The sequence below is a fragment of the Rhipicephalus microplus genome, chromosome 4, assembly GCF_043290135.1.
Source record: "Rhipicephalus microplus isolate Deutch F79 chromosome 4, USDA_Rmic, whole genome shotgun sequence".
NCBI lineage: Eukaryota > Metazoa > Arthropoda > Arachnida > Ixodida > Ixodidae > Rhipicephalus > Rhipicephalus microplus.
Window position 1 is genome coordinate 96483878 of NC_134703.1, and position 72089 is coordinate 96555966.

Sequence of the window (72089 nt, forward strand, 5' to 3'; positions counted from 1 at the left end):
TCACGAGATATGTCGTAGCAAGTTCATTCTGTATTGAACTTTACTACGTACAGCCCACGTGATTAGACGCGGGTGCAGCGGCTAATAGTGTTCAGTCAGGGAGGCGTAAACACTTGGCCATGGTCATCGGCAGGATTTTCTTGGGGGGGGGGGAGACCATTGTCACTTCGCGGCTTAGGGAGAGGGAGAGCACTGTTGTAGCTTGGGTTAGGGCAAGTGCTGCTATGGCTGAAGGGGGCATGTTCCCCTTTTGCACACCCCTGCTGAGGCACATGCGCTCGGCTTCTTTTTATCTATCAATGGCACTGCAAACTACCTCTATTTGTATTACGCACATATGCAGCAGAAAGTACGTTATACATGCAGAGTTGGTCAACGTGTGTCGGCTGCATACGGGTAAAATGCTAAAAATAAATGGAGAAATAGTATACTATTCCAATCGGCAAGGTGTTGCTGCTAGAGCGTGAATTTAATGAAGCTTTGAAACCTTAAGTGAAAGGAACGTTGGTCATTACAGGGTGTTTGAACAACAATTCCCATGAACTGCCATGAGCCGCGACTGTACTACGAGCGCAATACGAGAGCCGCACGTAACGCGGGTGTCGCGCGGCCACTTTTGATTGCTATCCAGCAAGATTCAGTTGAATGCTATAAAGCGATAGCTGGCTTCCTCACACAGCTTACGAATGAGTACAACGCGAAAAAAAATTCTATTGCTAACTGGCTCGATCACGTAACATATTTTCATATATGTAAATGGTAAAAACAGCGCAAAAGAAGACAAGCCTAATGTATGACGGGCTATAAATATATATCTCACTGGTTCAAAAAGCTCGCGCTTTTTGTTATACATATAAGAAGGTATACATATAATTAAGGCTCCTAGACGTGACTGGAGGCACCAACTTTTGCTTGTACCTCCAAAACAAAAACTAAAAAGAAAGCAAGGAAATAAATAACGCAACTTTAGTACTCTGAAGCGCAAGCGCTGCTTCTACGCGGGTAGTGAGTGGTTTTCCCGCCGGCCATTTGAATCCAAGATGGCGCACTTTGGCGCAACTCTCCTACCTGAAAGTCGCATATACAGGAACTCTACCGTTGGTAGCTTCCCGTCTGTTCCCTTCCTCTAATGCATGGAGTTGTGTGCGCAGTGCTCGAGCGGTTACTAGGTTTTTTTGTTTTTTTAGAAGATTAGGAAGTATGTTAGGTTGTCTACAAATTCGAATATCCCAAACTTCACAACTCGGCTAGCATTGCCGCAATATATAGCTTCGCTGAAAATTTGAACTACTCATTGTCGTAATGGTCAGCGAATTTCTCAATACGTCTTGCGTACGTGAGCAATCTTTCGCGTGGATCCTGATACTGGCTTAGAAATAGTACCGTTAATACTGTGACCAAAAGCGTTCGTGTGCAGCAGTGAAGGTGCAACTCCATCGAAATTATGAAGTACTGGCTCATATTCTAGATTGAGTCTTTGGGGTCAAGAAAAAAACTTACCGTTCCTTTGTTAATAAACACATTCCCATTTTGTCCTCCAAAACTCTCTCTTCACACTGTGGACTCAGTAGAAATGAGCGGATATATTTAGCGCAGATGTGCCTGGTTTTTACTCATACGCTGTAGCGAAAGCAGTTGTAAGCGTCATCGTTCGACCAACTCTAAAGTGACCTCCCCTGTTAGCTGTTGCTCGTCCATTTTTTTCACGAATCAGGAAGCTGCTTGATTCATGACCACTAGACAGTTTTAACTCCTATGAAATAGGCGTTGTGCTAAATACTATTTAAAACTGTTCACCTATTCCTAACCCTTCTACCATCATGCCAGATTTCTCCAAACTGAATAATTGTAAAGAGATCTATTTTACTTCCTGTAAGAAAGGGCAGAGAGCGTGTCATAGCGTGCTGACGTCGTATACACAACAATGGACAAAAACCTGCACGCTGAATTCACATGTTCAAAGGATCGTTCAAATACCTAAATTTTTTAACTGTCTTGTTTTTGTTTTTCTCAACTCGCATGTTTTGTGCCGAGCTCACAATATAAATAGCGTTGCCGAGAACACTCTGGTGACATTGAAATCAAGTTGGTGATCCTATGGAGACTTTAACAGTATTTATACTTTCAGTGCTTGCCATTCCAATAGCTTCGTTTACGAATCTACATGAATTTGTCGAAAGGGCCAGTCTTATAGAATACCAAAATCCTTGGAAGGTGATTATTTCCTTATGTCCAGTTTTGTGACTGCTTTTGTGACACTGACTCCTGTATTCTCTATATGAGTGCTTGCTTAATTTTGGTGCTCTCAAGCCATACGTTTTCTCGCGCTGTGTACATAAAGCTCTTTCTTCCTTTCAATAATATGCTACGCGCAAACAAAATCCATCTTCATGAAAAAAGTGTGCCTTTTGCAGTGAATCAATACGTCGAGACTGAGAAAGAAACGTACATCTTTTGTCGTTCTCTTTACATGTTTGTAGAAGACAAAAAAAATGAGTCATGCCATCAATTTGTTTCTCATGCAAAGGTGACAAAACCTCAAGCTATTTTTGACAGCATCCTTTCCGTGATGTTCCTCTAAAAATCAGAGCAATAAGAATAAGCTCACAGCTTCAGAGTGATCATGATGGTTAATGCGGAGAAAAATGTGAGATGGCAGCCACTTGACGGACGCGGTATTTTTAAAAAGTAATGGTGCTCAGCTTTCAGCACAAAATGTTTAACAATCGCTTTTAGGTCGCTGTGATCACGCTCAATTTCATCACAGAAGCCTTTCGCTATGACACTTTTAATAGTATGAGTTTGGAAGCACTCTATTATCAGTTGCGAGCGTCACCACTTCGCGTGCCCTCACGCTCTGCTTTCTCGGTTTCATCATGACGCAGCCCGGAACGTGCAAAGAAGCAATATTCCTGGCCACGCAAACGTAGGAGCACAGTTATTATGGTAAAGTGTCTGTATCAGCCTGATCGCAATAACACCTCCTTGCAACGTGATCTTGGAGGAACTAACGAGGCAGTTGGCACTATGGTGCGCTTCTATGACACTTGAAAGCTTCCATCGCTAGCGTGGCGCATCGTCGGCATACGAGAATGACGCCCATTGTTCCGTTGCCGTGGTTAATCTAGGGCCAGCAAAGTGAGCAGATCGCCGTTGCCACAAGTATTCTTTTTGCTGTCACGTCCACCAGCCCAGCAGCTTTCTGAAGGTGAGCCGGTGAATTGCATCTGCTCGTTTGGAAATATTGGTAACTGCATCGACTGTCGACCTTCGTGCAAAGAGAAGTTCGACTGTTATCCACGAGGAAGGTTCTCTTGCCTTGGCCTCGGTAAAATTCAAAGGCACAGAGTTTATGAAATATTCGACCTCGGCCAGTACTGTCAATATTTTTCTTTTTGGGACAACCAGTATACATATTTGGTATACAACCAGTATGCAACCAGTATACATATGTCAATCAACCACTATACATAGATACCTAGGGAATTGGCATTAAGGCAAAGAAAGACAGACAAAGTACCTATCCCCTCTGTATACACATGAATAAGCGGTTATACATAGCAAAACAAAAGAAGCTAGGATGAACCTTTAATAATCCCTTTCGCAGCTGAATCTCTACAAATGGTACGAGGTGCTCTAACCATTCATTCTGTAGGAAGGAACATTCGGTGCAATGAACTTGCACGAAATACCGTCGATGATAGAGTAGCCAATGACTTTTTCTTCAGGGGAAACTCGGTGCATACGCCATACGTCTCCCGAGAACATGTGAAAAGTTCAGTCATGGTAAAAGTGTATCACGCTAAGCAAGTCTTGTCCAGCTGTGAATCATCGTAGGCACCGTAGAAAATACCTGGACGTAGTTTTCGTGACTAGCTCGAAGTTCAAGACTCAGGATTCAACGCACTTAAAAGTTGCAATGTAACATTTCGTGTCACCTGTTTGCTTAGCATCAAACACCATCGATTTTCGTCGTCGGTGGTCCTTCACGCACTTCCTTGTGTGGAGCGTCACATAACTTATTCATGACAGAATATACGTCACAGAAGACGATTACGTGTCCTGCTCTCAAGTAATTTCCTGTAATAAGGTCATTCATTTAGAGCAGTCCTTTCTTGGTGTGGAGATGGTTCTAAAGGTTTTCTTGTCAAGTAATTGCGACTTGTCAGTTCTTTTCAAGTTCGAATGCGTTGTTTCCCCATTTCATACCTGCCGTTGAGAAGCTTAGCGGTTTTCTCAAATTGTGTTATGGTAATTCCCTCTTCAGGCGGCTTGCCCGTTTCTGTTACTCGCTGGTTCAGAACTTCCCAAAAAAGCCACAGAAACTCGTCCGACTTAGCAGTTTGAACTCTCAGCACGCACACCACACTGTAAGCAAAAGTTAGCCGAGATGGGAGTTTCTCCATCACATGAGCCCACAAAACTCCCCTGCCCCAATTGTTTACTCCCTGGTAGGGAGTGAACTCGGCACATGTCATCATAAAACGCCCCCTGCTTAATCACAGAGTTTATGAACGACATGACCTTGTTAAACTCCCCAGGGAGTTTCAGGTCACGTGGTTACAAACTCGCTGTAGGAGCTTTAAAAACCCTCTTTGGGCGTGACGTGTGTGTGTGTGTGTGTGTGTGTGTGTGTGTGTGTGTGTGTGTGTGTGTGTGTGTGTGTGTGTGTGTGTGTGTGTGTGTGTGTGTGTGTGTGTGTGTGTGGTGTGGTGTGGTGTGTGTACGGGCATATGTTGGCACGTCGGTGTGAAACACAGGTGCTTTGTGTGGCTAACCGTGTGAGCATCTGTCAACAGGCAACGAAATTATAAGTGCAGCGAAGAATTGCAACGACCGGTTGGTATTTACTGTGAACATTTCAATATATTTTACGCCGTTAAACCCCGCTCCACATCGGTCCGATTCGCTGACCCGCAGGGTGCGGGTTCGAATCCCGGCTGCGGCGGCTGCATTTCCGATGGAGGCGGAAGTGTTGTAGGCCCGTGTGCTCAGATTTGGGTGCACGTTAAAGAACCCCGAGATTGAAGTAACTAGAAGAATAAGAATGGGGTGGAGCACATTCGGCAAGCACTCTCAAATTATGACAGGTAGACTGCCACTATCCCTCAAGAGGAAGGTATATAACAGCTGTATCTTGCCGGTACTTAGCTACGGAGCAGAAACCTGGAGACTTACAAAGAGGGTTCAGCTTAATTTGAGGACGACGCAGCGAGCAATGGAAAGAAAAATGGCAGGTGTAACCTTAAGAGACAAGAAGAGAGCAGAGTGGATTAGGGGACAAACGGGGGTTAAGGATATCATAGTTGAAATAAAGAAGAGGAAATGGACATGGGCCGGGCATGTAGCGCGTAGACAGGATAACCGCTGGTCATTAAGGGTAACTAACTAGATTCCCAGAGAAGGAAAGCGGATTAAGGGAGACAGAAGGTTAGGTGGGCAGATGAGATTAAGAAGTTTGCGGGTATAAATTGGCAGCAGCAAGCACAGGACCGGGTTAACTGGCGGAACATGGGAGAGGCCTTTGTCCTGCAGTGGAAGTAGTCAGGCTGATGATGATGATGATGATGATGAAAGAACCCCAGGTGGTCAAAATTTCCGGAGCCCTCCACTACGGCGTCTCTCATAATTACATCGTGGTTTTGGGACGTTAAACCCCAAAAACCAATCAATCAACATCGGTCCGATTCTTCAACGAAACGCCGTGAATGCCACGCTTCAAAGGGCCGAGTAACAAAAAACTTCGAAGATTACATTAATGGTAGTAAAAGTAAGCTGTTACGATCATAAGCGGCTGCTCCTGGAGTTTCTCCGTGAAAAAATTTGAAGCGGTCTGAAGTAGGCTTCGCTCGACTACGGCAGGCTGGCCGGCAACCGATGTGAGAGTTGCGCCGGCGACGCACTCGCCCCGTCTCCGCCGATGGTGGATTCTCAAAGTGTCACCGGCATTTCACCGGCTACAACATCTAAGCGGTAGGAAGGCCTCGCTATGCCGTCAGCATCAAGCCGGCATCGTATCGAGCTCGCACTGCGCACCGGCCGCCGTGGCGAACTCTACGAGCTAGCTAGCACTGACTACCGGCGAGGCAATGAATGTGTTTTACAAAAAAAAATAAAGGCTACTGGGATGAATAACAGACTTTTGCGCCATGCGACCACAGCTTTCAAATGACTAACTCGAGGGCGAGCGCTGAACGAGGCAGATGAACACAGAAACAGCGTACGGCATGCATGCATGCCCATGCAATGCGGGCGAGCAACGGGAACAGCGACTGCGAACCGTCTCGTTAGTTTAAGCTCCGTAGCTTAAACTGCGTGGATAGCGGACACCTATTTCTGTGCATAGGAAAAATAACGAGACGTAAACGCCACATCGGCAAGCATTTTGTGATCGCCAGCTGTCGTTCATCGAATCACCGTGCCGTACTCGTGAGTGAGGCCTAGTCGTCGGACACGGTAGCGGCCGTCTACCTCGGTTCATCGCTGGAGCTGCTGAATGAGCCTCGTTAATGTGTTCATTCAAGGCCGTGCGGGCTTTGGATATGATTCAGTGCAGTTTACGGATCCACAAACAGTACTGCTAATGAAAATTCAGCTCGTACAACAGAGCGCCAACTGATAAAACTTTTTCAATGTTAAATCAAATATTAAATATTAGGCAGGCTTAGGATAAAAGGCATGTGTGTTGAAGTGCTAACATTAGGCCACCGCAACTTTATACCCACGCCGTGCGTGTTTATTGTTAAATTAACAGCAAAAAATGGGTCCCTTCAGGGCTACATGGGAGGTCAGAGTGTGGTGCCTATATATATCCGGTGACTTAATCGTAGGTGTGGAGCGCGGTCATATACAATTGATAGAGTTGTATCTGCCACTACTGCCATTTGAATGTTCATTGCAGTTTACCCCTATTCGAATACGGCCGCCGTGGCGGGAAGTCGAACCTTCGTCCTCCAGCATAGTCACACGACACCCAATGAGGCTATGCTACCACAGCAGGTGAAAGCACAAAGGAAAATAGGCTGTGAAGTTTCACTGAGCGTTTATTCGCCAGAATGTGTTACAACCATCTGAAACGTTTTAAACATCATCAAAACTACACTTTTCTGAAAAGTAAAAAAATGAATTCTGTCAGTTAAACCAAATTCTCAATTGCATGCTTTTTGAACTGCTCATGCCAGCACTGAGAGGTAAGACGGAATTATGCACGCGTGCAATATGCTTCTCTCGTCCATAATTCTCCTTTGTCGTGAGAAACTCAACACAAAATGCACTTCTAGTAACAGCTGTGCACATTAGGTAAGTACTAACACTCACTAATATTTGTGAAAAGAATATTCCAAATCCAGAGTAATAGTATTCACCACAGCCACAGCGCTATCAACAAAATTGTGGCACACACTGTGACTGCAAGTTGACACGTGAGGCGAATCGCGAGAGGCATCTGAGCAGAAAAGTATGTAGGCACAGCGTGCTGTATCGTTATATTAAATTTGCGCACTGCAGCGCTAGTTCCTCTAATGAAGTAATAGAGCTGCCGCGACGCCAACAGCCACTGTCATCGCTCACGAAAAAATACCGTCGGATGCGAGGTCATCGTCTGTTTTTCTCTCGCAAGACCCACGTTATAACGTGCGTATACACTGCTAGGACGGTCGTTACCGCATCAAAAACATTGTCATTGAAGGGCTCGTGGTGTACTGTATCCTTGGCTAACGGTCACACTTGTGGCAAGCACGTAAAAAGAATATAAGCAGACGTTAACACCAAACAACTAATTACACGAGGTCGACGCGACCACAGAACACCTATCACGACGGAGACTAACTCTGGTCAGCATTCTGCGCCCTCTCCGAGTAAGAAGTAGAAGAATTATAAAAAGACGTGACCTCCGAAAAGGCTAGCGCGCGGCAAGCGTTTGCGTTCTCGGAGGCTTCAAGAAAAAAAAATAACTGTGGCAGTGGTCAAAAGATGGCACAGTATTCAGAGTGCCATGGCCATTCTATGCATGGCTTGAAGGTAATCGTTTTCGCAAAAACCAGATAAGCTCTAGAAATTGTTTCGTTCATTATTGTGCAACCGTTGATAAGCTTCCGTTTGTCTAAGCATCAGATACAATATATTTACGTGTGCATGTTGTGGTATTGGTACAAGTCGTAAAAAAAGTTTAATAAAACCTACTTGTAACTGGTGCCACTACGGTAAGTCGAAATTCACTGCTATATAAGCTTGTGCGTTTTCGATGTTGGGTGTGAGTAAACACGTCTTCGACTCCACTTTCGGCTTCGGTGGGTTGGCTCGCTCCGTGCGAGGTGCTTCGGCGGCCGCTGCTGGCCGCGGTGTCAGGTTCCCTTTTGCACCATCGGATTACCGGTTTTTGTTGCCTACATTGCCGTCGGGTGACAGTATGGAAGAGTGTGTGTTTCTGCACGGGGATTTGGAAAAAAGACCATACCGGTTGGAAGACTTTCGGGCCCCGTTGGAAGAAGTGGGACTCATCAAGGCGATCACTGGCATTGGAGCCTTGGAGATGAATCACATCTGGCTGGCGAAGATGCGAAGCAAGGACGACAAAGAAGCATAACTCAAAACAGGTGGACTCCGAGTCAAGGGTGGCTTCTGTGCTATCATCGACCCTATCCAACATGATGTAACCGTGAAAATCCACTGGGTTGACTTTGCGGTCTCGAATGAGAGCATTCGACAAGCGTTAGGTCAGTTTGGTGAAGTTCTGGAGGTTTCCGACGACAACTGGACCGTCGCGGGCTTTGAACACGCGATATCGACGACGAGGGCGGTGCTACTGAAACTGAAGGAAGGCGTGGTGCTAGAAGACTTGCCGCACCTTTTCAAGATTGGAGGCAGCACCGTCCTTCTTGTGGCCCCGGGTCGGGCTCCGCTTTGCCTAAGATGTCACATGCAAGGACATATACGACGAGACTGCCAGACTCCCCACTGTGGTGTATGCCGAGCGTTTGGACATGAAAGTTAAGATTGCGTCAGGAGTTATGCCAGAGTTACGAAACCCGTGCTGCCAACAGACGACGCCCAAGATAATCTAATGGACGCCGAAGAGGCTGAGAAGTTGGCCCCTGGCAGCAACGCCGTGGGACCCGACGCCACGGTTCAGGCAACTGGAGAAGAGACAGCCGACGCGACAACGCAAGACGGCAAAGACTCAACGAAAGAATCCGAGGAGTTGGCCGCAACAGGTGGCCAGCAGGACACTCAAGAATCGATGGAGGAAGACATGGGTACCAGTGGCGATATCGCTACGCCAGAAGCCAGCAAAAAGTCTCCGGAAGCGACCACGGGACGCGGCAAGCGTTACCGAGTGGAGAGCACGGAACGCAACCTAAAACGCCCGGAGCGTCTGTGGCATCGCGTCACGGGCACTAAGATTAAAAAATATGCCCTCGAAACCCGGTCGGCGTCATCGTCGCCGGTTCGGGGACAGGATCGAGGCGCGTAAGACCCCGGTTTTCCCACTGCATGGTATACGAGACACGGTAAGCGCAGCATTGTAGTTTTCATCTTTGTCATCAACATGGCTAGCATGACTGCGCCTTCACGCATTGATACGTTGAATGTACGTGGTGTAGGAACGCGTCGCAAACAGTACCAGTTGAAACGCTTGATGCAAGAAAAAGACCTTGACTTGCTCGCGGTCCAGGAGACTAAAGTTAGTACTGAGGACGCGACTGATAGCTTGGTAGCAGGAGTTTCATTGCGGTACAATGCGTGTGTGAGCTATGCAGTGGGAGCATCAGCCAGATGTATTATTTTTCTCAAGAACTGTTTTGGTATTGTAGTGGAAGAGATCAAAAGTTGCCTACATGGGCGTTTTGTTTTGTGTGACTTTTGTTACGGGAACACTAAATTCAGTGTTATCTGTGTATACGCACCTACAAATTCGAGAGACAGATGTTTGTTTTTTCGGGAAATGCAAGCGTACTTTGAATGTCAGAAATGTGTGATTCTGTTGGGTGACTTCAATTGTGTTTTGACCCAAGAAGATTGCACGTATACTGCTAAATTAGGTGATTAAAGCGTTGGTTTGCTTAGAGACAGCCTTAATAAGTACTTTTTACATGACGCAGCTCTGTTTGCGATGGGTGGCAGTCGCCAACACTTCACACATTTTCAAGGTTCGAGTCACGCACGACTAGATCGAGCATATGTTTGTTCTGATATAGTACCTTTATGTCAGAACTATGACGTTTATGCTGTTTCCTTCTGTGATCATTGCTTAGTTTCATTGGAGATAGGTAGAAAGTGCAAAAAGAAGGTTGTATGGGAAACATGGAAACTGAATACTAAGATAATTACGCACGAAGGGTTTGTAGATAAGATAAAGAAGGAAATCAAGAATTTTTTCACAAACGCAGAAAGGAGTGCCACGGAAAGATGGGAATTACTTAAGCAAAAGATAAAAATGAACGCAATAGAGTGTAGTTGCTACATGCAGTATCAAGCTCGAAAACAGGAACGTGAGCTACGGGCAGAGCTAAATGATTTGGTGAATATTGAAGCAGAAAACCCGGGCTTATTCACACATCAACTGCAGGTTGTCAAAAACAAAATTGAATGTCTTGAAGAAGATAAATATAAAGGCGCAATTATACGAGCAAGAGCTGAGAGATTCCTCGTGGGTGAAGCACCGACAAAGCGAGCCTTGTCAGATGAAAAGGCATATGCGCGAGCTCACGACATACTAGAGATAGAATGGAATGGTAAAATGTTGAAAGAACATAAAGTATTATGAAAGCTTTTGAATACTATTATCAGGAATTGTTTGCTTATCGCGAACCGAAGAAGCCGGGTTCTGTAGATGAGTTCTTCATAGAAATGCCGACACTTAATGCTGAGGACAAAAATTTATTGGAAATGTGTATTAGTATAGGGGAAATTGAGAAGGCTATCGATGATCTTGGCATGGGCAAATCACCTGGTCTAGATGGCTATAATGCCGCCTTTTACAAGGCGTTCAAGGAGGATATGGCCACCGCATTGCATGAGGTTTTTTCAGAGTCTTTAGATCGCGGAACTCTGCCTCCATCGTTTAATCGAGCACACACCGCGCTGATTCCTAAAGGGAAAGAGCAACATGTTTTACGCAAAGTGACAGGATACAGGCCAATCACGCTAACAAACGTAGATTATAAGGTGTTTATGAAAGTTCTGGCTAGGAGGTTGCAAGGAGTTATATACAAGTTGGTCGGATCACATCAGACTTGCGGCATCAAGCGTAGGAGCATATTCACGAATATTCATGTTGCCAGGAGCATTTGGAGTATTGTGACGCTGCGCTTCTAAAAGTAGCTATGTTGCAAATTGATCTAGCCAAGGCTTTCGGCATGGTTCCACACAATATACTCTTCATGCTAGCTGAGTACGTTGGTCTTGGTGCGATCATATGTAAAGGTGTAAGACTGGCATACAAAAGTTCAACCACCAACTTAATTGTAAATAGATAACTCTCACAGCGCATACAAGTACTTTCCTCCGTGCGCCAATGGTGTCCTTTAAGTCCTTTGCTCTCCGCTCTATTTTTGGAACCATTGTGTCAGAAAGTGATTCACCATGCAGGGATTAATGGTTTCAGGTTGCAGTCATGTGAAGTGCGTGTTTTGGCATACGCCGACGATATCGCTTATTTCGCAGTTGATAGAGAGAGTGTCACTTCGATATTAAAAATCACTCAAAGGTTTTGTGACACGAGTGGAAGTTTAATGAACAAAGAGAAAAGCATTGGTTTATGGCATGGTAATTGGGACCTTACGCCCAGTTTCTTTGGAAATATTCAGTGGCTCACGATGCCTAGTCGTTACCTAGGGTACCATTGGACAGGTATCAAGACAGTGAAGCATTTTTGCTTGGAAAGGCCGAAGAACTGCGCGCGACCGCCGAAGGATGGGGCGGTCGTGGCTTATCAATTTTCTTTCGGTCAGCTGTATGCAACGTGTTTCTGGCTGCTAAATGTATTTACCTTTTGCAAGTACTTAGTTGTAAGCGTAAAATAATTCACAAAGTTCACAGGATATTCGCCAAGTTCATCTGGAGCTCTACGTGGGATAGAAAATCTAGAATGAACTTGTTTCGGCGAGTTAAGCAAGGAGGGCTGTCTCTGTGCCATCTGTTTCTTAACCAAGTAATATCACGTTTCCTGCTCATTAGAGACCAGAGAGACTCGTTTTTACGTTCTTTATTTCAAACAACGCTGTTACACCACATGCCTGACTTTTTTGTATCTTCAGACAGGCGAGAATGACACACCTTGTCACCGTTCATGCGCGAAGTTGTGTTCTCATATTGTTTCTTAAGGGCGAGGTTTGAGATAGATTACCTAACTATTGTGAAAAGAAAGCGCCTTATGAAAGACCTAATACAGAATTTTTTTCATGTGCCCCTGTACCGTTCAAGGTATGAAAAATTATATGGTCATGACGTACTAAAGCGAGTGAAAAACATGTGTATACCACCAAATGTGAAAACCTTCTTTTTCAAAGTTCATGCGGGAACCTTGCCAGTAAAAACGTGACTTGAAGAGAGAGGGATGTATGTACCATGGGGAAGCAGCTGTCTCCTGTGTAACAAACCTGAGACCATTGAACATGTGTTTATTGATTGTAAGAACGCTATTTTCTTTTGGGACATTTTACAGAGGGCTTTAAAAAAGATTTACCTCTTACTTCATATGGAATTCTTTTTTTGCCTTGTGATAGTTCTGTGCAAAATTTGGATGTTATATTTTCACTTGGTCTTCATTCGGTTTGGCGTAGTATGCTATCGCACAGACACTGTGATGAGAGAGTTCTATCCGTTAATGAGTGTTTCGTGGAAGCTGTTATAAAAGTGCGAGATGTGTATAAGACTACCGACTGTGTTGAAGATGTAATATCTTTGTTTGACGCGTTATCACGCATGAAACACGTGTCATACTGATTGTCATATTAGCTTGACCTGTAGTCATGAAGGCATTAAAGAAAAAAAAAGGAGCGCGAGTGGTAAGCTGTGGTGAGTGTGAGCGTCGCAATATTACGTGAACAATGTGTGCATGTTTGTGTACTGTAATCATTGTTGTGTGCTTTGAAGGTAATGCAATTAAAGTTACGCTTGCGCAAGCTACGGCTGCTGACGTAATTTTTTTCTCGGTCGAAGCAAAAAATTTACTCCCATACTGACCTGAAAAAGTTCCCCGATGGATGTAAATAAAAACCCCCCTGGCACCATGCAAAAACTCCCTACTATTGGGGAGTAAATTTTTTACTCCCTCTAGACGGTATTATAACACTCCCATCGGGGTGTGCGCTAGTGGACAAGGACATTTACTCCCGCCTCGGCTTATTTCTGTTTACAGTGCATGATTTGTGAAGCTGTCAGTCGAGACATCAAATGCGGTGTGCTACCCCGGTAGGTTCATACAAGCTGAAAGTTGAGTGCAATCAACGATTTGTTGCCTTCGCAACGTGAACCTTCACCGGTGAACTTTTCGCACATCTCATCCGAACCAGTTAGTACGCTGACGTCACTCCTTTGGATGACAGATGAATGTATGAGCTCATTAGTGACGTCTTTTTGAATCTCCTTGAAAGATGCGATGAAGGGTACGTCAATTGTTGTCTACTCAATTTCCTGACAGATGCACGCGATCTCTGATGTTCGTTGCACCAGCTCAATGTTGAAAAACTGACTTCGCAGCCGGAGTTCTACAATTTGACGACCATTCACGATGTACTCAAGAGAGCTTGTAGTGCTATCTAATATGTTTCCACTCTTTTGAGGCGGAGATGCTTGAGCAAAGCTTCAGTGATAAAAGTCATTTAACTGGCACCGTCAAAACCTTCTCGTATGTAGCAGCTGCTGCCATTGTTTGTCTTTCATGCTCAAAAATTCTGCAGAAATTTTAGAACAAAGGAGCTTTCCTTTAGTGTTCGTTTTCCAAGTGATGCGCAGACACCTATGATTTCTTATTCGTTGTTGTTGACATAGTCTCTCTTCCGCGATCATCTGTCACGATCAATATGATTGTAGCATACGAACTTTGCATTTCGAGTGGAGTATTTTCCTTTCGCAGTACCGTGCCCGATGTTCTTTGGTGGTGCAGAACACACACCTCTTGTCATTGGAAAGAAGTTTCTTCTTCTGCGTCAAGGACAACTCACCGGTGCAGAAGTCTGGTTTGTACTCACTTTACGGGAAAAATAACAGCATATCCACGGAGTGAATGATGGAGAATGGAGCGAAGCTGAGTCCACACGCCTCTGCAGCGCCGCTTCTCGTACGCAGGAATACTGTTAGCGCCGCCACTCAGCTTCACGGCACGCTTCTGCCTCGTGCGCTCGGACATCGGGGTTCCGTCTTCGAGCGCGAGCCTTGCGCGTAATATACTTTTTATCGGCAAACTGTGATCATATGCTGGCTACGTCCGTTCGTGGCCTGTATGTATGTATGTATGTATGTATGTATGTATGTATGTATGTATGTATGTATGTATGTATGTATGTATGTATGTATGTATGTATGTATGTATGTATGTATGTATGTATGTATGTATGTATGTATGTTTGACGCACGGACGGATACATGAAGGCACGCATGGACGAAAGCAGGGACGGACGCTTGAACAGACGGATGGGTGGACGCATGAGAGGACGAACAGGCAGATGGAACTACGGATGAACGGATGGTTGCAAGGACGTATGGATGGACGGATGGATGAACGAATGGACACTCAGACAAACGCAGGCACGGACGCACGGGCCGATGTACAGATAGCCGCGCGGATAGACGCACGAGAGAACGGACGGACTGACGTACCAACGGACGGGCAAATGGACGTAGGGACGGATGCAAGAATTGACGGATGGACACACGTATGGACGGACGGATGCAGGAATGAATGGAAGCAAGAACGAACAGACGCCCGGAAGCACGGAAGAAATGACGAATGCTTCCTTCCACTCTTCATCATTCACTTCATGGGTATGCTGTAATTTTTATTATTTATCTCACTACGAGCAACGTATTTTTCAGCGTATATGCATTTAGTTATATGTACAAGTACCGCCCTTTATGGATGGTTCAAGAACCAACGAGAGGTGGCTACATACACTTACGACGGGATGCTCTGCCCAAGTCATAAAGAGCTTCGCTGCTAAAAGACGCAGTTGTCATTTTTCTGTTTCTCGTGCTGATTTGCTTTGAAGTACAGATGAGGCATGTTTTCTATGACCAGAGTATGTTGACGCACAGTCTGTTTCACACTTTAAAAAAAGGTCCTAGCGCATGGCCTTGCGATGTGTCTCCGATGCGGCAGGTGCAGTAGTTGCGCGCCGACAGCAGCTCGCGCGTGCTCAGACACTAGAGGGGTATTGTGTCCAACGGTGGAACCGTGTCGTCGGCTACGTCGGCGTGCGTTGGCCGCATTGTCAGGTAGAGGGCAAAGTTTATCGTTACTGTTGCAACTGGGCTGATATTTCTCGTCGTGCTTCAGAACGCCTCACTAGAGTCCAAAATTTAACGACGTCATCGCTGCCACTGGGGACATGACGGGGTAATAAAGCTTGACGCATGAATTTCAATGCCGCCGTGTGAGTGCTTCTTCAAGTAATGAAATGTCATTGAGAAGAAGCATGTTGAGGTCACTATCTCAATCTACAGCATTTCACTACGAACATTTTCTCGTTCATTCTATTGTGTTGAACTGTCATAGTTGCACGTAAATCAATGTAGAGAGCCAGTTACTTTTTAGCATGAAAAAAATACCAGGTACCATACGGGCTCATTATGATATTCCCCCTCGCAGCGTATAGTGGTTCACATAAAAAATATATATGCGTGAACACACTCCATAACACGGTGTTTCGAAAAAGCAAACAACGTATGCCGTCAAACTCTTTTTTTCCCCATTATCACAAGGCTGAGAGGTTGGAATCGCACAACGTTTATTACAGAATATCAATGACTTTTCTTCCCGGAGCAGCATGAAATCAGCAGGCCACCCGACCATCTGGCCAGCGTGCACCACCATCGCAGATGATCCGGTTCAATAGCACAGGCCTTTAGCGTCTGCGCATGTACGAGCTGGTGTCGGCGCTCGACTGCAGCACTGGCCGCATCGTGATGCTATGCGCTCCGACCTTTTCCCTAAGCGTGAAACAGACTGAACATTCTATTAGAGTTGTTCCGAGTTCTCGTCCTCCGGCGTCGTTGAAACCGCTCCACCCTAGGCATTCAAATTCAATTGATTGATTGATTGATTGATATATGGGGTGTAACGTCCAAAAACCACCATATAATTATGAGACGCCATAGTGGAGGGCTTCAGAAATTATGACCACCTGTGGTTCTTTACCGTGCACCCAAATCTGAGCACACAGGCCTACTTATCCGCCTCCATCGGAAATGCAGCCGCCGCCGCCTGGATTCGATCCTGCGACCTGCGGGTCAACAGCTGAGTACCTTAGCCAGTAGACCACCACGGTGGGGCAATTCATTCAAATTCAAGACACAGGAAGTTGAGCAGACCCTCCAGGCTTAAAGGTTTACCATTGCCTCTAGAGTAATGTGGCACCTGGACGGAACACGATCGATAGTACTGAACTACTTTGTCCCGTGGATGGGAACGCAGTAAAATGCCACAAAGCATAGATAAGGAGGATTCCTTATGCTCACTCAGGGTTTCTAGGCCTCGGGTATTGAGGAGAATTTGATAGCACAAGCTGCCCACGCCTTTGGTGTCATTTCATGAAGAAACAGGGCTCAACATACGTAGCTTCGCAATATACGCTTGCTCTAGCCGCATCTTATCACCAAGGCGCTTCTGCATCATGATAATTGAGTCTTCGAAAGGCCCACATTTACTAATTCAGCGTCTCCTTTAAAATGAAGTCGCAGGTAATTGAACTTTTCTGTGGTCATTATGCTGATCTGTCCATAATTTGGTCGAGCAGCGCCCAAATTTGAGTCCACTGGCAGAGTTCCCCACTGAAAAGAGGTTGTGTTAGTTTAGGTAATTTAACTATATTTACGTCGAAAGGTGCCCCAACTGTTTGAGTAATGGATTTTTTCTGTTGGAGTGGACGGCTAAAGCATACAGTATTTCTTGCTACTAATCTCTGCTCGAATCTGAGTGGCATTGTCTTCATATTCCAGGACGGCGTTATACTCAATCTGAAACTCGTGGTAAAAAATGTTCTGCTCAATTTCGGTGTTCACGTTAATAAACTTATCGTTATTATCCTGGAGCCTTTCATAAATGAAACAGAGCTGGTCATAAAGTACACAGTCGTTTTAGCAAAAAGGGCACTTGCCTCGCTAATAACCCCCGTGTTTTGGGCTTACCGTGACGTCCAATTTGACTTCAGTCGGTCTATGATGGTGCAATTGACTGGTAGCCGTCTGCAGGTTCCTTTATTCTTTGGTTTCGGCCCCAAATGTTTTAAACGATGGCTTTGCAGACACTGCGATCACACTCACCTTCATCGCAAAGCAACTTGGCTCCGGCACTGTTTAATAAGATGACCTTGGAAGCCCTCGGCCCTTCGTTCCGAGCATCCCTACTTCGTGAGCTGGCACCCTCTTTTTTCTCGGTTTCTTGACACAGACCGGAAGGTGTAAATAATCGACAACTTCCATGCTCAAAATTATTCAATTAACAAAATCTACACGGGACGCTTTGAAAGAGAGCTTGCATGTGTTCTGCTGTCGGGTTAAAAAAATTGGCAGATCCCTCGTAAACTGGGAAGCGATAATATACGAAGCGAGAATGAGGAAGCTTCATATGTCACTTTAAAATAGGGACAACGTCACGAGGCGCACAAACGTAGTACACAGTAAACAGAAGTAGAAATATTATTCGCACTCTGGTATTAAGATAATATTCAGGTATGTTCTTTATATTCGCGTAACGACAGCACCACTAACGCGTCCAATACCAGCACTTCAGTGGTAGGCTTGTAAAATATGCCGTACATGACTTTCATATCATAATTAGCATGTTTGCGCTTGGCCTTTGTGTTCATCGTCTATTCTGGTCAAGTTATAGCAAATTTAATGTATGTGAAGCAAGCGAAACGGCCGCGAGTGCGCTATGGTCGTAGCATGCAGTCATAATTTACGTGACACGCATACCGTGAATATCATGTTTGGACGTGTCATTTACTTTAGTCGTCCATTTGCGCCAGGTAATATAAGTTTGGTGTATTTGAAGCTAGCGAAATGGCCGCGAGCACACAATGAGCGTGGCGTGTTGGCATGACTCACGAATTACATGGCATGCGAGTTATGACTTTTTATTTTAGGGTCTGTCATTTGTGTACGCCATGCATTCATGTCATATCATACCAATTTTCTCATATGTTATGTGAACAAAACCACTGCAGTAGCAGCAACACCATCAAATGTATATCATGACATTCATGACATAAATATCACGACTTTTATGTTATGTCATTTGTGCTCGTGATACAGTAATGGTATGCCATACCAATTTTGTTATCGATATCAGTATTTAAACGGCCTTATTACAACGATACCATTATTGAAGCTAAATGTGGTAGATAGATAGATAGATAGATAGATAGATAGATAGATAGATAGATAGATAGATAGATAGATAGATAGATAAATAGATAGATAGATAGATAGATAGATAGATAGATAGATAGATAGATAGATAGATAGATAGATAGATAGATAGATAGATAGATAGATGAACGATTTGATGGATGTGCACATGATTCTAACTTTTCTGCATTGTGGTATCAGCTGATACATCAGTCATTGTTTCTTAAGGCATGCTACCTTAATTTTTACAATGTTAAATTTCGGTACACAAAGAGGTTATTCAGCAACACACATGCACCCCGTCAGTAGCTGGTATATGCTGGTATAATTCAGTGAAGAGAATAATTCCTACTGTCCGAAATTTTTTATTCTTTTTTCACACACCTTAGATTCAGTCGTTACCCATTAAACGGTTACTATAATTCTCAGAAAGACGAAGCTTCTAAAAAAAAGACGAGTCATATACAAGAATCACAGCACTGCAGAGAGCAAGTGGCAGAGAGGGGACTGTGATTAAACACCACTTATGCTTCTCGCAGATCGTATTGTATATACGTACCTCTTTCTCGTTCCAGTTCATTCAAAACCACTCTAACGCTTATCTTTCACGTGTGTCCGTACCTGCCACAAAAAGAGAACAATACAAAAGAAAGACACTTCCTTGTGTACGCTCACGCTATTTGAATGGAAATGAAACAACACAGAGGGTTAACCGAACCCTCGATGTTTATAATTCAACGACAAGAAGGTAAGAATATTACATTGCTAAATGCACGTGCGTCCTGAAGGTGAAATATCCCTTTAAAACGTTTTGACTGACAGCTGGAGCCCCAAGTTCTCAAGGAAATTTTCAACTATTGTTACAACAGAAGAACCTGCGGCGGCTGCCAAAAATACGTTCTTACCAAAGCGCTTTATTACACCTTGCGTGAGACATATTTAAGCGGATGAATGGATGAAGGGACAGAAATTTATAATTACTCCCGGTAAAGGGTGTTTCCACCTGCCTGGCTAATCCCACGTCTGGACTGGGAGGTAAAGCCTCCTAATCTTGTCATGGGCGTACTGAATAGCCAGGACTTGGTGGGTATGGCCGGGAGACTTTATCATCCCTATGAATCATTCCCTAGAAAAGCCAAGGCCAAGCGACCCACGTGCATACGAAATTCCCAATGGGTAGAGGAGTACACCGACCTCGCTCTCGGTTGTTTCTGGGTACTCATTTCCGAAAGGCAGCCCCGTAAAGCTTTTCGAAGGCCCCTAGGCGTACCTTAACCCACCACAGTCTTTGAGAAATAGTTGAGTATTCGCCACTGCCGCGGGATGCCGAGAATCTGCCGCCAAGTACCTACTGACTAAATAAGTACAAGCGCGCTTCCGGCCTGGTGCTCGTGAGAACAAAGTTGTAGTCGCTTGGGAGGGCACCCACCCCGTGGTAAATTGGTGGCATGGGAACGCCAGACCTTAAATTAGGGTCATCCTTTTTTAAAATTATTTTGTGTGCTTGGCTTCATCACGCTTTGCGAGTCTGGAGGCGCCTAGTTTTGCTAAGAAACCGGCATAAATAGCGACGCGAGTCCAGCGCTGGAATCGGCAGTGCTGCAGCCGCAACGTAAAAAAAAACAGCACACATTTAATGAAGCAACGACAGCGACACTTAGTTGTCATTTTGCCTACGAGCACATCGGAAAGAGCAACATGAAAGATGTGCAGTTTTTTCCCTCAGCGGCGTGTCAGCGTGAATTCTTTTTTCCCACGAAGACGTGCTCGCGGCACCCTTTGTGTTTTACTTCACACCCATGGCGCGGACAAGCCTCGTTTGCTTTCTCGCCACCTTTTGCAATGGCTGCCTTGTGCGTTATAAATGCGAAGCATTTCTTAGCGAACTTCGGTGACCCTGAGCGTATCTATCTATCTATCTATCTATCTATCTATCTATCTATCTATCTATCTATCTATCTATCTATCTATCTATCTATCTATCTATCTATCCGCCTATGATTTTAGCTCTCCTGGCTGTTCGAATAATGGTATCGATACCTAACTTGGTATGGCATAACATGACTGTATGCGAGCATATTTGGCTAGTCACACCATGATAGTCATGACATGTATGTCATGAATGTCATGATATACATTTCATGGTCTTGCTGGTCTTGCAATGGTTTCGTACACATGACTTTTTGCAAAACTCGTATGGTATGACATGATTGCATGGCGAACACAAGCGACAGACCCTAACATGAAAATCATGAGCTGCGTGTCATGTAACAACATGACTACATGCCACACTCACGATGCGCTCGCGGCCGTTTTCCTACTCCACATATGCCAAATTTGGTATTACGTGACATCAATGGATTGCGAAGGTATGTGACTGGTGCAAACATGATAATCATGAGTTACATGTCATGCAACAACACGACTACATGCCACAGTCGAGGCGCGAATGCACTTCAACCTGAGACGACGCGCGTGCGCGCCGGTGTTCGTTTAGTCTCGTCACGTCGGCGTTGCCACGCCAGTCGCCAGTCGGGCAATATACTCGCAGGCGCACGCCGCGCAGCGTTGCTTTGATGCATGCGCGTTTCAGCGCGTCCGGCATCCCTTCGTCATGAAAAGAGGGAGACGCAGTGCTGTCTGTGTAACGCATCTGCGCAAAATGCTGCATGTCGCATTTCGCGCCGGTTGCCGTCGGGCCGCGCTGACGGACGCTGGTCGCGCCGGTCGTGCGTGGCGTCAGACTATAGAGTGCTCGCGTTTTGCTAACGTAGCGTCGGTGTGCCCAGCGTGCGCGCGCGTCAGCGCTACATTGGAGCATATTGGGCCCTTCATAATGTGCGCGCCACCGTTTTGCTAGCTCCACATATACCAAATTTGGTGTTAGGTGACGTCAATGGATGACGATTGTGAGACGCGTGAGGCGCCCGGCAGGAGCAGTCGCTCATCGCGTCGGCTCCGTGTTTTCTGGATGTTTCGCGGCGGAAATCACCATATCCAGCGCATTTGTCGTTACGAATCGACGCCACAAGTCATCGCGACCATCCTGACGAAAAATCAGGTGGGAGGACTTGCATTTGACCATTTTATGCCCGTTTTTGTGTTCGCTGCGCCGGAAGAACAGCCACCTGCATAGCGTTCGCCGTAGACACCGCCGTCACCGCTGCGACGCAGCTATAGCGTCGCGAGGAACCACGAAGAACGTGGCACCGTTTTTTTCGCGGTGTGCCGACAAGACGCCGGGTGAAGACTTCGAGGGCTCGGCGCCCTACAGGTACGAGGTTCCGTTATCAAAGATTTGGCTAGTACGCGACCACTACGGTGGTTGGTAGCCATTGCCACGAGCCTTATGCTCGTCCAAGTGCGTTAAACCACATGAGTGATACTGCAGGACACAATGAAAAGCCTGGGGGCTTACAGGTGCGTCCAAGCATCATAAAGCCGGCACGTTTGCAAATTCACAACCGCGAAATGGCTCCAGCGAGCACAGCAGCATTGGAAGACGATGAAGCTGAGAGCAAGACGCCTCGCTTAGAAGAGAATCCTCTCGACGATAAAACGTCAACTTATTACCTAAGTGATGAAGAAGACATGGGCGAAGATGAACCATTTACGTTGGTTACTTATAAAAAGAAACGAGCAGAGGGTATCCCATTCGTCTTTCGTCCAACAGCTAAAGGTGCTAGCTTCTGGAAAGTGAACCCCAATCGAGTGTCAGCTGAAGTAGTTTCCGCTGCTAAAGAAAAAGTGCAGTCATTCAGAACGACCAGAGATGGAAGCTTTAGTGTCAGCGTTGCTTCCTTAAGTTCAGCTAAGCGACTTCTGATGCTTTCAAATGTTGGTGGCCTGGAAGTTAAGCCTTTCATCCCAGAGTCATACACTCGGAACGTTGGGAAAGTAAAACATGTTCCTCTGCAGTATTCAGACGAACAACTCCTAGAGTACTTGAGAGATGCAGGGGTTATATCGGCGCGACGGCAAATAAAATACTACCGCCAGGAAGATGGAGGAGTAACGACGCGTCCACTTCACTCAGTGATCCTGACTTTTCGAGATGACCGCCCGATTCCAGGAAGAATCTACTTAGGATTCACCAGTCACCCAGTGGAAGAATATCTGGTCCAGCACTTCTGTGCTATAACTTCAAGCGATTCGGACACATAGCGAAAAGTTGCCGTAACACACGCTGGTGTAAGATCTGCTCAGAAGAAGACCATCATAAGGAGTGCAAGTCTGTTCTTCAGCCTAAGTGTGCAATCTGTGCAGGTAATCACGCTGCCTCATATTCAGGCTGCCCGCAAAGTAAAGCTGCTACAAAAATGCGTCGGCATGAGCTCATCCATGGAAGAAAACCGCGCCCCAATGAACCATCTCTGAATCTTGAGATTGTTCATCCTGTACGTGATCCACCTCAGCGGCCACCGCAACAACAGCCGACAAGCACGCCTAGAGAACCGCCAAGAGAGACGCCAAGAGCACACTCGAGAGACCACTCACGAGAAGTACCTTCAAGTAACCCAACCTACGCGTCAAAGCTACGAACGCCCACGGGACCTCTGCCGGAAAGTAGCAAAACCAACAGTGCCAGTGTTCGCCCCAACTACAACATCGAAACGCCACGTCATTCTCAACAGGCCTCAGTAAATCAACCATTCAATGGAGACCGTGCCTCTGCATCAGTCATGCAATTGATTCTGCCAATGCTTTTCGCAGCACTTAAGGCAATCCTGTCTGCTCTACCGGAAGCAAACAACCTGCCAGAAGTAAAAGCCCTGCTGCCTCCGGAAGCACTACTGTGTCAACAGTCCGGGTCAAACCTGCGACAAGTAACATATGAATAAGCGCTACAAAGATGTCTCTATATACCAGTGGAGTGCCAATGGTCTTCGAAGGAAGTGTGCTGACTTCCGTAAACTCCTTCTGCAGTATAATTTTCCAATACTTTGCATCCAAGAGGCAGGAATGAATGATGATTTCCGCCTCTCCAACTACGTGATATATAAGTCATCTCGTCGAAGTGGTCCTAGCAGAGTACATTTGTGCGTCAGAAAGGACCTACCTTCTCATCAAGTTAACTCAAGTGATTCGGACTTCCCGGAATTCGTCGCTTGCAAAGTATCCTTTGGTGAGCAGTGCTTTACAGTGATCAATTTTTACCTACAACCTTCAAGCCGCATTTCGGTGGAAGAGCTAACAAATATCTTCAACATTTCTAATTCATATACTTTTATATGCGGAGACTTTAATGCGCACAACATAATTTGGGGTAGTGATTGATGTGATGCACGTGGGAGCATTGTTGAGTGTGCCGCAGACAAATGCAGTTTGACTATTTTAAATGACGGCTCCCCAACTTTTCTTCGAGGGCATAATTACTCTAGTTGCATCGATGTAACCTTGTGTTCCCAAGATCTAGTGAATGGTGTGGTATGGACAACGGATGTAGAAACACGTGGGAGTGACCATTTTCCCATTCTATTAAGTCACCCCTACTTGCGAAAAGACGACACCAGACGCTACAGCAAACTGACGAACTGGAAAGCTTTTCGGCACCACCTAACAAACCGAAATAGTGAACTCACGACAGTTGAAAGGTTTACTGAATTTCTGCAAGATAATGCGAATAAATGTACAAATAAAGTCCCAATTCCAAAAGACTATGCTGCAGTCGATGTAGAGTATGAATATCTAAGAGCCATCAGACGACGTTCAGAAAGGGCATATCGACGCAGCGGAAGTTTTGAAGCATACAAAAATGCAAAGAAAATTCACAGTGTAATGCACAGACGACTAGAAAATTTAGGTAAACGACGCTGGCGTGATTTCTGTGGCACGCTCTCTCCCCACACACCTGTTCCAAGAATTTGGCTTGTAATTCGAGCACTTAGTGGCCCTGTATCACAGAGCTTCCCATTTCGTGCTCTTGCTGTAGCTTTGGACAAACCGGAAGCTGTGGTAGCAGATGAATTTTGTCAACTTATCAGTAGGCCCGACGCATCACAACGTGCCTTATTTGATAATTCTGTCGCATTAGCCAGCCAGAAAATTAATGCTTGCTTTTGGGCCCAGCATCCTCAGCTAGACCCTGTATTTACGTTAAGGGAGCTGCATTGTACTATAGCATCATGTCGTCAAAAATCGGCCTCTGGACCGGACGGCATTACGTACAATATGCTAAAGAACCTTGGGCCCACAGGCACAACTATTCTCTTAGATATTTACAATAATCTATGGACGCAAGAAATTGTACCCGAGTCTTGGAAGTCTGCTCGCATTATTCCGATCTTAAAACCGGCTAAGACACCCTTGAACCTTGAATCCTTCCGTCCAATCAGTCTGACAAGCTGTTTATGTAAGGTAATGGAAAAAATGATTGATGCGCGACTTCAATGGTGGTGCAACAGAGCTGGTGTATTCTCCAACTACTTGACAGGTTTTAGGAAACAGAGATGCACAATGGATGCAATACTGGACCTAGTAACGTATGTGGAGCATGAACGCGCCTGTGGTAGTTTGACGGTTGCAGTGTTCTTGGACATCAAAAGGGCATTTGATACAGTCAGTCACGCTCATTTTCTGCTGAGTATGTTGGAACACGGACTGTCCGGCAGGTCTTTGCGGTGGGTATCCAAATTTTTATCAGGTCGTAAAATATTCATTCAGACGAGCGAAGGAAAAAGTGCAGAACACGACGTCAGACAGGGAGTGCACAAGGAAGCGTACTCAGCCCTTTTCTTTTCAACTGTGTTATGGCTGATTTAGCTAAAAGACTGCCTTCCAGGTTGAAATACTCCTTATATGCAGATGATGTGTGCATTTGGGCATCTGGCACGGACATACGGTTAATTCAGATTGCATTGCAAGACGGAATAAATATTATCAACAACTTTTTAAAAGAAAGAGGAATGATTCTATCGCACGCAAAGACAGCTAGCTGTATTGCCCTTCACCCGTAAGAAGTTAAAGAACTTCAATCTCAATTTAGAAGAAGAACCACTAATGATTGTGACACAGCATCGATTTCTCGGAGTAATACTTGATAGGCAGCTATCATGGGCACCTCACATAAAGAAACTCGAAAACGAGGTGAATACGCTAGTGAATATCCTCCGCAGAATTGCTGGGACATCATGGGGCGGATCTGTATCATCCATGCTCGCTGTTCACAATGCTTTAATACGACAAAAAGTTGCATATTCTGCAGCAGTGTTACACGGCCTTTCCTGCACTTCAGAGGAGCGACTTCAAAGACTATTAGCTAGGGGACTGCGCGTCTGCATAGGTGTTCCACGAGCGACTTCCAGCAGCCTTGTCATAGCAGAGACTCGACAACCACCCTTTCCAGTCATGAGAACAATTGAAACATGCCGCCATTTTTTTCGCTTACAGACGCAACACAGGGACCACCCATTGGCGCTGGAGATTTTACTAAGACATAAAAGCAATGCACATAACGAAGTACAGAGTAATGTACATATATTACCCAGACATGAATTTTGGAACTCTGAAATGAACTATCCTCCATGGGTGCTTGTTATACCAAGCATTGAATTCTCAGTGGATGGCATTATTAGAAAGAGAGACATGTTCATCCAAGCTGCTCAATAACTAGCGCTTTATCAGATACACATGTGGTATCCAGGGTACATACATATTTACACAGATGGCTCAAGTACTACAACGTCTTCAACATCGGCATTTATCATACCACAGCTCAATATTCAGGAATCATTTAAAGTATGCCGCACAACGTCATCTACAACATCTGGGCTTTTCGCTATTCTGTATGCTCTAAACTCGGTAGCAGACGCTAGAAAATGGGTACTTTTCAGTGACTCACAGGCCGCATTAAGATCACTCTCCAGTACAAACAGGACAGTAATAAGGGATAGTATGACATACGAAACGCTGAAGGAGCTCACTAAAGCAAAGAAGGCGCAACATGAGATCAAATTCCAGTGGATACCTGGCCACTACAACATTCCTGGAAACACAGCTGCCGATGAAGCAGCACGACAAGCACATCGTAAAGACGTTACTGTTTCTTTACCGATTTCGAAAAATGAATTGCGTAGTATTATAAAGAATACAACTTTCAGAATGAGCAAAACTGCTTGGTTTGACCAAAGTACAAAGAGCTGCGATTTATATCACATCGATCCATTTATTGAATTCAAAATTACGCTGGCATTAGATAGAAGGATGGAAACTCTAATTCACCGATTGAGGCTAGGCACCGCATACACAAAACATTTTTTGCACAGAATCGGCAGAGCTGAAACTCCCGAATGCGATTGTGGATTTATAGATGAAGACGTATGTCACCTTCTCATAGACTGTCCACATCATGACACGCCAAGACGCCGTCTTAAAAGCGAGCTGTTCGCATTGGACCACAGACCATTTAGCATGAAAAAACTTCTGGGCCAGTGGCCAACTGGAGTTTTACAGTCCCACGCTTCAAAAGCATTAACACGTTTTTTACAAGACAGCGGGATTGCTGACAAGTATTAACAAAGAACAAGCTTTCATTTGTAACACATGTACTTATTATATACAGTATCATGTGACACCCATCACGTGTGTGTTGTGAAATGACTGACGTGTCGACCATTATGTACATACGAGCGAATGCATCTTTATAAGGACCAGACGTGTGCTTTGTTGTTTTGTTGTTGTGTTTTGTGTTTGTTGTTTGTGTTTTGTTGTTTCCAGAGACTTCTTACAATGACTTTCAAACATTTACTTACCATTGTGATATGTACGTATAAGTGAGTCTTTTTATATCTGTGCCTGAGTTTTCTATTTTCCATGCACTGCTCTGTATGTTTTGCTTCAAGATACGTGTTCAAGTTTCAATCAACGGCTAAGGAGTAGCCGGCGCCATAATGGTGCGCCAACATCTCCTTATATATCATATCAATAAAAAAAATGACGATTGTATATGGCTTGGTGCAAACATGATAATCCTGACACGCGTTTGATGTAAAAACATCACAACAAACCACGCTCATAGCGTGCTCGTAGTCGTTTCACTAGCTCCACGTATACTCAATTTGGTATCCCGTGACGTTGACAGATGACGAAGGTAAACGACACATCCAAACATCATAATCGTGGCACAGCAGTCATGTACCTCCTCCTCGTAATGTGGAGCTGATTTAAAAATGATAAATCAGCTTTTCTCATTCGTGCTTCGGATATCATCGATTCCCACTGTACGTGGGATCTGCCAGATTTTTTTTAAATTAGGTCTTGCTCTCCACCAACTGAAAAAAAGAATCAATCTTTGCTACGTGCCTGCCGGTAAGTGCAAAAGATCATGGGGAGCGACAATGCATCGGCTGAGTATTATACAAGGATTACGGCTTTTGCCGTCAGATTGTCTCATGTGAAAGAGTTGCGGACGTTGTGAGTGTCTTACTGTGATAAATAATACATTGGCACTCTGAACGGGTTTTCGTGATTACCATAGACGCTGTGATCGCCGACACAATCACCATCATGTCCTGTATTAAGACCAAATCGATTACTAACCCCCACGCGTAGTATGTCTTGACGTACAGAAAGCATGCGAGGGAGGGCGATCTTCACGACTGAAGCTGAGATCAAATAAGGTGGACCATTCCCATCAATGGGAGGGCGCATGCGATACCCTTATCCCACTCGAAAGACTTGGCGTCGAAGCAGATAGCAAACGCGCCGCCCCTCTTCTAGGTGTATGAAAAGCCACGAGAGCGTAGAGATTGTCTCTCGAGCTACAACTTTTATTACTGATACAATGGGCGTGGTCGTGATAGTTGCTCGTGCACGTGCTATCTCGGTAGTCATCTGTGAATTGCTCGTATACCCTTTCATATTCCTATATCTGAAAGCGAACAGGTTGTGCGAATAAAGCTTGCCTCTCCGGAGCGGCCGTATTCTGTTACACCAGCGTTTCATAGAGCTACGCGAAATCACACTCAGGATTGATTGATTGATATGTGAAGTTTAACGTCCCAAAACCACCATATGAATATGAGAGACGCCGCAGTGGAGGGCTCCGGAAATTTCGACCACCTGGGGTTCTTTAACGTGCACCCAAATCTGAGCACACGGGCCTACAACATTTCCGTCTCCATTGGAAATGCAGCCTCCGCAGCCGGGATTCGAACCCGCGACTGGCGGGTCAGCAGCCGAGTACCTTAGCCACTAGACCACCGCGGCGGGGCTCACACTCAGGAAAGTTGACTGCCAGCCTCACTTCCTACAACACAAGAATTTGCTGCTTACACATTAAGGGGACACTAAAGTTAAATAACAATTTACGTCAGCGTGAAAGCTCAATGTAATACAAGACCTGAAACGACAATATTATCAACAACAGTGTCCTACTTACCGAAAAATTAAGGTAAGTGTACAAGAACACAAGCGCCGCAGTAAGACATTTTCAAAATGATCCCGGTGACATCAGACGGACCGACTGACTTCACTAAATAAAAACTTTCCGTGCATCAAGAGACGCAATAAAATGCTATTTGTTTTTTTTTCATTTGATTCATGGAAAAAAGAACCGCCGGACGTTACTATGGAGAATTGCGTGAGCGGTTCAAAACACAACTTTCGCGTGGGTACACGAGACAGGTGGTGCCATCTAGCGGGGTGCAGTTGAAACAAAAGCATCTGCAATCTCGGGTCAATGGAGGGAATTACTCAATAGCCGTTTTTGCTGTTGTCTCTCCCTGCTTTCAGTCTGCTGCTACTATAGCGCAGTAAAATTGGGCAACGTTGTGCACGGCAACAGTGATGTGTGACGAACTGGTGGGTCCGCTTCTTGAGGCGGGTAATTTGAAGGGCGCTAACCTGATGCGGACCACTAAAACGTGATTTTATTTCAAAATACACCCTTCCTTGGCACAAAAGTAACGCTACGAGGATTCTGGACCACCAACTTGACAATCAACTTCGACTTAATAGTTGACTTTAGTGTCCTTTTAACTCGTTCCCTCATGCAATAAACCGACGATGTTAAAAAGAAAATATTGGCTATACTCCTTAACGTAAAGTGTGGAAAAAATATGGCGATTTGTCAAGCGCCTGAGTGGATCTTTCTATAGCTGTTAAAAGAAACGTTTCGGTGCACGTTCAACAGCCCCAAGTGGTAGGAATTTTCAGACAACTCCACTACAGCGTCTTCCATATTTATATGACGGTTTTGAGACGTCAAATCTCACATACCTACCTACCTACCTGTTGAAACCAGTACGAATTGGGTAAAAGTACAAAATTTTCGCTTATACTTCAGTCGCTGTCTTCAATGTTGACCTAATGATTGATACATCATGGTAAGCATTTGGCTTTTTTTCTTTTTAGCCCTTTTTATTACAATACCACAAATATTTCTCTGACCGTAAAACACGAAGAAAGATATTTAACGCTTCTTGGAGTTGACGTAGAAGGTAAGTGAAAACTCTAATAATGTAGGCAATACTGATTAGTTCACTATATCTGGTGAAACTAGCACAACCATCTTTCATATTATGCTATCTCAATGTGTGAACGTACACCTGTTTACTATTATTGAACTCAGTAATTCAATGTATGGCGCACTATGAGACTAAGACACATTAATATGTGGTGCTACACATTTCTTAAAATGCATGCACAAACATACTAGCGAATGGAATACTAAGAAACATACTAGCGAATGGAAACTTTCCCACTGTAAAGCTGTTACGTAAGAGCTTACCACGCGTTCATCGCCAATATTGTTGCGCTTAACGTTTAGGCTGATCGAAAACACTCGCATGATCAACGGAAACCTTCCTGCGACTGGGTCAAAACAACCAAGCAGTGCCGAAGCCAGGGGTGGCTGGTTGGGCCCGTGTCTTTCAGCGCCCAGGAAATTTTATAGCGAAAGTTCTTATGAGATCACAACTAGGGTCACGCGTGGTGCCTTAGTTATCCGCCGGCCCCGCGACTACTGCAGGTCTCCGTAACCACTTCGCACAAAAGGAGAAAAAAGCTTTGTACCAAGGACCCAGTGGGGCTAGAACCCGCGTCCGCTGCATGCCAGCGCAGTGTTCTACCACTGATCCAAGCCACTTCTTTTTTCTTGTAGCAGTGCTTCAACAATTTTCAACAGGACAAATTTTCTGCAATTGTTTTATGGACAATAGGGATTCAATGCATGGTGCGAAATCGGGCATATCGTAAGTTAATTTCCTCTTCCTTGACTAGCTTCAACACTAGCTGAGGAGGAAAGATGTTTGAGGTTCGGTATGGGTCCCCTGGATGACTCGAGTGCACAGTGGCAGCGCGAAGAAAGAGCCGTAGTCCGGTGAAGAGACACTTTATTGCAGCCTCTGGCTTCTGCCCGAGTCCAAGCCCGAACATCCGCTCTCTTATTTCAGATTGAAACATCCTCTTTTCAACACTCGGTTGAACAAAGAGTCTTCACACAAAGCAATCACATGTTGGGACTCACATCATGACAACCAATCGCAGAAGCACCTTCATAACAGGCACTAGATTGGTTAAAACCACGTTACCAAATAAAACACGCAAAGGGATAGGTTCTGCGCGTAGGACACCCTTTCCCATGCCAGGCCGTGCTGCCTTCATCGGCCGAATCGGGCATATCGTAAGTTAATTTCCTCCTCCTTGACTAGCTTCAACACAAGCTGAGGAGAGAAGATGTTTGAGGTTCGGTATGGGTCCCCTGGATGACTCAAGTGCACAGTGGCAGCGCAAAGAAAGAGCCATAGTCCGGTGAAGAGACACTTCATTGCAGCCTCTGGCTACTGCCCGAGTCCAAGCCCGAACATCCGCTCTCTTATTTCAGATTCAAACATCCCCTTTTCAACACTCGGTTGAACAAACAGTCTTCACACAAACCAATCACATGTTGGGACTCGCATCATGACAACCAATCGCAGAAGAACTTTCATAACAGGCACTACATTGGTTAAAACCACGTTACCAAATAAAACACGCAAAGGGATAGGTTCTGCGCGTGTGACACCCTTTCCCATGCCAGGCCGTGCTGCCTCCGTCGGCCGACTTCCGTCGGCAGCCGTTCTCGCGCTCGAGCCCCGTCAGTTCTCTCATTAAATGTTGCTTCGTAGAAGCCTCCTTAAGAGCGGTGAGTACACCGTTGGGCTCCGTGCGCTTACCAGGTGTGCATGCGACAGTGAGGCGCCCCGACATCCTAACAGCACTGACGTTTTTGTGGTCCGCCTCGCTCCGGGAGCACCCGCGAAGCCGCAGCGGAGCGGCGGCTGAATTTTCTCTTTTAGTTATTCGCTGCCGGCAGCGAAGCGTGCCTTTCGCAGTTGCAGCGCCCTCTGGTCGTTTTAATCGTCGGTAAACAAAATAAAAAGCATTTTTTCACGTATACAAAGCAAAACAATAACGTATAAATTATCTTTTTATGAAGTATTTAAAATCCACTTTCAATGTATTAACCATCTTTTTTTTTTGACAAAGAAGCAAGCTCTGACTTGATAGTAGCCACTCAAAAGCCAACAAGGTTCCGTTTCAGATCCATTTCAAGCATTCACTGTGTGTTGTTTGCGCTTCTGACTCGTGTGTGGTGGTGGCGTTTTCATTTTTCACCGTTGAAACTGTGTTTGCATAACCATTGATGCCTCCGACAAGTGTGCTAGAGGGCCCATTTTCGGTGGGTTTCTTGAAGTGGTCCGAAATTGAGGACTTGTTGTGCCTTGAAGTCTTCCAATACACTCGGCGAGACCCGCTGTCACGACATGGCCTCTTGAACATCAAAAGCATGGGCAGAGGACAATTTCGCACGTATTTTAGGTTTGAAAGAGACGACGTATGAAGCCTGTGTCGTGCACTACAAGTGCCTGAAAATGTGACAACGCCGCAGGGCGTGCACGTTTCCGGAGTTGAGGCACTCTGCCTTACGCTACGGTGTCTGGCTTATCCCAATAGGCTGCGAGAACTGGAGCCGCTGTTCGGGCGGCATTATTCAGTGATTTTTTCAGCCACTAATGCAGTGCTCGCGCACATTGACAGCACGTTTGGACATCTGCTGCGAGATGTGAATAACCACACCTGGCTGGACATCGCTAAACTCCAACTCTTTTCCGAGGTATGGAGTTTGTTCATTTGTTTTGTTACTTCTAATCTAATGCAACATTTTATCGCAGGCTGTGCATTCCAAAGGGGCGCCGTTGCATCACTGTTGGGGCTTCATCGACGGGACAGAGCGAGCCATTTGCCGTCCATCGAAAGACCAGAAGCTGTACTTTTCAGGGCATAAGCGCTTTCACGCCGTTAAATATCAGTCCATCATGTCTCCTATTGGAATCATTTGCCAACTGAACGGTCCATACGTCGGCAGCCGGCATGACACAGGCAAGTTATTTTTGTTATACTGAGCCCCGTCCTATTTGTCCAACATAAAAAAAAGCATCATCGCGCCTATCTGAGGGAGTGCTCTGTGCTACTTCAGCAAACAAGCTATCACTTCGTAATAATGTTGTGAAGTATACTCAGTCTGGGACAACTAATTGTGGTTACAGCAGAAAGCAGCATATTATTCAAATTGAATGGTGTAGCAAAGAGAACCTGGAAAAATTGTGAACTGTTTATTTCGAGAATAAGGTGCAAGCTAAAATGATAAATGCATGCCCCAGTTACCATTATAAGGCTGTGGCCAAGTTTTCTTTGTTATTCTGCAACAAGTCTTCAGTCATAACTCGTCACAGGTATTGCTATGCAGGTTCTATTTATAAATGCAGTATAAATGTCTTTTACTGCATAGCACTGTGAAGAAACCTTCCTACTTGGATAGGCATCAAAGCTTTTTCTTTTTCATTTATTTGGAGAGAGTGTATCTAAATAGTGCACACTACAGAGTCCACTTAACATTTGTGTAAATTTATCGGGAAGTGGCAAGAATTTGATGAAGCATTCAGTGTCGCATATCATGTGGCAATATGTTTTCATGTGCTCCTGTATTTCTAGGTATCCTTCGAAAGAGCAACACCTATCGCAAGCTAGAGAAGCTTGCCAAAGGCCACAGCTTTTGTTTGTATGGTGACCCTGCCTATCCACTGCGACCTCTGCTGCTGAAACCTTTTGGCGGGAACGTGACTGTGCAGCAGCGGGCTTTCAACAAGAGAATGAGTTCCGTTAGACAAGCAGTCGAATGGGGTTTCGGAAAGATTGCAGGCTTGTTTGGTTTTCTGGATTTTCGTAAAAATCAGAGACTCAAACGGCAGAACGTGTCACGCATGTACAAAGTTGGCACAATACTTGCTAATTGCCACAGTTGTATGAATAGCTCACAGGTATCTCAATACTTTCAAGTTGAACCTCCTGAGCTGGAAGAATATTTGAGACCAAAGAACTGAGCGGATTCCTTCGACACAGTTTCTTTACTTGTGTAGGCTAGTAATTTTTTTTGTAATTGTTCGAGCTTGTTGCTCATTTCCTGGAGAATTCGAGTGGAATTCTGGCGCTGGCCTCCATTTTCAGACGCTCTTCCTTCATTGTTAGTTTTATTTCTGCTAGTGTCGTACGACGTTCCTCGAGGTCCAGCCGTCGGTGTTCTAGCTCCATTTCCTTCTGCCGGAGGAACTCATTCTCTTCCCTTTTCAGAAGAAGCTGCAGTCCTAGGGCCTGGAGGCCTCTGACTCCTATAAAATGAAGTAGAACACAAATGACATACTTCTAAAGTGTTACAGCTCATAACTAATTTACTCTGGGATCAGCGCCATCTTATCACATTCGGGTATGATGAATGCCAAGCCTCAAATTGGCATTGAAAAAACAAGCAAACGAATCACATGTAGCGCATGTATGTTGTTTCAATGCAATGAGAGCTATGCATCATCTGGTGCAACTTGAAAAATTATGCAAGTTTGATTTGCAATACCTGTCGGAACAGCAGACTGTCTGTAACGCCGCCGTTCCGGCGCACGAAGAGGCCCTTGAGCATCATGGGCAGCGTTGCCCTCTTGAGCGTCCTGGTCAGCATCGCTGTCATCTATAGTCTCGGTTTCCAAGGTATCCTGTACTATAAGGGCATGAATGATCATCAGAAGTTAGGCACTGATAATTGATATGTGGGGTTTAACGTCCCAAAACCACTATATGATTATGAGAGACGCCGTAGTGGAGGGCTCCGGAAATTTAGACCACCTGGGGTTCTTTAACGGGCACCCAAATCTGAGCACACGGGCCTACAGTTAGGCACTGAGCATATTAGCTAAGGTATTGTGTATATCACTTTTTAATTTATGCTTTGTAGTATTTTGCACAAAGATTACACGGTGCAACTTGCGTTGCAGCATCGTGCATAAACACTTTCATGTGCAAATTTCTGCTAGTAGTAGTATTAAAGAATACACAATTGCATAGTAGTAAGGGTGAACTTGCTTCTCATTTGTTTTTGGCCTACGAACATTTGTTTAGTGTGCCTTGCTGTACACGTTGTGAATAAGTAAATAAAAATATATTTCACTTCTAATGTACTTTACACATACCTGGTGCAGCAGCCGGCACCTCTAAAGCTGTGCTGGTTGTGGTTCTGTAGCCTGCTGTCCCGTCACCTCTGTGTGGTGGCTCACTGAGGTCATCCTCATAGATTGCCAACAGCATATTTGTGGCCGTTGCCTCATCTGCACATAGAAAACGAGGCACATGAATGAGAATGTCACTAGTAATACTATAGGACCCCTGATGAAATAATTCACACAGAATAAAAACTACCTTTCTTCCCTATATCTGTCAAAATAGATATTTGTTTTCCCAGTTAATGAGCTTAATTCACAAATATGTTCACTGAAGTTATGAGAGAAATTCAGCAAGCTGAAACAAAGCATTAGATTATTTTTAAATTCAGTCATTTCTCACTGAGTGCCGATTAAGTACATCACACATCCACAACGTGGGACTGTAGTATATTGACTGCCTGAGGATCAATGCCATATAATGAACAGGCACAGTGGCCAGCATATTACTGAATAATGTAATATTTATAGTGAAAACTTTCGAGCTAAGTAACTTTTCTGACTACTGTGTCAAAACAATTCATTCTGTGAACACTGCCATTTAAATACATGCCATCACTCCCGATACAGAAATCGCTAAGATGAACACTTCACAGTTTTCATAGAACAAGTTTAGGGGTGGGTTGCTGTTAGCCTCCACTCCAGATTACTTGCCATTTTTCTGTCCGTCGTCTGAGGCCCGGACAGCGGGTAAAGATGCCATTGCAGCATCCCTAATTAGCAGAGCCTGGGCCCTGCACACCTTGGCTGATGCTAATTGTTGAGCGGGCTGTCGCGGCCCCACGCCGTTTTTTTTTTCGACAGCCCCATGCCGTTGGCATTCCGCGGCACGGTTCTGGGGGCATAATCGACTTCCCTCATGAGGTCCAATACGTCTTGAAGCAGCTGCTCCCGCTCTCCATATTGTTTTTCGGTGCCGGACCTATGGAGCAATCAAGCACGTTACGATGCGACTGTTTCATCTACAGCATTTGAACAGCGTTTACTAATAAAGTAAGGAATCACTCACTTCCTCAGGTTCACTGTGTCCTGCTGTCGAAAATGGCCGATGAGGAGGTCCACTCGCTCTTTGATGCCGCGAATTGTGAGCTCGCGATTTATCACTCTCATGACGTTTCGCAGCACGTCCTCCCACGCGGCGGGATTGCTGAAGGGGTCAGTACACACCACTTCTTTCAAGAGGCACAAATCTTCATCGATGCGAAAGCGTTTTCGCGGCTTGCGCTGGGCAGGTGACAGCCAAGCTGCAGCACTCGCGAAAAGCGTGCCATCTCCGGAGGCAGCCATCTTGAAATGAGCAAAGTTGCTGCACGCACGAGAGAGGGCGCGCGCGTTGTCCCCCTTCCACTTGCAAAGACGGCAGCGACGCACCGCGCTTCGCTTAGGCTGCTCGTAAGCGGACCGTATTCCCCGCTCCGGTAACCCGCTTAAAGCGCGAGACAGACGTGCGATTTTCCATGCGATGTGGCGTGCGGCGTCGCATGGTGCGGCGTGCCGCATGCGACGTTTCGGGACACACGAGGGCAAAGGAGCTATCAGCGGCAGGCTCCGCCCCCATGCGGCGCCTCGGCATGCAGGGTCCTCGTAATGAGGCTCAAAGCTTGGTATCCTCGTAATGAGGCTTAAAACAAAGAACATTGCACAACCACGCTTCGTTCTATAAAATAATTAATAAATCGCATTCGTGAACCACAAGCACGTCGTAACCACGGCAACAGCTGATTTCACGACTCCGACAGGTATGCCTAGCATTGCGGGTGCCGGCCGTCGCCAACGCCGTTCACATGCGAGCTCGTTATCGAGCGCTTGTTTTGACAACACTATCAAGCATTGCGCTCGTATGTAATGCATTAGCATACATTATTACTTTATCGACGCCATCGATGTGAAGAGCAAATGTGGAAGCGAATCGAGCCAGTGCAGATACGCCGGTAGCTGTGTTTACCTACGAAATGATCTTGCATCGCTGCTCACTATCTCTGATCTCGCTAGCGGTTTGAAAACGGGCGTTGTCGTGCAGAAAAGCAACACAGCAAGCATCACTTTAATCAATCCGGAATAATACCACGTCACCAGGAAAATGTACTCGATGTTTGTCACGAGGCCGCAGTCGGCGATGCAAGCAAATCCACGCTCGCACCACTCCATCGACGGTAGATAGGAGCGGCGACAGCGAGATGGCGCCACTAGCATCGTGATGTCACTCGTATGCTCGCGCTGTGATTGGTTGCTGCCATGCGGCGGTGCGACGCTGCGACCAAAATATCTGGCCGGTTTGATGCACGCCGCACCGGCTGAGCGACGGTGCGACGCGAGGATACGTCACAAAACGTCACGAAACGTCATGCGACTGCTGGAGTGGTGACGTTTTGTGACGTTTTCGTGACGTATCATCGCTTCGCACCGCCGCATAGCCGGCGCGGCGAGCATCAAACCGGCCAGATATTTTTGTCGCAGCGTCGCACCGCCGCATTGCAGCAGCCAATCACAGCGCGAGCATACGAGTGGCGTCACGATGCTAGTGGCGCCATCTCCCTGTCACCGCTCCCATCACCCGTATTCCAAGGCTCCAGGCGAGTCGATGGAGCGGTGCGAGCGTGGATTGCTGACATCGCCGACTGCAGCGGCGTGACAAACATCGAGTACGTTTGTTTCCCTAGTGACGTGATATTATTCCGCATTGAATAAAGTGATACTTGAAGTGTGCCTTTTCTGCGCGACAACGCCCGTGTTGAAACTGCTAGGGAGATCGGAGATCGTGAGCACCGATGCAAGGTCATTTCGCAGGTAAACACAGCTACCGGCATCTCTGAACTGGCTCGCTTCGCTTCCACCTTTGCTCTTCACATCGATGGCATCGATAAACTAATAATGTATGCTAACGCATCACATAAGAGCGCAATGCTTGATAGTGTTGTCAAAAACAAGCGCTCGACGATGAGCTTGCGTGTGAACGGCGTTGGCGACGGCTGGCGCCCGCGATGCGAGGCCTACCTGTCGGAGTCGAGAATAATCAGCTGTTGCCCTGGTTAGGACGTTCTTGTCGTTCACGAATGCGATTTATTAATTATTTTTGGGAAGAACAACACGTGGCTGTGTAATGTTGTTTGTTTTGAGCCTCATTACGAGGATAGCAAGTCGTTCGACCCTGCATGCCGAGGCGCCGCAGGGGGGTGGAGCTTGCCGCTGATGGCTTCTTCGCCCCCGTGTGTCCCAAAACGTCGCATGCGGCACGCCGCACCATGCGACGCCGCACGCCGCATCGCACGGAAAATCGCACGTCTCTCTCGCGCTTAGCGGAGGGCGCATGCGCACTCGCGTTCCCGCTCTGCTTAGCTGCTAAGCGGAGCGTAAAAACGTCAAACTAAAAACCTCTATTGACGTACAGTGGGGGAGGTTATGCTCGTCTCCCTGCCGCCACTATGTCTCGGTCGGCCAAGTGGTCGCGTCCCCGCGTCATTCTCAATGACACGCGTACATGCCAACAATGGCTTAAACTCAGACGGTGGCGCCTGAGCTGCCTCTTGCCAGACGCTCTTCCGAGTAAGCCTTCCCCTTCTAGTCCCGAACGGAGGTGACCTTGACGGCTCCGCTCGTGAACCGTACGAACGAAGGAGTCTCCTTTCTTTCCCGTGCTCGGGTCTTCTGCGTTCACCTTCGCGGAACCGATCGGCTTCGTTAGTTGATGAATCAGGACGGGAACTAGCTACGCACTATGCATCAGCGGGAATTGATTGCGCTACACACAACACGCCCGTAATTGTTACCTCATACTAACTTCATATCAATTTTTCGCAGTTCAAGAAATGAAATTGAAGACTCTCTAAATTATTCAATAGCTCGTCGAGCATTGACATCACGATGACCTAGAGCCATGCGCGACCTCCAAAAACTATGCAGAGCCAATATCATGACGATTTTATACGTAAATATATCCTCATTAAAAACAACGAAGTACCTTATTCTGTGTGTGTCCAGCAGGACATCCTTCTTTATGTCCTATGTACGATACGACATCTCCGAAGAACACTGCGTCTCAACAATCACGAAAAACATAACCAAGTGTTTCGGGCTTCTAACACAACAAACATGATTGATTGATTGATTGATATGTGGGGTTTAACGTCCCAAAACCACTATATGATTATGAGAGACGCCGTAGTGGAGAGCTCCGGAAATTTAGACCACCTGGGGTTCTTTAACGTGCACCCAAATCTGAGCACACGGGCCTACAACATTTCCGCCTCCATCGGAAATGCAGCCGCCGCAGCCGGGATTCGAACCCGCGCCCTGCGGGTCAGCAGCCGAGTACCTTAGCCACTAGAACACCGCGGCGGGGCGCGATGAAATTTCCTAACATTCGTTCAAGAGCAGTGCAATACTTTCAAAACATACCACAACTACGTAATGAAAAACAGGCTGCAAATGGTGACGCGAGCAAAAATGAGTAAATCACTGCGCTTCCATTTTTCTGCCTTTTAACGTATTTCATCTGCCTGTCCGCGCGAGTAAGGATCGCTGTCATTGTAGTTTTCGAAGCGAAAGCCCAAGTATTTTATTATTGTTGCACTCAATCAACGTACAAGAAATAGTTTAAAATGCGTTCCCAATATTCATGCCAAAAACCAAGACACTTTGTCCAGTTACCTGCGCTTCCACTAACCTCACAAAAACGTTTTTGCTATGTTACCCCTGCGATACTTTCAAGGTTTATACAAAAGATAGCAATGTCGTCCACGCACGTCAGCAGACGCACTTCATATGCATGAAGCCGAAAGCCTTTGATGATTTTGCTGTGTATTAGACAGAAGCTTTCGATGTAAAGGCAAAACAGAAGAAGACAGAGTGCGCACCGTTGGCGCACGGATCACTGCAGCTCTATCGATTTATTTAACTCTTTGTAAACGATCGGACTAGTGGTAGATCCCGTGTATGCCATCTGAACAGTTTCAACAAATACTGTACTCATATTAACATGCTCTTATACGGCTATAAGCAAATCGTGCGGCACGCGGTCGAAGGCTTTCTCCAAGTCAATCTAAAGCATAGCGACCACAGAGCCCAAAATATTAGTGCATTATAATACGCATCTTGCTGTATAAATATTCGTAAACATGCTCACACACGCACACACGCTGCTGCGACTCCTGGTCCTGCGGATCTCATTCTGATAGTGGGCCCCCGTCCTAGGACCCATCTTCAAACAATTCAGATGAGGCGCTCGTAAGAACGACAATTTATTTACATGGTTAGTGACTGAGAATTTGAAAGGAGGTGATCAAGTGATCAAGTATAAACTAGAGGTCAAGAGCTGTACAGGAGAACTGTTGAACTCAAAACATACAAAAGTTTTCCGCCTATATAGAGCTGCATTGCCAACCCTGGGCGCATTGTCCGCAGCTTCAGCCAATACGGCGCCCCATGGTCTATGTGATCCACCCACGAAGGCGGCGAAAGACACCACACAATGCACCTGGAGAGGGCACAGTCAACACGAATCTCAAATATGGTCACAAACGCACTGCACCGGCGTTTCGCGCACGTCACCAAGATTTGCCGCACGTCCGATGATCTTAGATGACCTTGGTTTGCAACAACTTTTCCGGTAGTTGGGTGTGGTTCGAAAAACCCGGCTCCTGGTGGACGTGCCAAACTTGCCTGATAGAATTCGGGTAGAACAATGTAGTGGTCCACCAGCTTCTTGTCAAAACAGGCCACTTCATTCAGCCGATTCCATGGAGAAATGGGAAAGGAGCAGTGTTCGATTAATCCCTCGTCGTTGAGGCGGGCTCCCACAAGGGCTGCAGCAGATATTGTCTTTTCCTTTCCTTCAACCCCACATTCCATCCCTCGTTGTTTGCTAGAAGGTGCGGCTTAGCTGCGAATTTCCGGGACTTCGCTTCTCCTCGCAAGGTGCAGCCACAACCGGTTTGGGTTTTGGCTTTCAGCCCGAATTGCACAGACCACGCTGGTTCCAGTCTCTCAAAGATCCATGGTAACCTCGAAAATGGCCCAGCTGCTTCCTTGTTTGCCTCGAAAGCCTCGCATATAGTCGATCTCACAATGGCCTATCTTGGCTCATGCGTTTTCTTTGTGCGAAGCAGTCGGGTACACCTTGTTCACGTTTTTCTGACAAGAAATCAACCCGTCTTGACGGCACATCCTTGCTTAGAATAGGCCGTTTACATTGACCCGACGAGGGCGCGTTGAGTCGAAATAAACAGCTTTTCTGGACTCGCTCTCCCCATGTATAAGCGGACGCGTCGGGGCGGAGAGTCGTCGCGACGAGTCCCGTCGACCCGGAGACAGGGGGTAGGTTCACCGAACTCGCCGCGCTCAGAAAGGGCATCCTTCGACGGGACTCACCGCGACGACTCTCCGCCCCGACGCGTCCGCTTATACATGGGGAGGGCGAGTCCAGAAAACCTGTTTATTTCGACTCAACTCGCCCTCGTCGGGTCAATATAAACGGGCCTATATAACCGGTCGCACTGAGTTGACGGCTCGTGACCTCTCCCGCCCGTCGCGGTCTCCGCTTCCCCTGTCCCCATCACTCCGACGTTGCTCTTTCTCTGCCGGCCGGTACGGGCGCGCTAGGCACGATGACATCCTCGCGGGCTCCACGCACCATGTGGACAGATGATGAAATAACGACGTTGCTAGCTTTAGTCAACGAGAAAAAACTGAGTGATTTGCTCGATAGCAAGCGGCAAAAAAAATAAGGACATATTCATGGACCTGGAAAGATGTTTGAAGGAACAGGGCCTGACGTGGACGTGGGAGCAAATAAGGACCTGTTGGAAGAACTTGAAGAAACGCTTCACGGCTCTAAGTACCTCCCTGTTCGCTTTGATTCGAAAAGTTTTCAGGCGCTTTAACAGAATCACTGCTGCCATCGCGTTGTGCAGTGTTAGCCAAGACACCAACACAACCATAAAGTATAGCTGGTGCAAACTGAGAAAAAATACCAAGACGGGAGCTGAGATAGCCATCGCGGTGGCGGAGCGACAACTGCGTAAACAACCGCAGCCCACAGCGGCGAGAGCGCAGGCTTGGAGGATCGGAAACCGGTACCGGAAGACGGGCTTTCAGCTCACCTCGACGCAAAGCGTCGCTGCGATCACCGCTCACTTCAACTCGTCCGTGCGAGTTCATATAAACTCGCGCGCGTCGAGGTAAGCTGAACCCGCCACTCAACTCAGCCCGCCCCCGTCGCGTTCATGTACACGGGCCTAATGTGTCGAAATATTTTTGTCGAGTCCACAAAGACCGAAAGACTTTAATAATAGTGACGATACTAACAGTCTCACGCGCGGGGGGGAGGGGGGTGAATATCTTGATGGGCTGAGGTCTGCAGCCACAGTCCGGAGAGATGAGCGCTGACGTCCGGTCCGGTGAAGATTTTCCTTGATGAAGGTAGTGACAACCTAATTCATTGTGGTTCAACAGACATCACATACGCGCATGAAAACACAACCACTCACCTAGTGAGCGCCAGACGATTGCGTCGAACCCCACCAGACATATTTTACCCTTTTACGAATAATTAAAATAAGTACACTAGTTATTTTAAATTTCTCTCCTAAGTTTGAGTGAAACAGAATAACAACACTGGAAGCACACCCAACCTGAAAGCTTGGATAACGAAGTCTTCAATGTTTTCACCACAAGTTCAACGAACTCTAGAAAGCAACAAAACAAAAAACCTAATCAATGACCCTCGTCTAGGTGAGGAAGAAAATACTGCAGAACTCTCGAGATTGCCGTTTGCGTTACGGACAGCGAATCAAACATTCAGCGTTGCCATGGAGTATCCTTCTTCCTGAAACGTGTCAAACGCATACTGTTGCAAAACGAGGCTTCAACGCAGAAGGCGGCGATTTTTAGAGAACGAGGGCCGTAGCCCCGAGAGAGGACAATGCTCCTACTCTACAAAACTCACTTGGTAATCTAGTAAGCTAGTTTTTCGAGCTGCCTTCCTTATGCTTTTCCGCCCTAACCTAAGAAGGACTTTTGCAAAACAACAAAAACGCCTAAAAAAGGAATTCTCGCAAGAGTTCCGTTTACGCGCAGAAAAAAAAGAAACTCATGCCTTTGTGCCTGCTTTCTGCGCACGCTATGATTCAAGCTCAAACGTTACCGTTATTCAAGTCTCTAGTAGAACATACCTAGACTGACTCAAATATTTCACACCAGATTCAGCTGCATCTTCTGTCCGAAATGCTGCCCTAACCTCGACTTTCGGTAACGCGTAACGGTCCGCTTAAACTATCGCTCGATACTTAAGCATTATATCAAAACCAAAGGGACGGAACAAAACTTTGCGTAATGGTCTTGCTGGTTAGTGTTACCTTATCTTGGCAGCACCTCAGGTGAAGAACGCACTGGTTTCTTTTGGCCATGTTAGCTCAACTCTAATCGCATTTATAGAACGCTGTAACATTTCGCGACTAAACATACGCCTCCTTTCCTTAAAAATCTTCTAAACGCGCGTTTGATTGTACGTGTAGAACATTCCGCGTTTAGCATGAACCCTTTGAAACCATGTCTTTGTTTTCCGCTCAAACCTTACTTCAAAATGAAAACATTACTTCAAAGGTAAAAACTGGAAGAACATTAAAAAAAATTCCTTTCCAGAAACTCTGGGTCACATTCTGAGAAAATCTTGCAGCTGACCTTCACGCTTTTAATCCTGCAAGTGGCGGTCGTGTTCTCTGCCACTTTAGCGATCGCCAGAGGCCACAATGAGCGCGAGATCGTAGCCCAACTTTGCCATCACGCCTCATTCTTGATTTCGGCTGGCTCTCTTCGTGACACCGAAGATTTCTAAGTGCGGGTGAAAGACTCGCCATCTTTTTTTGGTGTTTGGCTTCTCCCGGAATTCAGGACCAGCAGCCTTCCATTTAGGAACTTGTCGACATCGTTGTCGATGCAAACCTGTTCTTTTCAACAGCGCATTCCTTCTTAGGGACGCGTGTTCCTTTTCGCTACTCCCCTCTTGCTAATTTCCCCTGGCAGCCCATCTAAAAAGCCGTTTTGTTGAATTGACCGATGGCCAACCCTTCCGTTTTCGCTGCGGCGTGCCCCCTGCCTCTACCATTTGTGATGCCGCACGTCCCCGCTTCTTTCTTTTGCGATGACGCTTACGTACAACCTTTTCTTCGTTGTTTCGAACTTCCCTGGTTGCGTCATTGGCAATCTTACAGTTCAGGTGTGCCTGTGCACAACCCTTTCGGTAGTTTTTTCTCTTTGATTTTCCCGCTCCATTGCCCTGTCTGGCCAATTTATCTGCGCTACCCCTCACAAACCAGACGCTGGCCCTCCTTAACCATAGAGCTGAACTCTTGAATATTCGCGTTCTTCTCGATTTCCGCGTAGGTTTTAGTGTCCAACCAATCACTTACGTGCTGTCGCACGAGGCACGTTTCTAACATCCCACAAGCTCTGTTAATGCTGCTGGGATTACACTTTTCCTCAAAGCGATCCTCTACTGAACTGGCGCCTGTTTGTACACCACCAACAGCCTCGCAATGTACCTTCTCACTGTCTGAGTAATTTCCCACGCTATCTGTAGAAAATACTTTCAACTGTAGCTCGCCCTCTTTGGCAGTACTGTCGGGTTTCAGTAGCGTTATGGCTTCGCTACATTTAGGACTACCTTCGTCCTCTTCTATTTATACATCCCAAAGACCATTCCCCTGCTGAGGCGCGAGCACAGTCTCCAGCTCATCAATCTGTTCAATGACCCTATCAGGGCGACTGGAACTAGCCTCGGTCTCACATGGAACACCTTTTGGACTTGCTACAGTTTGCATACCAGCCACGGTCCCGCTCTCTATATGCATTACCTTCGCACCATAGGAAAGTCACGTATATTCCCTAGGCGAAATTGCACTAACAATGACCTGTTGCTCTTTCCTCTTCAATGAAGGATCACTTTGCATGTCGCACACATATAGACGCGTACCTTTCTCGGGTGGCACCTCACAAACATCGGCTATCTTGGTGACTTCACCCTCCACAGTATTCGACACTTCATCTCATTTTTTGGGCTTCACACATACCCAACATATACACGGCCAAAGACGCATCCGATGCAGTTTCACGATTCACGAGTTTCACGATTCATCCTTTCTATCTCTTCGTCTAGTGCTCACCTTTTAGCCTCGTGTATACGTATCTTTTCCGCTTCTCTTTCGGCCTCTTGTCTCTGGGCTTCTGCTTCTTTTCTCTGAGCTTCTGCCTCTCGCATCTGGGCTTCTGCCTCTTTTCTCTGTTGAATGCTCTCGACATACTCTGAGAGGTCCTCATCGCTTGTCCCTGTCCCTACGATCCGCTCGATCAGTTTTGTTCTTGTTGGGGAGTCCGACACATCTAGTTTCAACTCACTCGCGATCGCTAGCAACACGAATTTTCGTAGGGCTTTCAGATTCATAACTGCTTCCGGTACCGTTCTTTGTTCCACGAATGATTTCTTTCTTCCAACTAATTAACCCTGATAACAACGACAGCCCGAGTTTTCTGCCTTGCCTCAAGTTACCTGTTAACTTAGTCTGCGAAAACTTCCTTACTCTTTTACAAGGAATCCTGTTTTGTCACTGTTAACCTTGCCATCACCTACAGACTATTGCTTAAAAAAGCTATCTCACAATTATCCGCCTGATGCAAGGTATTTGTTAACCCAATGACTAAAATAGCTGTTACGGTTAACCTTGCTGTCACCCACATATCTCACAATTATTTGCCTGACGCAAATTATTTCTTAATCCAATGACAACAAGAGCTTTGGCAAATATAAGTGACAGACCTTAACGTGGAAATAATGACATGCATATCATCATTTTCATGTTATGAATAGTCATGACTACACAACAAGCTGATCGTGTGCTCGCGGTCCTCTAGCTAGCTTCACATATACAAAATTTTGTATTACAGGACGTGAGTGGATGACGAAGGTATGTGACTGGTGCAAACACGATAATGATGAGGTCCGTGTCATGTCAGAACATGACTACAGGCCACGCTCATGATGTGCTTGCGACCTTTTCGCTAGCTTCACATATACCAAGTTTGGTGCTGCGTGACGTAAATGGATGACGAAGATATCCATTCTATACTTGGAAAAAACCAAGTAAAGAAATATTTTTTGCAACTGTTGTCTTCATCTTAGCAACTGCTTTTTAATGTAGTGATAACAACTGCAACATGTTATATTGTATTTACGTTTTGTATTATAACTTGCGCTTGTTTGCTCTTCAATGCTTTATTTTTTGCCTTGCTAATCTTATATGTATTTTCTACTTTCGTTTTTTCGCACTGTGCTTTTTTTCTTACGGAACATACCGTAACAACTGAATGTTGTATATTTTTTCTTCTCCCGTTAACATCATGTATGGGAGCCTCCCTGACAGTTTCTAACTTTGGGGTTTCTTGTGTTTATTACCGATACTGTACGCACTTTTGTGTAAACTGGCATGGTTGTTGAGTAAACTTGAATAAACTTGAATATATATGACTGGTGCAAACATAATAATCATGATACGAGTGTCATTTCAGAACATGTCAACCTACGATGCTCATTATGCGCACGCAGCCCTTTTATTGCTTCACATATACAAAATTCGGTATTAGAAAACATGAAGGGACGTCGAAAGTAAATTACACATCCAATCATAATAACGATGATATGCGCGTCATGTAAAACATGATTGCATGGTAAGCCCATAGCGTGCTGGCGGCCGTTTCGCTAGCTCCACATAAACGAAATTTGGTATTACGGAACGTGAATGGATGACCAAGCTAAATGACAAGTCCAAAGATGATAATCATGACATGAGCGAGGTGTAAAGAATGACTGCATGCTACGCTTGTAAGGTGCTAACAGCCGTTTAGCTAGCTCCACATATCACCTCACGTTATACTAAATTTGGTATCACTTTACGTAAATAGACGACTAAGGTAAATGACACATCCAAACATGATAATCATGACATGGAAGTCATGTATGGCGTAACTTACGACCCCCTCGTAACGATGTGCTCATTTTAAACTCACCAATCAACCTTCCTCATTAGTGCTCCGCATGTCATCGATTCCCACAGTACTTGGTGTCTGCCAATTTTTCTGAGGGGCGAAGCTCCTTAAGCCGTGGGTCATGCATCTGCGATTTATATTAGTTGTAGTAGTAGTAGTAGTAGTAGTAGTAGTAGTAGTAGTAGTAGTAGTAGTAGTAGTAGTAGTAGTAGTAGCAGCAGCAGCAGCAGCAGTAGGTTGCCACCTCCACGGCCGGACTAGAGGAGCAGCACGCGCGCACTCTTAAATTGATGAGGAAACCCGCGCCCGTTAATCAGAAAAAAGATATTTGTTTGCGATGCGATAACCTACAGAGACTAGTACCTGTGACTTCATATTCACTAAAATTTGCCTTGCATTTGATGCTTTTTAAAAACTAGTAACAGAAGATGAACTCACTATCTGACCAGAAAAGGTTGCCATGTTAAACTCGCTAGGAAGAAACATCCTTCATTTTAGCATGGTTTAGCGAGAGTTTGGCTGCAGTTCCATGAACTAGCGGCAGTGAAGGGTGGGAACTAGGCACGAAGCACAAGCCGTAAGAGAGTGCGTTCGGGCCGCTCCTCTAGTCCCCCCGTGCCACCTATCGCTTAGTCTTTGGAATGTCCACTAGATGGCGGTACTTGAATATGATAAAAAGATGCGAGATGGCGGTACTTAGAGTGTGCACTGGATGGACAAGCGGATGGGCAGATGCATGGATGGACGAATGGACTGACAGCCAGATGCACGGATGGATGGACGCTTGGACGGATGGATGGACGCACATGGAAGCACGGATTGACAGATGGACGGACAGATGGACACACGGACGAGTGCACGTAAGAAAGGACGCGCGGATGAACACAGGGACAGATACATAGAAGAATGGCTGAACGCACAGACGAGCGGACGCATGGAAGGACGGAAAGATGCACAGACGGATGGAAGGATGCACGAACGGTAGCACAGGCGGACGTACGGACAGGCGGAAGCAAGAATGAACAGACGGTCGGAAACATGGAGGGCCTGACAGATGCTTCGTCCCAAACATCATCATGCACTCCGTGTATATGCTGGTTTTTTTAACTAAGTCAAAGTTGTAACTCGATAGCCCACATTGCGTTATTTCATTGTCTGCCAGCCTCCGCCACGGCTGCGGTCACTGTTGCTGATCGGCGGCGTCAGCTGCGCTGCCGCTGGGAGGCGGCACTCACCAGCGACGAGCTGGCCAACCTGCTAAAAGCCGTCCTGCAAGCTGAAGATGCCGCGCGGGTCCAAGGACTTCGAACGGTCACCTGAGGCACCGCCATCATGATGGACGGACTGTGGGAAGGGACAGGGGTTAACCACCTCTTCCCCCAACTCGCCCTGTGAAAACTGCCGGACTTTAAAATTTATTCGTTCATTCATATATTCTGCATTATTAACGTAACATTGTGGTTCTTCCTCGTAATTATTGAACTATATAGTGCTTCTAAGCACACGGATAACAGCCCGATTTCCAGAATAGATGAAGGAAATGTTAAGAAAGGAGCATTGCGGAGCGCCACAGAAAGAAAGCAAAGCGCTGGTCACTGAGACATTTTTGATAAAAACAAAAATAATACCTTACTTCATTCTGCTGGCTTTAATCACTTCATCGTTATAACCGCAAGCCAAGTCGTCATATTAGAAATCAACGTACAGAAAATTATAAAATAATGCACCAACTACTCGGCTCTTCTAGTCTCTAAAGTGTGAGTCATGCTCAAAGTAGAAAAATGAACGACAGCACTACTAGCTTCCCTCCCTCATTTTCCCGAAAGGGCAAACAACCCTTCATTTTCATTGTTTACGTTATTTACTGTTGTCATTATTAGAGAATAATTATTGTGCCACCTCACTGATAATGGGTACAGGGGGAAAAGGACATCAATTTCCTCAAGTTCTTAACGATCCGCCTTTATTTCAGAGCACACGCCCAACATGAGCATCCCTGAACTGAATATTACACTGTCCTACAAAGCGTACACGCTTATGGTACTGTATAGCGACTCTATGTGTCTTATTCTGGCCCAAACACTTCGAACAGGTAAGATCGAAAAGTTTTGATCAATGCTATACCTATTCAATGCGCAAGTTCATTATATACGTTGAATAGTTGAAGCCTGCTTGCTGATTACAAGATAGCGCACGGCATAGGCACACGTTCAGCCCAAATGCTATGCCAAAGCAGGACCCAATAGGCGGCTTCCAGCCGGGTAAACAGTGAAACTGTGCCCGAGCCAAACACAGATCTTATTCTATTTCAAAGGAGTCTCGGTTAAATTAGTTGAGAATGGGAAAGTGCGGTGGACATAAACTAAATTATTCAAAAAAATTATAGCTTAGTTCAGGGGTTTCCCGAAGAGTTTCAAAAATACGTGGTTTCTAGCTCACTACAAAGCAACGATAAATATCATAGATTACCGGCGCGCTTCATTACATGAGACAACAGCAAAGAAGATTGTTATTCATCACTAGGCGCTCCATTTTCTTCGTTTCTGGTGAATAGGAATATTGAAGGCTGTGGTCATAGTTTTCGTGGGACATATATTGTCTTAATTTACCATTCGTGATAGTGAAGAGGACGTTCCCATGTTCTCTGGGTAGTTGATGAGATGAGTTGAATGGTGGTGACATCTGCGACCACGTCGTCCAACGAGACATCCTGTTTCGTTTCAAGTTCAAGTTTCAAGTTCAAGTTTTAAGTTGCAAGCTTTATTATCTCCAAAACAAGGTACAATATCTAAGATATACAGACGAGGGTCCCAGAGCCAGAGACTTTATTGGGACCCTCGGTTTGCCGATACAAATCAACGGTAAAGTTTATACAGAGCAACAGAAAATTCTTACAATATACGGACATCCAAATGCGCTTTTATATCACAAATCAAGCCAAAACACGTGACATAATATAAAAAAACAAAGAACAAACGAGTCAAACAGGTAAACGATCACAAGTAAGGTGATCGCAGAACCAGTTGGCGCAGAACCAGTCCGGCAACATTTTTGCTTAGTTGCGAGGTGCTTAGCCCAATCCAGGTGCAGGCCCTTCGTGAGAATGCGTCGATGATATTCATCGGATCGTTTTTTTTTCGCGCAAAATGGATCCGGTGACGTCTTTGTTCTCACTTTACTGAGATGTGTGCCACCCATCTCAGGAGCATGCACTTCCTTAGAATGCATCGAGAAGTTAGCTGATAGGTTATCAGCCACCGGACGAATTCCAAACCTAATGACTGGCACAACAAAGCCATTTTTACTTGTCTGAGTTAGATAATATCGGGTTCGACTGTATTCTATACAAATTTTCATTCCGTGCCTCGCATAAACCGGGAACATCCGCTTTGTGTCAAACAGTTTCTAGAATAGCATATATCCATGTGTAATGTAGTACTGCAAGGAAATGTGGAATATACGTGGGCCTGAGGATAAAGTAAAAGAGGAGAAGAGCTTAAATCATGACAGATCCTCGTGGGTTATTGTTTATGCACCACAAAGGGTGAGTATTTGTAAAGCAGCTTTTAACATAGTATACCTATGCATGGTATTGTCTCTAATGTTAATTTCGTTGAAAAAATGCTGCATTTTCCACGTTCAGATTGAAACTCTCATTTCGTACGAGCTTTTTCCCATAAAATGAAACGTTATATTACTATGTAGCAATACATGCAGCCTACTGATAGCCGCAAGCGTTGGTCAACTGAACTTTGTAGAACACGCCACCGTTTACACGTCAATCAGTGAACCTTTTAGAGTTATAATAGGTGCTCGTGTAAATTGTCAAATAAACTTGACTATTAGTTTCCTGGGAATAATCTTGCCGTAATATTCTGGTACAATAGCGAAGCTTCGTAATTTCGGTGGTGCAATCTGCCTTTTGCGGACGTAACCCAAAGACACCAAAATAAAGCAGCAAACATGTGTGGAAATAGTATAACGAGGTAGTGAGAAAAGAAGTAAGGGTGATGAAGAAAAAGGAAGACGTAAGAGTATAAACCTTAAAATAAGCATGCACGGCATGTCATAACCAGGGTTTGGAAAAGGGGTAAGGATGACGAGGAAGACAAAGTGGTCAGTGGCCTATATTGCTAGGACGTACGTTTGCAGCATACCTTTAGTAGGATTAGTTGTAGGGTTTTAACTTATAAAACTGATATTATTTTAACAGCGTAACAAACTAAACACTACAACAGGTTTAGCGGTACATTGCACAAAAAATGTACATCACGCACTGTAGGCCTGGCTGTGCAGCTTATTCACTATAGCCTATTCTCTTACTGTTTTCTGTATGTGTGTTTGTATTCCCACAACTACAGTGCCAACTTGTAAGATATTCAAAAGTTCACTTGAAAGATGCAAAAGAACTCATCAATAGTCGAATAAAAATAGAATGATTGCAATGTATATCTAATTGGCTACGTGAACGTACCAAATAATAGAGGGTGTAACAAACAAAACACAGCAGACACAGTATCAACAGAAGTAATGAAACGTGACAAATTGACAATATATACGCTGACTTTGATATTACGAGTAGTTTTACGTCGCGAAACCATAACATGTTTATGAGAAAGGTGGTGATGAAAATTTTGACTATCTTTTGCACCTTAACGTGCACTGACATCGTACAGTACACGGGCTTCTACCACTTCGCGTCTATGAAAATGCGGCTGCTGCGACCAAGATCAAACCTGTGACCTTCGTTTCAGCAGCCGACCACCATGGCTACTGATCCACCGAGGCGGACACAATGCACCTATTTTGTGTTTAGAAAAAAATTATTGCCACAAATGTCAATAACACTCAACAGAACATTTTCTTCTTAGACATGCTCTAACGATGATGACAAAACAGACGTCATTTACATGAACATGGATATGAGATGACGTTGAAAGAACATATACATTGGATGGTTCACACAAACACAACCACAAAAAATACTTCAAGGTAAACAAGAGACACAAATAAAACATAAATATTGTAGGCATCTATTATGCCCTTCATCCTCATCTGAACAGCAGTCAATCATCATCATATGTTCTGGCTGACAATCATCATCTTCTTGGAACGTGCGCTTCTTCTTCGCGTCCGTTGCGCTTGTTCGTTCCCGAGTTCACGACCAATAAATCTCGTTACAACCGAGTCGTCATACGTGGTGGAGGTAGATTGACGTTCCTAGTACCTCTCCTTACAACGCCTACTCGCAGGAGCTCCGTTCAGGCCGCCGCTTGGACCCTCAGTCCGCCAACATGTCTCAGAGTGAGTGGGTGGATGCCCTTTCTGCTCCCGTCTCTGCGCCGCAAGCCGTCACTGCGCTGCAAGTCCCTCCTCTTTACATCGTAAACCACCAGCGTGACCCTCCGATCTTCGCTGGTCTCCGCGGTGAGTATGTGGAGGACTGGCTCGATAACTACGAGCGAGTAAGCGTAACTAATCACTGGGACGACTCTAACAAGCTCCGCCGAGTATCACTTTGTCTCACGGGCGTTGCCAAGACATGGTTCTTGAACAATGATATCGACCTCACCGACTGGCCTGCCTTCAAGCAGCAGCTTCGCCAAGTATTCGGCACGCCAGTCGTTCGATCCGCTCTAGCGAGGAGGGCCCTAGATACTCGCCAACAACATCCCGGCGAGTCATACACATCTTACATCGAGGATGTCCTTGCGCTTTGCCGGCGCATCAATTCTTCGATGTCCGAGTCGGACAAACTGCGCCACATCCTGAAGGGCATTGGTAGCATTCCCTACAATGCCCTTGTTGCCCAGAATCCTTCTACTGTCACTGACGTCGTCTCTACGTGTCAGCGTCTCGACGAACTTGATTCTGTTCGCCTTCAGTCGGGCAATAGTGAACACCATACAGCAGACCGGGACCTGCGTGACATGATACCGGAGATCATACGAGAAGAACTTCAATCAATGGGCATCTCACAACCTTCTCCATGTGTCACACAGCCTTCAAGCATGGCCCTCCGTGACATCGTAAGGGAGGAACTAACATCATTCACCGGTCCAGCCTACGCACAGCCACCGCCGTCTAGCCCTCCAACGTACGTGCAAGTTGCGGCCGCGCCTCCTCGCAACGTAAACTCTACTTCGCCGCTGCCATCATTTACGCCGGTTGCTGCTGCACCACCGGTCCACTTCCGGCCAATCCCACCCGACCCTCCGTCTGTCCACTTGAGTGCGCTATCTCCCGGTGCGCCGAACGCCCTATACTACCCGCCTTGGCGCCCGTCTCGCCCAACATGCTTTTACTGTGGATATCGTGGCCATATATCGCGCTTCTGCCGCAAGCGCCAGCAGGACGAGCGTCACGGGTACGACATGCGCGAACGGGACTTTTCCAGTGGGGATTCTTACGCTCACTTTTGATTCTTACGTGCACTTTTGCGTTGATTACCGGACACTTAACAACATCACACGCAAGGACGTATACCCCATGCCACGCATCGACGACGCCCTTGATTCACTGCAAGGCGCCGAATACTTTTCAAGCCTTGATTTGCGTTCGGGATATTGGCAAATTCCCATGCACGGTGACGACAAAGAAAAATAGCCTATACGAATTTAACGTGATGCCTTTCGGGCTCTGCAATGCGCCCGCGACGTTTGAACGCATGATCGACACCGTCCTGCGTGGTCTGAAATGGAAGACGTGTCTCTGCTACCTTGGTGACATTATCAACTTTTCATCAACGTTTTCTCAGCACCTGAGGTGCTTGGATGACGTCCTAACATGCCTCGCCGGTGCGGGTCTGCAGCTCAACACTAAGAAGTACCGTTTCGCCACCAAATCCATCAAGGTTTTCGGTCATGTCGTCAGCAAGGACGGTATTCGCCCTGACCCCGAAAAGATCGCTGCCGTCCTTCGATTTCCATGCCCCACAAGACTTAAGGATTTGCGAAGTTTTCTTGGCCTCGCATCATATTTTCGTCGTTTCATACGAAATTTCGCTTCAATAGCTGCGCCACTTCACAAACTACTTGCATCTAATGCACCCTTTGTGCGGTCCGAGGAGTGTCAGTTGGCGTTTCACCTATTGAAGAAAGCTTTGACGTCAGAGCCTGTACTCTGCCATTTTGATGACACCGCCCAAACACTCCTGCATACCGACGCCAGCGGTTGCGGTATAGGTGCTGTTCTCCTCCAACGCGATAAATCTGGACGGGAAAGGGTCATCGCATATGCTAGCCGAGTGCTTACTTCTACCGAAAAAAAACTATACCATCACTGAGCAGGAGTGCCTCGCTGTGGTTTGGTCCATACAAAAGTTCCGTCCTTATCTGTACGGCCGTCAATTCACGATCGTAACGGACCACCACGCCTTATGCTGGCTTTCTACAATTAGGAACTTGTCCGGACGCTTGGGTCGTTGGATTTTACGCCTACAGAAGTATCAGTTTGAGATTATTTATAAATCGGGCTAAAACATCAAGACGCCGACGCTCTTTCTCGTTGCCCACTACCTACGGCGTCGTTCGACACTCCAGCTGCCACCTCCAACGACACCAGTGCGGACGTGACTCCCACTTCTGTTGCCTTGCTCGCCTCGCTGTACCAACCGCCAATCGACGATGAACAACCCTTCAGTTCTCGCCAGCAGGCTGAGCCGTATTGTCGGCGCATTATAGACCACCTCTCAGGAGCTACGCGTCCACCCAATGCACGCCTTCGTCGACAACTCGAACACTTCAAATTTCAGGACGGTGTGCTGTATCGTCACATATATCACCCTGACGGCCAACGCTGGGTACCTGTTCTGCCACGCGCTTTTCAACATCATGTACTTAACGCCTTTCATGACGATTTGACTGCTGGCCACCCAGGCTTTCACAAAACCTACGACCACATTCGAAGCCGCTTTTATTGGCCCGGGATTTCTACCAGCGTAGCAAAGTACGTGGGTTCCTGCTCTCCGTGCCAACTTCGAAAACTTCCGACATCTCCCCCGGCTGGTCAGTTACAGCCAATTACGTGCCCTACAACACCTTTCGAGGTCGTCGGTGTCGATCTTTATGGGCCCCTTCCTGTTACTGGTGCTGGAAATAGATGGATAGTCACCGCCGTAGACCATATGACACGCTACGCCGAGACAACTTCAGTAGCTACTGGTTAAGCATCGGAAGTTGCTGACTTCGTCCTTCAGGCCATAATACTACGTCATGGTGCTCCTCGTGTACTTCTAAGTGACCGTGGAAAGGTGTTCTTATCACAGCTTTCAGGTGAAGTTCTTCGCGTTTATGGTACCACACACAAGATGGCGTCTAGCTACCATCCTCAAACAAATGGTCTGACCGAGAGATTTCATCGAACCCTTGCCGACATGATCACCGTATACATTCAACCGGATCACTGAAACTGGGATAAACTTCTACCGTTCCTCACTTTCGCCTACAACACTGCTGTTCAGCGCACAACCGGCTACTCACCGTTTTATCTCGTTTACGGACGTTCACCTACTTTCTTTATCAATGTTTCCTTCTTCACCAGCAATGGCCTTCCATTACCATCTTCTTGCGAAGAATATATTTCTCGCCTTGCCCAGTGCCGCCAGCGCGCTCGTATGAACACGGAAGCTACGCAACAAGCAAGGAAGGCCGTCTACGACACCTCTCATCGTGTGGTATCATTCCGACCGGGTGACGAAGTGCTGCTATTGACACCAAATTCGCACACCTGGTCTGTGCGACAAGTTCCAGCCTCAATTCATCGGCCCATATGTTGTTTTAGAGCAGACTTCACCTGTCAACTATCGTGTGACGCCTCTTGTCGTGCCAACTGACCGCCGTTACCGCAGCAGCGAAATTGTACACGTTTCCCGCATGAAGCTTTTCACACGACGTTCTTCGTCACCTTGACTACCCGCCCGCAGCGGCCAGGCTGGCCGCTTCCACAAGGGGGGAATCAGTGTAGGCATCTATTATGCGCTTCATCCTCATCTGAACAGCAGTCGATCATCATCATATGTTCTGGCTGACAATCATCATCTTCTTGGAACGTGCGCTTCTTCTTCACGTCCGTTGCACTTGTTCGTTCCTGAGTTCACGACCAATAAATCTCGTTACAACCGAGTCGTCATAATATGTACATTTTGCATATTTACATGTTGGCAAGGCATTTCTGCCGGTGCTTCAACACATCAGCCTACCAATACCAGGCTGGCGGAAAGACAAGTTTCACTCGCCCGTCACAGACCGACACAAAAGGGCAAGACCAGTGCCGAAGAAATTCCTCTTCACCGAGAAAGAAGAGCTCCTCCGACAAAACAGACAGCAGCTCCGAGTACAATCCGCTCTAGGATAGTTAAGAGCGCGCGGTGGCGGCGGCCGCTGCAACCGCCTCGCAGCGGTTGCGCCAGAGGCAGAAACAGCCGGCAACAATGAGATCTCTATGAAATTCTCTGGGTTTGTTCATTTCCACGTTTCCATATGGCAGGCTTGAGAGCTTCACACATTCTTTTCCGATTAATTTTCTGGCTTGCCTCCAAACGCTTAACACGCTCGCCAGAATTACTGGTAACATTGTGTGTGTGGCACTGAGTTTTGCCTGGCGAAAACGATAGAAGAGATGCACCACTGCAGCGTCTGCTTGTTTTCAATTGCTTCTGTAGGTTGGGCCGGCGCTTTTTTGGTTGAGCGTGTGATTTACTTTTTTCGTGTTGGTGGGCGTGCAATAGGTGACAAGTGGTGTTGCGTTGCTGGCCGCATGCAATTCACCTAATATTCACTATAACAGTGGAATCGCATTAGCGGATCACCGCATGCACAAGCACGACGTGGACCGGTAGTGTCATATGGCGAACATAATGCACAATCAGGCAAGTTCGGGCAAACACTTACGTCACATGTGCACTTGTTTGAGCTTCAGTTTCCATATTGAGATGTGTTGCTAAGTAAAAGGTATTTACAAAGTTGTCAAGCATTTTGGTTATTGAGCAGGCGAAAAGAGTGTCTCGGGAAGATAAGAGCAAAATTACCTTGATATGATCACAAAATCGTTGGAGTTGGCCTTTAAAAGGGGAACATACGCTACTCATTTGAGGGCTATAGCGGAGTCTCATTCTTCATCGTTAAACACCACTCAATATATTCCTCAGGTTAGTCCTCAATTTGTTTCAGTACAGACTTTGGCCTCGATATTGTGTTAGCATTACAGTTGAATAGCGTAAACAATTATGTGCTTAATTCTCAAGTATGCGTCGCAAATGTTACGCATATTTTTAGAATAAGTAATATTTTATGACAATCAGATACTTGTGCTCTCACCCTGCCAGTTCAATAATGTTCTAGAGAAATACCAAATAGCAGTTTTCTACCGGCGTAACACTAAGGCCTCTCCTTTTATTTGCCTGTTTATATTTACAGCATCTGTCGGTCGCCCTTGGCTCCAGTGCGGATTGTGGGTTTTAGAACATCGCATACTGAGGCCACCAAAGTGTTGCCTGTTCATTTTCGAACTTTTGTGCGTCTATCGCGATCATGAGGTGAAACTTTTCCGGCCATCATGCATTCGTAACGAAACTACAACGCTGAATTCACTCAAGACAAAGTAGCTGTTGGGTTTGACTCTAAACCACTGAAAATAAAGATTTTGGTCAAAAACAATTGAAGGCCTGTTAGCATTGCTTTGTACATGTCGAAGTATCTGCCTGGTGGTTCAAATAAACGTTATGTGCAATTAAATAATGTATCAGTATATATCAGCCGTCAACAAATCATTACAATTATACCATCAAATGCCAAGTGAAGACGTTATTCCTCCACAATGAGCCTATTGCTCTGGAACGTTTCTTTACTGGCACAACTCAACAAAAAAGAGTAAGTTGAAGAAATCTTTGATAAGGTTTAAAAAATTATTATATAGGTTCTGAACTGTGAAAAGTGTCAACAAATCTTTTTAGAATTATGATGCACTGGTAAGAATAAGTGTGGTGGGTGTATGTCTAGCTAGAACGTATTGCATTAGTACTTTTTTACTTACAAGTGGAAAACATACCTAAGGCTACGAGCTTCCTAAAAAAAATTGCAGTAAGATAGAAACAAGAAAATTTTAAGAACTGCACAACGTTAGCTTTCTAGTAAAATTTTCATAGGCATCCTTTTTCGAGGCATGAATTCAGAATCCTTTTCTAAATACATGCGTGTTTCTAATATCACGTTTATGCAGATAGCAAATTTAGTATGAAACGTTATTCAGATGAACGTGCTAGCATTAAACGGGGGCAAATGAAGTTTGTGCAGGTGACGCAAATTGTATAATCGGAGTCTGCTAACTATGTTTCACACTGAACACTTTCTCCGTATGCTACTTAGAAAAGCAGCGCATCACAAACATATCATTCTGAATTACAAGACCTATATTCACAACAAGTTCTAATTTAGGCCTGCCCTTTCAAGTTAGCTAAAACAGATGAAGAGTACTCATGGTAATCGTATATTCTCGGTGATCGTCGCATTCATTCTTATACCGGGATAAAAATTCAGTATTTAAACGCGGTAGCAATATCTTCTCCCTAAGGCATACTTCAACCACTTTGTGCATAGATTTACTTCATGACGTTACTTGAGAAGTTTAAATTGGGGATTACTACAATGCAATCAATAAAATTCAATGTGCCTTGTGCCAGTGAAGCTTACGCATATGACCAACTTCGTCGAATAAGCTGCAACGCACACCGGTAATACCATGCTCTGAATATAACCGAGCCCCGCCGCGGTGGTCTAGTGGCTAAGGCACTCGGCTGCTGACCCGCAGGGCGCGGGTTCGAATCCCGGCTGCGGCGGCTGCATTTCCGATGGAGGCGGAAATGTTGTAGGCCCGTGTGCTCAGATTTGGGTGCACGTTAAAGAACCCCAGGGGGTCTAAATTTCCGGAGCCCTCCACTACGGCGTCTCTCATAATCATAGAGTGGTTTTGGGACGTTAAACCCCACATATCAATCAATGAATATAACCGAGGTGGATCCTAAAGTGTAACCGGGATATTTAAACAATGATTAGGTCTCTCATCGATGCAATCACACCCTCATAGGCGATATGAACAAATCAACAGCACGATGCGCAGTGAAAGCATTGAACGCAACGAGTGCAGTGTTTGCCAACTGTGCTTACACAATACAGCTTATCTACCGACATAATTTCGTAAAAAAGTGCGTAGTGCGATGGGACAAACGCCAGAGGGATAAAATCACAGATTTATTGCCTTCGTCAGCACGTTTTCTGGCACAAATTTCTTATATTTATATACTATGAGAACCAAACTTGCCAAAAGCCCTAGTTTAGTTATCTGTTCACAAATTATTCACGTGGTCGACTAATGAGAAACCTAGCAAAGTGATTTTATATACCTGATCTACCATCTACATTTTGAGCAACACCACCGAAAAAACAGTACTTTCGCCTCCGCGTTACAAGGTAGAAGGTGTTCTTCACATTTATTGGCTCCTACATTTCACCATCTGTTCAGTTCGATAATGAAAGGCTGCATCACATCATTGTGACACCTGATTCATGGATTCCCATTGCTCATTTCAATGATCATCACTCACTTTGGGTAGCACCAAAACTGATCGAGGGGCCAAAATTTTGCTGAATCAGCCTGTCATCACAAACTTCACGATAGTAATGATGACAGTCCAGCATATCTGCGTGGTTCCAGATACAGCAGATGCTAAACTTGGCACTGGCGTCATGGTGATTCACTCGAAAATTGCGATGGTTCACTGATATAGACTCACGACACCCATCATATTGTATTTGAAGGTCACATGTTTTCAAAATTTATCTGTTTAAGTTCACAGAATGCTCAATTACACAATGTCTCAGAGAAGTGTGGATGAGACATGCGAAGGTATCCCATGCGGCCTGGAGGAGGTAATTATAAATGAGGTGGGAGTAATCCAGAGCGTGGTTACGTACACATGAAAGCGCGCAGAATTTGATGTGGGACTTGAGTGGTTACGAATGATTCTTAGGCGGCTGAAAGGAGGTACTGGTGCATCAATTCAATTCGTGGCTTAAGAGATGCCCGACGTCTACAAAAGAAACTTCATCAAATAAATAAGCTGGAGGGTGAACAGCAGAAAAAAATTCGAAAATCACTCGATCCTCGGAAGCATTTGTCTCTTATACGGAGAACTGTGCGTAGCCTAGTCTTCTTTTTATTTCACAACAACGAGCACCATTCAGCACACTGGCTCTCCAACAAGGCAACTTGCAAGTTTATGTTGCCGGAAATTTTCGCATGATGATTGTTGGTGATGTGGTCATTATCACTGACGAGGTTCTCGGCGATGTTCTTGTAAAGAGCGTTCCTTGGCTGAATGTGCTTGTAGCAACGTGACGGCGTTCGACGTAGATTTGCCGTCGTCGCAGGTTAAATGAAAGGATGAGGCGTACAGGAGAAAGCTTGCTGCCGAAGCAGAGCAGCGGCCGTGGTGTCCAGCCAGATAGAAGCGTCTAAACTTCCAGGTGCCTCGCGCTACGAGCCACGAGCGCTTGTCATCTTTTTTCCTAGCCGGCTGGCTGACACTGGCGCTACGCTGCAAGGGCTCTCCGCTTGGCCTGTTACGCAATAAAAAATGTGAATAAAAAAGTCGCAAAAACTAATAAACATTATGTACAGATGCATCAGTTCCTGTAAGTATCCAATGGGAAGTCCGAAGGTCGTCAGGATCGAAGGCATACGGAAGAGACCGACAGTTCCGGTGGGTGGCACTCGGAGCCACACAGCGGACGAGGATGGTAGGAGACCGACACTGCCGGTAAAAACACATGAGGTCGCTGCATGTGCGGCCCACTTAAGTCTTCTGCCGACATTATATAGGCGCGTGAATCTACGATGACATGTCACCGATTAGCATGATTTGCGGCGTGCGCGTTGCTGCTGTGGGCGCCCAGGTTGACGGGTGCTGGAACGTGTCGTCATGTCCGCATGACGCGTACCCTCGACGTTTGGCTGCAGCGCAAGTGGGGCAGTGGCATTGGAAATGCAGCAACGACGGTGCTGCTGGCACAAACGACATTGCCATCTTCGAAACGTAGGCGGGATAGAAGCGTTACTGGGACCCGGTGTCAGCGTACTTGGCACCGGGGCTCTTACATTTCCGGGACTTGGCCATTGGCATGTCTGAGATTCGTTAAAGGTAATGTCACGCAAAGAAGGCGCTGACCGCGCAATAGGGCCGGACCTCGAACCAGTGGTAGTGGAATTCTCTTGAAGGTCCGGTGACAAGCAGCACGCGTGTAGGGCCGCGTGCTGATTGGCTGCTTTTGTAGCTGTCGTAGCATACGCGGGTAGTTGCAATCTTGGCTGGCCCGGTGCGTTGTACGCGGTCGTCACCATTCATTCCATTGGGAGGCTGGACGGTTGTGCCCGAAAAGTCACCAGGCGGATCAACTGGCTTCTCTGTCATTGGCGAATGAAGAGTTGATGCAGTAAGACAGGATTCTGCAATTATTTCGATGGTTTGCGACGCCGTAACCAGCGTCAAGTCTGCGACAGAGATAGATGACAATGGCTCTGTTGTCAGAGCCGGAACATCAAAGGCAGACCCCGTGTATTCCGGGTGTGAGGGTCTCTCCGTGGATGGATCGATGGACGCAGGACGGTGGCTTCCGTCCTCTGTGTGGCCAATTGCCGGCAGGGCAATGGTGTGGACAGGCTGCGGGGTGGGAGGCGTCCTGAAAGGTGATGAGCCAGGTGCAGTTGTGTCGATTGTGGGAGGAGGAGCACGTTTGAGGCCATAAAACTTGAGCACGGCGTCTCACAGGTCTTCGTACGGGCGAGGGCTTCAGGAGAATATGTGAGGCGGCATTTTCGGTCACGTAGAAGGTGATATTTTATCGCCTCGTACATGAACACTTGGATCCAGATGCCGTTGTGATACAAGGCAGCCGCAAACTTCTCGAACCACGATTCTAAACGAGAGGCCCGAAATGGTGGGAGTGGCGGGTCGAATTGGTGCTGCCAGGCTTGCGCTGACTGGAACATGGCCGCGGAGCTCGGTGGCAGTATTGCAGCGCCGGTCACTTGTCCGTGTGTCCGTGGTCACTGATTGTAGCGACGTGACGGCGTCCGACGTAGACATGCCGCCGTCGCAGATTAAATGAAAGACAAGACGTACAGGAGGAAGCGAGCTGCCGAAATAAAGCAGCAGTCGTGACGTCCAGCTAGCTAGAAGAATTAAACTTTCCAGGCACTTCCCGCCGCGAGCCACTTGCGCTCGTCATCTTTTCCTCTAGCTGGCTGGCCGACACTAGTGCTACGCTACATGGTTTTCTCTGTCGAGGAACTACGTGTGGCTCAAGCCCCCTGTAGGTGTTGATTGGCCACACGGAATAGGTACGGTGCTTTATGCCACGTAAGACGTTTGAGAACGGTGCTGAGACAAGCTACTTAAAGGCTACAACTTGTCATGAAATGGTGGAAACGTTCCCGAAAGGAGCAACTGCAGCCCTTTGGTACCAACCTTCAAGCCTGGAAAGTCACTGCTTCACCCGACGTCGTACAAACTCATTGCGCTCTCTATCTGCGTGTGAAGAGTAATAGAAAGACTGGTCCTCATGCAAGTGGTACTTCTAGCATTACAATATATATCCAGAGACTATGGCTGGCTTTGGACGAGGCTGCTATTGTGTAGATAAGTTCATATCCATTGCTATGTTCGTCGACTTGAGAGGGGTCTACAATAACGTCGCTTACTAAAGCATTCTCGATGCCTTGAAAATATTGGAGTCGGTGGATGAATGTTTCCATCGACTTGGAACTACCCATTTAAGAAATCGTTTTTCGTGCATTTCGTCGAAAGACGTACCATGGATCGAAACGTCTCTCTAGGTGTCCCACAAGGCGCAGTTTACAGCCAATCTTCATTTAACTTCGCTGTCATTGGACTTGTCCGGGGTCTACCTCTATCACTGAACATTTCTGTATACGCCGACGACATATGCATCTGGACTTCAGCAGAAACATGACCCCACGTGCGCGGAAAGTTCCGAAAAGCAACGAGAATAAAATAAATTTTACTTCTGTGCTACAGGCTTCCGAATTTACATAAAAAAGTGGCATTGCACCCTTTTACCAAGGACATTTCACCCGGAAGCCGATGCTTGTTATACTGTTTCCATCGACAACGTAAGAATTTCGTATGTGAGACGTCATCGATTCTTGGGTGTCATTTTAAACAGAGATCTTTGGTGGAGCGCTCACCTCTATCACACACGTAATGAGATTTGTCACTGGTAAAACGCTGGTACATCCGGATAAGCTATCCTTATATTATATGGAGCGCTTTTTTGGGGGTATTTGTGGCATAGCACAGCCATGCTTTCAAATGCCAGAATAATTAACATTCCGTCCTGCAAAGCATCAAAGGCCAATTCCTTCGCACATGCTTTGTTACCCTGGTGTGCTAATAAGTACCTTCTTGTGCCTCTTTTTTTCGTGTTCTCGAGTAAATGTTATACGCTTCTTTCCAAGATGGTGCTATTATAGTCGTAAAGATTATCATCACTGAAGACAAGATTGTCATTGCCAAAGCCGATGATTGTCATTGCCTATACGACAAATATAATTAACGACACTCTGTGGGCATACTGCTACTGCTGGCACCTGCTGAGCTCACCGAACGTAAGCATATGTGCCTTGCGGTGGCAGTTGCCTTTATAAGCTCAATGCAACACCAACTAACTGCACTGAAAACAGAACTCAATCGTAGGCCACAACCTTTCCAAAGCACTGTAAATTCAAGACATTCTGTTGACACTCCATACATCCAGTTTGATTGAAAGACGCCCACGGCGAAGATCGGGCACGCCCAACTCGTTTTCTCTTGCCGAGGAGCAGCACTCACGTCGAGCGTCACGATCAATCTATCAGCTTTATCGAGCGCACTGCACACACGGATGCAGAAGTACAAGTGGTATCATCACGCGGCTGCGATGTCTCGCATTCGATTTCAATGCGCCACGACGTATCCAATTATAGCCGCGTTTTTGCAATGATGTGAGTGCAGCTGATTGATGGATATGTGGGGTTTGACGTCCCAAAACCAATATATGGTCATGAGAGACGCCGTAGTGGAGGGTTTCGGTGATTCCGGCCACCTGGAGTTGTTTAACGTGCACCAACATCTGAGCACACGGGCCTACAGCATTTCCGCCACCATCAGAAATGCAGCCACCACGGCCGGGATTTGATCCCGTGACCTGCGGGTCAGTAGCCCAGTAGCTTAGCCACTAGACCACCACGGCTGAGCAAGAGTGCCTCTGGCAACCACCTGTCCTTGTATTATAATAGAAGCGAAACGAGCAGAGTGAGAGTGCTGTGTGTGCACCCTTGCTGCCTTTGAAAGTGGAAGTTTCTATGCTCCAGGTGGAACAAACGAACCTGTACGAAAGACGACAAACGCCCACGAACACGCCTGTGGGAGGCGCTTGTAAAGTTGGCAGAAAGATGGCGCGACAAATACGCTGACGTCACTGCACTGCTAAATTGTTGACTGAGTGGTGGTGCTAATGTGTTCGCACGCGGTGTTTCTTTGAGAATCACCGCAATTGTTCCATATTCGTTTCCAACGCCATGCGCGTTCCAGTAGACATTTTATCAACGCTGCTATCACGTTCTCTGGACAGGGCATATGCCCTGGCCGCTAGACAGCGAGCGCGGAGCTAACTCGTAGGCTCGAGAAGCTTGGATCATCCTGCATAGCATTCCATGTCTGGTAATCTGATCAGGAGCACCATGATCAGAAGACATGTGTTAGGAAAAGCACGCCTGGCTGATTACCCTCTCTTCATCTATCAATCCAAGCAGGTTTGCACCAAATTTAATCACCTGAACGCATTCGTGTTCCGCGTGTTTTGTTTGCGGTTGTCTTTTGTACAGCTGAATACCAGTTTTCAAAAGTGCGCAGCTGAGGTGGTGACACGTGGGTTGCTTCTAGAACTCACGGCGCAGCTAATATTGCATCGTATTTTATATTACGGAAATGAAATGATTAACTCAGTAGAAGAAGTTCATTCTAACGCAAACATTTACGCCTACATCAATTTTTTTTGGCGTTCGCGTGCCGTACTTTGTGGTAGCGTGTATGTACGTCACATGCATTCGCAAGATATCTTACGCAAAATTGTAGTTTCCATGCCTCAGTGTCTTTTACTGCAGAAGTGGCTGCATTAAGAATAGACTATTTAGCCTCAATCAGACTAAAGTATAAGTATTCATTTTAAACACCACTGCAGATCAACGGCGAGCTGCGCTGGCGTTTGTGCGGGTGTTTCCTAAAAGAAGACTATTAAGAATACATTCCACAACTTGTAAACTAGACAGTTTGGTGCACCCTTATATTCTTGAATAGTTTGCAATGTATATGATGGTACTTGTGTTGCGATGTCTTCCCTTTGCTTCATATAAGGTATATCTTGAATCGTAATTCTTACTAGCCGAGTGTGTACGTTTGTATGAGTGTTGTACTGCTTTGACGGATTGCATATTTTGTTCATATTATCAGCTCTTGACCCTCACTCAGTCTCTGAACCACGAATGGCGTGCGCTGGTGTGCTATCAGTGACAATTGGAATTAGGCAGCATTATCAGTAATCTTTTTCGTTCAATATATTTTATAAATTTAGGGATCTTAAAAAAAGACAGCAATTTCTGCACGAGCATACTGTGGGCAGATTATTAGAGACTAGCCAAATCCTTAACTTCGGTGTTTGTTATTGACTGGTCAATGCTGTTGTCTAGCGTGTTCTGAAACCTCATTGTACCCTTACCCGTTTTATAAGGCTATAGCCGTAGAAACTTCAACAGTCGATATACAACCCAGCTTTACGTGCACATGTGAGCACCCATTTTCCGGGTAGGCACATGGCAACAATTTATTATTTGTCACAAGAAGCCAGTATCTATCTATACTGCCTATTCACTCAAAAATACGAGCAGCTGTCAAAGATTGTTTTCATCACCTATAAGATAAAAATAATTTGGCCCACCCTTTTGAAATGATGGGCAATGCATCTGGGGTAGCATTGAAAAATAACAAGAGGAAGGAAGGAAGAAAGCGTAAGCGGAAAGACAGAGAGGTTAGCCAGTTCTTAGACCGGCTGGCTACCCTGTGCTGGGGAAAGGGGTGAGAGGAATGAAAGATGTTAAAAAGAAATGTTGCGAAGAGAAAGAGAAATTACAAAAAAAATTGCGACAGAGGAAAGGCAACATCAAAGAGTATAGGACACTAAAGTCTGTCTCTGATGCCAGTTGTCCGAAAAAAAAGCAACAAAGCTTTCAAAGCCTTCTGGGCTGAGGATGGGCTCGGCCAATGACCCAGAATTCTTTGTTCCGACAAAGGCCGATCGTCTAGTCTATCCAGAGCTGCAGTGAGTTCTTGTCTTAGCGCGTTGAAATGGGTGCACTCACACAGAAGTTGCGCGATGGTTTCTTCGCAACTGCAGTAAGTGCATGTAGGAGAGCTGGCCATCCCAATGAGATAAGAGTATGCGTTCGTGAAGGCAAGTCGAAGCCACAGGCGGCATAGAAGAGTCTCCTCAGCTCGAGATATCCTTGGCGGAAGACGAAGCTGCAGATCGGGATCCAAGTTATGCAGGCGCGCCTTTGTGAAGTCTGTTGAGTTCCACTGTACCAGTGTGAGGTCACGTGCAAGCGAACGAAGTCTTGTAGCTACGTCGGTTCTTGAGAACGGGATAGCTGTGTATTGGGTACCATCGTGTGCAGATCTATCGGCCTCATCTGCGCGGTCATTGCCATATATACCGCAATGACCTGGTATCCACTGATACACTATGCTGTGCTGTATTTTGATTGCTTGGTGATGAAGAAGCATTATTTCAGCTACTAACTGTTCATTAGGTCCATGGCGAAAGAGTGACATAAGACATTGAAGAGATGCCTTCGAGTCCGAGAAGATACACCCAATTCCCGAAGGTTCTTTCACTATAAACTCCAGAGCTGCACGTATGGCCACAAGTTCTGCGGCTGTCGACGACGTCAAATGCGATGTCATGAATTTAATTGTGATGTGCCTCGCGGGAATAACCACCGCCCCTGCAGAGCTTACTGAAGACACCAAGCCATTCGTGTAAATATGAAGGCGGCCGTTGCGCTTCTCTTGCAGGAAAAGTAATGTGGCCTGTTTCAGGGCTAGATGCGACGACTTTTACTTATTTTGGATGCCCGGAATTGTAAGAAGAAATAACAAAATTTCTGTTTGGGTTTGTACAGGTCCATGCAACACTGGCTGCCTGTCATGGTTTTTCTTAATCCCCGGGGTTAACAGAGCTTCGAGCTCGAAAACACTTCTTTGGAGAAATGATGGTTTACCTCACTTATTCATTTGTCAAATGCGCCAGTACTTCCTAAGCTGAGGACGAGAAGTGCGTACATATGAGTGTCATTGTCCTTTGAAAAATTGGCAGATTCCACGCACACTGCGCATCTATTGTATGCGAACCACGAATAAGAAACGTTGATAAGTCACTTTAAAAGCAGCGCAAAATTAGGAGGTGGACGTAAATTATGCCGCACATGACTACCATGTCATGATTATCATGTTTGGACGTCTCGATTGCCTTCGTCGTCAATGCGCGTCACGTAATACCATATTTAGTAAATGGGGAGCTAGCAAAATGGCGGCGAGCACACTATAAGTGTAGCATGTGGTCATGTTTTGTATGACACGCATGTCATGATTATCAAGTCTGGACGTGTAATTCACCTTCGTCGTCTATTCACGTCACGTGATATGATGTTTGGTATATGCATGTGGAGCTAGCGAAACGGACGCGAGTGTTCTATAAGCGTAGCATGTAGGGATGTTTGACATGACAAGTTTGTCATCATTATGATGTTTGGACGTGTATTTACCTTCGTCGTCTGTTCACGTCACGTCACACAAAATTTGGTATATGTAAAGCGGCCGCAAGACGGCTATGAGCGTGGTATGTATTTATATTCTTACATCACATGCATGTCATGATCATTGTGTCTGCACCAGTCATATACCTTCGTCATTCATTCACGTCACGTAATGCCAAGTTTGATATATTTGAAGCTAGCAAAACGCCCGTGAGCGTACCATGAGCTTATCGCCTGTTATGAGGTCCCACATCGCATACATGTCTTTATTTTCACGTTAGAATCAGTGAGTTATGTTCACCGTAGAGTCATGTCATACCATATCAGTTCTGCACTATGTCATGTGAACGAAACTATCGCATAAGCAGCAATACCATAGAATGTAAATACATGTCATGATGTTCATGTTACGACTAGTCACTAATGCCCGTCATACAGTCATGTTATGTCACACCAATTTTGTTATCGATATTATTATTGAAACGGCCATGAGATCAAAAAGTTGTAGACGGCTAGATACGCTTAAAGTCGCCGAATTTCGCTAAAAAACGCTTTGCATTAAAAAAATAGAAGTGTTATTGAAGGGATCAAGTAAAAAAATGGCAGCGTATCCAGGTAGTGAATGATGGAGAGTGGGGCGAAGTATCCATCCGTTCATTCGTTCTTGCTTCCGTCCGTCCATGCGTCCGTATGTGTGACCGTCCGTGCGTCCATTCACCCCTCCGAGCCTGCGTCTGTTCGTGCGTCCGCACGTCAATCTGTGTGGCCGTCCCTGCGTTCGTTCATGCATTCGCCCCTGCGTCCATCCATGCGTCCATCTGTCGGTGCAGCCATCCGTGAGTCCGTCCCTGCATCTGTCTGTGTGTCCGTTCGTCCATCTATTCAACACTCCAAGTACCACCATCTCGCATCTTTTCATCATATTGTTAAGGCGCAGTACAACGCAGACGTTGTTAAAAGAGGGGGTCAACGCTGTACCACATGCTTGAGGACAGCCAGGCGGCCATCTTCTGCTGTTGCTGTGAGGTGCCCTCGCCCGGCTGTGCTCGGCGCACTGCCTCTTCCTCTCCTCCGCTCACACCCCCTGACGACCCCAACAGCCTGGTGTCACCAGCTTCACTGCCTTCATCCTCGTCGCTGGACGGTGCTGCCCCACTGCCATCCGATATATCACCTTCGCGGCTACATTTGAGGAGCACATCAAGCGCCTTCGGTCAGTGTTAGAGGCAATCCGTTCGGCAGATTTGACAATCAAGCCAGAGAAGTGCCGATTAGGTTTCGAAGAGCTTCGTTTTCTTGGGCATGTCGTCAGCGCCCAAGGTGTTCGCCCTGATCCTGATAAGACGGCCGCCGTCGCAAGGTTTCCGGTGCCAACAGACAAAAAGTCAGTACGGAGATTTCTAGGTCTATGTGCGTACTATAGACGATTTGTGAGAAATTTTTCAAAGATCGCAGAACCCTTAACGAGACTTACGAGAGAAGATGTGCCTTTCCAGTGGCAAAACGAGCAACAAAGCGCCTTCAACGAATTGAGAAAGAGGTTAGAAAACCCCCCGATTCTTTCTCACTTTGATGAGACAGCCGACACGGAAATACACACAGATGCCAGTAACATCGGCCTTGGATGCGTTCTAATACAGTGGCAGAAAGGTGAAGAAAAAGTGATAGCTTATGCCAGTCGGACTCTAACAAAAGCAGAGACAAACTATTCGGCCACGGAAAAAGAATGCCTTGCCGTCATCTGGGCCATCAGTAAATTTCGGCCGTACCTATATGGTAGACCATTCAAGGCAGTCAGCGATCACCATGCGCTTTGCTGGCTGGCGAACATCAAGGAACCATCCGGACGACTAGCAAGGTGGAGCCTCAGACTGCAAGAATACGATATAAGCGTGGTATACCGATCTGGCAAAAAACATACCGATGCCGACTGTTTGTCACGGGCTCCTACAGACACACCACTCTCAGAAGAAGACGACTTTCCGTTCGTAGGAATTGTCGAGACCACTCAAATAGCCGAATTCCAACGTACAGACAAAGAATTACTCCCGCTTATCGAACACCTGCAAGGAATTGACGTACAAGTACCCCGTATATTTTCTCGAAGCCTCGCATCGTTCTGCCTCCGAGGAAACGTTCTCTACAAGAGAAACTTCAAGCCCAACCGCGAAAAGTTCCTGCTTGTCGTTCCAGCAACTATGCGACAAGAAATACTTCGAGCGTGTCACGATGAGCCCACATCTGGACATTTGGGTGTGACGCGAACGCTTGCAAGGATCAGTCTCCATTATTATTGGCCCAAGCTACTAGCTTCAGTGCAACACTACGTCAAAACATGCCGCGAGTGCCAAAGACGAAAAACACCAAGTTCTAAACCAGCGGGCCTTCTACAACCTATAGATCCACCGAAAGCGCCTTTCCGCCAAGTTGGAATGGACCTCCTTGGACCCTTCCCGACATCTTTACTCGGCAAGAAATGGATCGTTGTGGCCACTGATTATTTAACTAGATACGCCGAAACAGACTCTTTGGAACGAGGAACGGCAGCAGAAGTGGCCCAATTCTTCGTACACAAAATAGTCCTGCGACATGGCGCTCCAACGGTTGTAATCACAGATCGCGGAACGGCTTTCACGGCGCAACTTTTGAAGTGCCTGCTCAACATGACTCACACTGTTCATAGGAAAACCACTGCATATCATCCTCAATGCAATGGCCTGACCGAACGCCTTAACAGAACTCTAGCGGACATGATATCCATGTATGTGGATGTCGAGCACAAAAAGTGGGACGAAATTTTACCATACGTCACTTTCGCCTACAATACGGCTGTGCAAGAGACCACCAAAATCACCCCATTTGAACTAGTTTACGGTCGTGCTGTTACCACAACACTGGATGCTATGTTACCAATAGACCAAGATGACTACCCCCCCGATCTTGACGACTTTCTACAAAGAGCGGAAGAAGCCCGCCAGTTAGCAAGATACCGAATACGCCACCAACACCGCATCGATGCCGACCGCTACAACCGAGGAAGACTTGACACGCGATATGACGTTGGCGACAAAGTGTGGATATGGACTCCAGTACGACGACGAGGCCTCTCCGAAAAACTCATTTCCCGGTATTTTGGCCCCTACGAGATAGTACAGCGACACAATGACCTCGTCTACGAAGTCAAGCCTGCAGGCCACCTGCATTCGAGGCGACGCAATCCCACGGAGCGTGTACACATTGTACGGATGAAACCGTACTACGACCGATTCCAAACCTAGCCACCCCAATCCCTTGACGTACTGCAACCTCATTTTTACAAACTTGTACACACAAAGAAAAAAAAAAAAAAAAGTACTGAACAGCCTCATCGCAAGCATCGGGGCGATGCCGCTTGAGAGGGGGGATAATGCCACGAGGAATTGTTAAGGCGCAGTACAACGCAGACGTTGTTAAAAGAGGAACGCTGACGGCATCGCTACGACTCATGAAGCCCGCCGGAAGGCACGAGCCGGCCCAGCCTGTGCACGAGCTGCTACCGAGCAGCGGCCAAGGAAAAAGAAGAGAAGAAGAGGACGACGAGCGTTCGCTGCTTTCTCCCAGCTACTGTGTAGTTCTTTTGGCTTGGGCACAAGTTCGCCCTTATTAAACCTTGTAAATAGGACGTCCTGGTTGTGAGGTTGTTATATCCGTTACAATATGTTCCCGATATACAAGCACCGCCATCCAGCGGACATTCCAAGGACTAAACAAGAGGTGGCACACGCACACTTTCTTACGGCTTGCGCTTCGTGTCTACTTCCCACCTTTAACCACCTCGAGTTCATGGTATATACTAGCTCACTGTACTCATGGCACTGTGGCCCAACGCTCGCTAAACCTTTGTAAAACCAAGGAGGTTACGCCCAGCGAGTATAACGCAGCAAACCTTTCTTGTCAGAAAGTGCTCAATGTATACGCCAATGGCTGCTAATGGGGAATGAGAGACAGGAAAATTCGGCTTTGAGTTAACGCGCACGCTAGGGATTTTTTATTGTTCAACAA

The 72089-nt window shown here is 46.2% G+C and overlaps 1 non-coding gene and 1 pseudogene across 1 annotated transcript; both read left to right on the forward strand.

Annotated features, from left to right (window-relative positions):
* The first annotated feature begins 2075 nt into the window (after nucleotides 1-2075).
* LOC119171428 (uncharacterized) lies at nucleotides 2076-57781 on the forward strand. The gene is made up of 5 exons (XR_012894941.1): nucleotides 2076-2214; nucleotides 19146-19318; nucleotides 29923-30008; nucleotides 49099-49218; nucleotides 57542-57781. It is a non-coding gene; the product is annotated as an uncharacterized LOC119171428 (transcript).
* On the forward strand, nucleotides 32195-34657 carry LOC142813983 (uncharacterized; annotated as a pseudogene).
* Nucleotides 57782-72089: the final 14308 nt, after the last annotated feature.